This window comes from Emydura macquarii, unplaced genomic scaffold, assembly GCF_026122565.2.
Source record: "Emydura macquarii macquarii isolate MOO-44397 ecotype Brisbane River unplaced genomic scaffold, CSIRO-AGI_Emac_v2 contig_2897, whole genome shotgun sequence".
NCBI lineage: Eukaryota > Metazoa > Chordata > Testudines > Chelidae > Emydura > Emydura macquarii.
The window spans coordinates 34,813,039-34,885,127 of NW_027133034.1; the positions used below are offsets into that span (position 1 = coordinate 34,813,039).

Sequence of the window (72,089 nt, forward strand, 5' to 3'; positions counted from 1 at the left end):
CACACATTATCCACTCATTTAAACCGGCCGGTTTTGTAACTAACCGACCATACATTTCACTACACTGTTAATTTGTAACAGGCAACAATATTTATTTGCCTCTTTTAAATTAACTGTGTAAATGAGCATGAAGGTGAGGTACAGCACAGTCTTGCACAGCAAATGACTAGCAGAAAAATAAATACAGGAGTTTGGTTTAAGGGTTACCAGCTCCTGTAACTGCATGTGCACTAGTTTCTCCCTCACACCACCAGGGGTCACTAACACCACATTACAAACATTCCACAGCATGGTATGTAACTTTATTCTTCTATCTTAATAATTTAAAGTATTTACACACTGCACAGTCACTCTTTTACACAAACATATACTTACTGGTATATCCATGAACCACATCTAGAAGGTTTTGCGAAGACTGACACATTGTGGGGGTTCCAAGCATAAAAATAAAATCTGAAGCCTTCTAAAAGAGCCATTTGGAGTGTCTGTGAAAACCAGTGTTCCCTCTAAGCATAAGCTCTCCCTGGAGACCATTCACTAAGTTTCAAAATATCCAGATGTTTGGCATTAAATAAAGCTCTTTTGGCTAGGGTGGACTTCAAGAACCAACATGTGCAAATAACATTTTCTCAAGAAATCCCACAGCAGGAACAAGAAAATAAAAACCCTTTAAAGGAAGCACTACATTTCTGAAATATTACTTGTTTATGGAGCTCATCACAATTAGCTACTACTGTATATACACATAGTTGTGGGATTGGGGGACACAGGAAAACTAACTCAGACTGCCATCATTTACTATGTATTTGTACTGGGGCAGCAACTCTAGGCTTATCCACCAAAATTCTTTCACGATACCTTCAAACTCAATGCACTAATGAGGAAATTCAGCTACCCAAAATACAGGGGCTTTCTTCACAATGTTAAGACCAGCAAAACAGGAAAGCTCCCCTCCTCTACCCAATTCTACATTAGACCTGAAACCACATTACCTAGAGCAGTTTGAAAACAATTTCCAGCTAACATTTTAAAAGGTGTGGCCAGACAGAAGGGATGGGGCAAACCATTTTAACAGATTAGAGAGAGTACTCATCTAGAACATAGTTCTACCTTCCACACTGGCTAGCCAAATCAAGATAACTTAATTGGTTTTCAAAGCAGCATTCCCAGTCCAGTGTAAGAGGCACTTAAATCTTCCTTCCATACCAGTGTCAAGTTGATTAACTTCTCTCTGCCAACAGAATCCAGGCAATTGCTAAAAGGTGACCGTCCCTAATCGGTCTAGCCCATCACCATTCCATGCAAAAACAGGAAAGATTTCACTTCAAAGTACCACCTCTCATACTACACAAACAAGCAGCGAGTCTAAAGTTTATTTATTGAACTTGAGTAATGAAAGCAAAACTATTCCAATCTGTTATTCATGTATATACAGCCCCTCTTCCCCCTCCCCCCCAAACAAAAAAAATCCCCACAGCCACCACCCTGCAGCAATAAGTTTCAGAGCCTGGAGCTACAGCCTCACACTATGGTGCTAAAAGAGCAGCATAAGCCATCAGGCTGTCTGGAGCTCAGGTGCTGAAGCCTGGAGGGGAATGCATTTCAGAGCCTGAGCTGCAACACCTACACTGTGAATTTTAGTGTACAGATTGAGCCCCCTACGCCCGAGTCTAGAGACCTGGGCTCAGAGACTCACTGCCCTGGGTTTTAAAGTGCAGGGTAGACATACCCTTAGAATGCTAGAGGCTCACAAATTTACACTCAACTGTTTTTCCAAAGGAAAAGCAGAATGCAACAGAAACGCTTACTTGGACCCATTAGCAATCATAAGGGATGGGGGGAGGTTGGGGGATGGCACATGTGGGTATTTTTACTGTTGAAAATCTTTATGAGGTAAGGCATGTTACCTCTTCCTTGAAATAATTTAAGGCACTAGATTGATTCAGTGACCCAATGGTTGAGTTTTATCCCTACCACACATGGGGACTCTGTCCAAGTCCCTCTCTCCCTATATTCTAATGCATTTGTCAGAAGCCGTGTTTCAGGAAGAGAATTTCTTCAGTCACTTAGAAACCCGCCAGCTGATTAGAACTCTCACTGCAGGAGATCAGTCATTCCCCAGAGAAGGTGGACAGCTGTGACAGGGAGCCTTAAGGGAAGGGGTGGGTAAGGAAAATTTCCCAGCATCCTCCTTGATATCCTACAGTGATACAACCAACTTCACTTAACCTAGGCAATTTTTAAAAGGGCAGGGGCTCTCCTTGAGCCTAGGCAACCAAATGATCCCTCATTTTAACCCATTCACGGAATACAATTATAATGGTCACGAGGGAAGAGCAATTCTTACAATATTGTCCTATGCAATCAGAACATGTCAAATGAGCTAGAGAAACACCCAAGACTGTTCTACCTACAGCACAATTGCTGTGTAAACTATAGGCAGAGTTACAGTGACATTTTTAGTGTCAGTAGAGGAGATTCATTTTCATTGGGGGAAGGAAACAAGGATGATCTGTTGCTGGGAGAGTAAAGATTCAGTTCTGAATGATTCAATTAGAGAGAAGAACAACTTACTGCTGCATTCATAGGAGAGTGACTGGTGGTCTTGGGAGGAAATTAATGATTGAAAGTACAGGAACACAAAAAAGCATTTAAAGTTCGGTTGAACTGCATAATACTTAGAGGGAGCACTGGGTGTGGTGTATGTACACGTGTATGTGTATTATACATATCCAGATACACACATAAATATTTAATATATAAAAAATAAAGTGCTTTCTATGAGGTCCCAATGCAGGGACATTATAAAACATTTCACCAACTGCAAAACAAAATTGATACAATCAAAGAATACTACATCCAGCATACATGAAAAATGGTAACACGATATGTACAATCTGGCGGGCGTCCCAAGACAAACATCCCTTCATATACATGGTATATACATATATACTCTTAGCTTTACTCAATATATTATGACAATATATATTTTAAAACTTTGTTATAGACAAAATAACCTACAAAAATGCAACAAGGATCAAGCACACAAGTCCAAGACTAACAGACAATTTGCTATGCTTGCCTAAGCCACCATTTCCACTGTTGGGGAAGATGTGCCAGCGCTCTTTCCTGGGATGCAGTGCCTCTACGTCCTGCAAGGCACTATGAGCTGCTGCCGTGAAGTTAGCGTCACCCGTGGTGAGCAGATCAAACACACAAGAGTAAAAATAGATGTCCTTCACCAGCATCTTCTCGTGGCATTTGGTAGTGGCACTCTCCAGTGTGTACAAAGACCGGGGCTGAGCAGAGGCAGCACGCGGGAGATGCTGCCCCATAACGGGCAAAGGTAAGTGGCCACTATCATCAATGCGTTCACTTGAAGGGCAGCCGTTCACACAAAGCTGCAGGTCCTGGCTTTCTTCATAAGCCATGGCCAGCTCTTGTGGCATACGAATGGCCAGTGTTAGGTAACGTCCAACTTGGCGCACAAATACAGTGGTCCCGATGTACCTGGCATGCATCTCCACGTATCTGCCGCTGACCCTCTCCACTATGCGCAAGCTCTTGGTGTCACTGTCCCCTCCACTTGTTGTGCCATCTACAAAAGCTGCCGGTAGGTCATCAGTCACTGCCTGGTACACCTTCTGTTCTGTGCAATCTTGGTATGATTTAAAGATAATAGTGATCTGAAAGAAAACAAAAGGGAAATAAGAGAGGAAATTCATCTCAAAACCATTATCACAGCTGTAGACTGAGAATGATCAAGGGCTGAAGAGCTGCCCACCACGCCCATGCTGGCCACTGTTCATTCCTAGAGCAGAGTATATCTAGCGTGCACCCATTCTCAAAGTCTTAATACACTTGCTAGCAGACGACAACTTAAAATGGAGTTCTCAAATTTGCAGGAAACTCACAATACTGAAGGACAGCAACTGGAAAAGAGGCCAAAAGTGGAACAGGCTGTATATATGACTCAGTGCCACAGCTCCCTCTCAATGTTTTCTAAACACTTTGGAACACATCTGCAGTCAAGTAGCCATATGTGCCAAATAATTCCCATGCCACTATCTTCTGTGGCACAACCAGTTTCGATCCATTGGGAAATGGGGAGGAGGAGTACTGTGTTCTAATGCAATTAACACAGAGAGGGTAGGGAGTGCCACTGACTATGTGAACACAGACAGAATATTCACCGTGTCCTCTCTAACATATAGCTAATCCTTGCAACAACCTTGAATTGTTGTAGAAACAGCACAGTATTATCATTTCAACCATCAAGTCAATAGGCAAGCAATGACTAATTGCGCTTTTCTGTAAGCATTTAACAGTATTTGGATTTAGCCTTTATAATCTAGGATATTTGACACCTCTAGTCCACTAGCAGCTACAGAATACATGTATTACAGGCAGAAGGGGAATAAAACAGGTGGGATATATGAAAACGCACCACTCTGAACAAGACAATAAAAAGTACAAACTTTGCTTTATTTAAGAGGGGCTTGCAAAGAATACCTGGAAGTTTGTACCTTTTTATTGCCTCTTAAATTTTAAATATTTGTTATTTAAAATAAACACACAATAGAATTAACAGATACTCCAGTTCCATCCCCCCCACCCCAGGTGTTCGCAAGAGGGTTATGTTGTTACATTATTTGTTAGGGTACCTAAAGCTCTGTAGAAGTATCTTATTTTTATTTAAGTGGCACATGTGTCTGCAGCTTCCTTCCCAACAGTGAAGAAGAAACACTGACTTGAACAGTCTACAAGTTTTTTTAATACTAAAAAGAACTAGTATTTTAATAGCTATATGTTCAGACTTGACAAACTATATACACATCATAAAGTAGGAGAAAAAACTGCTTTGCAGTTTGTCATTTAAGTACTCCAAAATGTGTTAGTGAACATTTTCCAGCACTATGAAATTCTTTAGTTTCTAGCTGTCCTTGCATGTTTTAGTTTCAGTTAGCCACCACACCACACAGCAGCTTTTCTTTCTTACCTCTCAGCTTTGAAATACAGGAATTAAAGGCAAATAAGCAGCTGGATTACATTAGAGGAGGAAGATTAAACATTAACTTTGCTCCTTTTTGCTATTAGTAAATAAAAGTGAAGATTTTCTTCACCACCATCTCCCCTCCCCACTCCAAAGCCTGCTCCAAAACACACACAACACTAGTTTTAATGTTTTATCTGCCCCAATTAGTTAGCATTACTTTCTCTCACAGACAGACAGAGCATTCACTACGCTAGTTCCGAATGTTCCCACTGGTACTGTCTGCTTGGAATTTTCCAACAGTTCCTCTTTCTTTAATCAGTTACACAGTTAGCTTGGGACCAGCTGCAGTCAAACAATCTGTTAAAATCATATGGGCCACAGCTGAGATTGAAGGATTCTGTTCAAAATACAGACAACATACAAAGTACTTCCCCTTAGAAAGTCACTGTTTTTTGTCTAGTACACTGAGCCACCATTCCACTTTACTTCCAATCTTTTACGTTTAGTTCAATCCAGCAGTCCAGAGGGGAAAATATCCTGGACGTCGTCTCATGAGTAATTTGTTGTGCATCTGATCCTGATGCCTCAGTAAATGAAGTTTCAACAAAGTTGCTTTTACGCAGGACTGCAAAACAGATTTATCTACTGGCCCTGGACACAAAGAGCAGGGCAATGGTATCATTCTTTAGGCACATCTGTGACACTCTGCAAGAGAAGAATGATTTATATCTGAGCTGAAGGAAAATTCTGTGCAAGTCTGCTCAGCACCTGAGTGCATCTGAGGTTAACAGCGTGGATGGCTTTTAAATGACACACACACACACAACTTGCTTTTCTACATAACCACCCACTCTCATTCCCTAACAATCATAACATCAATATGCTCCATGATTGACTTAAGGCTTTTCTAAGAGTTGAGTAATTTGTCACTAGTTTCTCAAACCTAAGTTTCAGTCAGTTGGTACTTCTTGTGCAGAGGGACACTGTTTCTCTACTTGGTGAAGACCATGAGAAGTCTGGATGTTACAGAAGGAAAAACATTTTTTACTTTGCTTCTGGCAACTGCAGAAGGAAGAGTCACCAAACTGCTGCTATCTTACTAGGAGACTGCTTTTTTCATCAAGGGTAAAAGTCATGCATAAGGAGAGAACAAACACTTCCAATACCACTCTAGCCCAGTGATGGCGTTGCACAAGGAGCACAAGCTGAATAGCAATGAAAGGGCAGGGTATACTGTGTGAGGTCTCCACAATTCGGCGAACAAAGAGAAGGCCACTGGGATGGGCTAGGTTCCACACCTAGAGATACAGTGGGCTAGAATATCCAGGGAAAGACTGCAGCATCCATTCCGGTCCACAGAACAGTGAAAAAGGAGGTCTGTAGGATTGTGGTAGATTTAATACTCCTTACCCAACTTCCTCCCTCTTCATTCTCTCTGCAACCCACACCTGTAGAGTACTCCACTCCTGAACATTTTGAGAACAGGAGAAGGTGAATTTCACCCTAAATTCCTCCCTTCCCAATCTCAGCTGCATCAAACTGTATTTAAAAAACAGAAACAAAACAAAAAACAAAAAAAACCACCGACAGTTGATGGATATTTAATTCTTTCACCATTTCAAAAGCTTTGCATCTAAGCTTGCCACGTGTTACTGTATGCACACATAACACTTTATACAACCCAAGTGAACTCTCACACACAGCTGTTCTTATCTATTACAGTGTTCAAAGACCAAGAAAAAAGGAATTTCAACTGCCAGAAGCACCTTAACACATCTGCATCTATATGAAGGAAACACTTTTGTAAAGCAAAACCAATCTCACAACCAAGTGCTTTGGGCACATGTGGCACTCTCAAAAGTTACAGCAATTATTAGGATGAACCACCCCAAAAACAAACACACTTCCAATTCCCACTCTCCAAGATTTCCCAAAGTTCTAAACCAGCCTCAGTTACATGAAGGTTATGCACAAAAATAATAAATTCCTACTCCTAAAAGGCTTAATGTTTTGGGCTGAAGCTTTCTACTGCTTGGTCTCATGTGACAGACAAATGTGTTTCTGGAATGAGCAAAATCCTCTCCACTTTCAGTTTGCTGAAAGTGAAAAAAAAAATTACTTTAAAAAATAAAATGATTCTTTTGCAGACCTCATGAAGACCTGAATTTTTGAAGGTGGATCTTTCCCAAGCTACTAGTAATATAGGAAGATTCAATGAGTTATCTTAACTACAGAGAAGCTACTGCCTCCTCATGGGCTTATACTAAGATAAAAAGGTATATACTTTTACAAGTTAGCTAAAACATTTCAGCCAATGTGTTTTAAAATACCTTTCATCCTAATCCAGATGTGCCCCATAGTGCAACTAAGGTACTGTACTCAGAGTTTAGTTGGAGTGGTTTGGTGCTGCTATTTCACTGAAGAGTTTCACAGCTGTGTACACTTGAATTTTCCATAACTACAAGGAGCTAACATTTTAATTTTCCTCCTTCAAGAGGGAGAGATTTTAATAGGATTACGAGTAATGCAGTTCCTTATTAGGTTTTTCTTTAATTCTCTTGAATTCAGCCTTTAAATGTTCTTAAGTACTAATAATTGTGCACCACTACAGGGAAGTAGAGAGACTAATGTTTCACTCATATGACAAAAAACCAGGGAAATTCAATGCAGAAACTTATTAGTTTTTCAACTCTATCACTGCATTTTCAGCCCAAAAGATAACTGAAGAGCTCCTCTTCCTTAAGAGCCCAGACTCAGACACGTTACGCATACTAAATCATTTTCTCAGATTCATAAATTAAAGTCACATTAATTCCAAAAGATTTATGCACATAAGAAAGAGGAGAATTTGGCCAATTTTTTTGAGGGGGGGAGGGGAGGTCATATTAAAGTAAAACAAACAGTACGTGCAACACGACTGAGTTAGCATTTCTGGAACACCTTGGCTTTTTTGTTTTTTAAACATCTTAACTTTAGTGCAATGAGTTCCTGAGCTTGCATTACCAAATGCACAAATATGTTATTTTACACCTGACATTTTGCATCACCTTCTCCATCATGCATATAAAAGATACATATATAATAAGCCATTAGCCCTAACAAGTGTTAAGAAAGCCTTTTTTCCTACTCTGTAGTATTCACATGCTTAAATTAATTCCTATTTTTCCTCTTAAAAAAGGAATACTACCAAAACTGTAAGTACCAACATTTAAATACCCCTCTCCTTCCTTTACTATGGCTATTTGCCATCTCCACGGAATTCCTAGTCATTTCCTCTATCTCCCTAATATCTAGTTTTCTATTCTACATAGATTCTTATACCTTGCTCATTACTGAAGTTTCAGAACACCTTCCAGGAGTGCATTAAGCAATGTGACTAACTTGTTACATGTTTAGTATCTCATCCCTGACAATGTCAGATTTCACCCTTCATCTCTTAAGGCGTCATAGAAACAGCACATTTCGTATACACAAAAAAGCCCCCCACTCCCTCCCAAAGACACATACACACTTCTACCTGTTGTCCTTGGAAACTTTTTAGTCTCTGAAAGAGTGAACCTCTACACAACATCTGTATTACTTACTTGTTTCTATGAACTAATCAATATACTGCAATAACTCAGTTTGGCACATTTGCACTATACCACACCATTTATTATTGATGGATGGTATTGCTGTGCATTTAAAACATCAATGCCTATGTTAAACATTTCTTCCCTCCCTCCCCCACCGACTCTGGCTCTTGCTCATTCATTTTTAATATTTCATTCCCTGTGATCTTCCTCACCCACAAGAACAAGGAAGAGATATTAGGTACAAATTCAGCTCCCATATCAGAATGCAACATTAAGGGCCCAATCTTCTATGCCTACTGCAGGCAAAACCCCTACAGAAATAAAAATTTTGCCTGCACAGGCTCTATGGACTTAGGCCAAAAAACAAAACATCACAAAAAAACCCTATTTTGAATGTAGATACTGCTGTAGAATAAATACTCCAAACTAAGTATTATTTTACAGCATTAAAAACTCTGAAAGGCAGCATGGTCTCATGGACAGGTCACTCCGGTGGGAGCCATGAGAGCCAAGTTCAATATTGCCAGTTTTACCACTGACCTGCCATGACTTGGATAAGTCACTTTAACCTCTCTCTGTTTCCCTTCCCACCCTTTGCCTATTTAAACTGTAAGCTCTTTGGGGCAGGGATTGTATCTCACTTTGTCTTTGCATGTAGCCTACCATAACTGGCTCCAAACTCAGCTGAGGCCTCCAGATGCTACTGTAATACAGGTAATAATAAATGCCTACCATCACAAATAAAGCCACAAGATCCTTTGCCTTGAAGAGCTTACAAGTGGATTTTAAGACATGTAACAAGACAGTTGCAGATGTGGAAGAACAAAGGCTACAGCAATAAGAAAGTTATACCATTATTCTAAGGCTCAGGCATTTTAAATTTATGTTTAAAAAAAAAACCCATGAAAGTAGCATCACCCTTGTGCCATAAGAAATATTGTAAACTTTATCTGAGAGTTCCCTTAAGTAAGTGGTGGCATGAAAATTAATGTGATCCAGAAACAGGTCTGTCTAGCTGAGTATCTATATATCTTAGCAAGGCTCTGTAGTTATTCAAACTGCATATTCAGCAGTCTGAATCCGCAGAAAATACTTCATTTGTGCTTCTTGGAATTAAGATTTATCATTAGTGTTTAAATCTGTAGTTTGAAGTGCATGACCTATTGGCATCATTGGAAGGAAATGCAGTATCTTGATTTACTATGGTGCTATATTAATCCATGGAAGGGGGGATGAGGGGAACAACGCATGAAAAGAAATGTAGTCCCACTAATGCACTGGGGTGATTCACCACATGCTGGTTTAAGAAGTTACAGAACTAGAATTTCAGCAGGACATCATGAAGCTAGATAACTTCTGAATCTGTTAACCCACGTTTTTACAGCTTCCATGTCCAGTGGGTTCTGACGATCAGAAGACAGGAGGGCAAGACCACTCCAGCTGTCTTGTTCTGTACACTTCCCCTGAAGCTGTGGTACTGGCCACTGTCAAGATAGGATACTGAGCTAGATGGACTTCTGTTCTGACCCAGTTATGTTCTTAAACAATATTAATCAAATCAAGCAACATGGTCAAGGATGGCAGGCTGCATGTTTGACCGATCTACCGTCCATGTCTTTTTGAAAAACTACCGTTCTTTGTGCACTTCCCACACATCATTAAACACAAATGTTTCAGTTTTATGCCCTCAGAATAGAAATGATGCAAGGAGCACAACACTCATGAACAATAATACAGAAGAGCTTGCGGGGTAGGGGAAGACATTTAGTGAGGGAACACCTCAAAGACAGATAATGCTGACTGAAATATTCAGTAAGTTTGGTGGTGAGATTTCTGGACCTCACTGCTAACTCTAAGCATGAGCTGTTCTTTCCAGGTGAAATTCCTTTGAATATCAGCAAGAGACAAAGGATGAATCTGGCCCAGAAGATTTTCCAGTGTGGGAAGCTCCACATATTTCAAATTACATCAGAAGAATAATCCCTGCTGTGCTAACAGTACATCTCCAAGAGTGCCAGCGGGAGGCATGTGTCTGAGCACAGGAAGGATGTTCTGCTGCTATCTGGGCACATCCCAAACAGGAGAGGGAGGGAGGAACAAAAACTCAGAGGAGACTCACTGCCTCTGTGGCAGCAACTCAGTTCTTCACCAAGAAGTCTCTTGTTCTCAACCAAGGAGGGAATGGGAGTGTTGCAACAAGAGTCAGATACACGGCTCCCCCATCCACTCACTTGCAGCACCCAGCCGCATTAGTACTTGAGAAGATCAACTCTCCAGTGAGATGTCCGAGGGTCATGACATTCAGAAGAGAGGACTAAAGGAAATATCATGGGTCTTCCAGGATTCTCACACACAAAAAGGGGGTATATGAGTGTAGAGAAAGGTAAAGCTTAGTTTAAAAAGTGCTGGTTTTTGGGTATCCACTTAGAAAAGGGTCCTAAAGATTTTAAAAGAAAAAATAACTTCTCTAGTGAGGTCAGCAAACAGAAAGGAGGTCATTTTTTACTAAATGGTATAGATTTTGAGTGTGATTTGTAGAGAACGTGACTAGTTTAAACCCTATTTAATTCTACAAGAGTTTGCCACAAGGGTGACTAACAAGAAGTGGTAGTTACTGGAGTTAATTGGAATGGCAGCTGAAATACCCCACCCTGTCTTTGAAATGCCTAATGAATATGTAAAATTAACTCAAGACAAGTGGACACTCAGGCAACAGTTAGAAACTAACATTTAATCCTCACCTCTACACTTGAGGAAAAAACCTTCCACTCAGGCCTATCATCATATACAACCCAAAACATAATTTAACTACATGAAGATAAAGGTTTTCTGTATTCAAAGTTTTATTGTTTTCTATCATGTTCTATAAAATAATTGGTAATGCAACATGGAGAATTTTGCAACTGCTCTCAGCACAACGAAAGATTCTTTTGCTTCAAGCCCCTGCCCATGAAGCCAACCTCAATACCACATTTGCGGGCTTCTCCCATAACGATCTTCCTACTTTTGTCACCCCCCCGCCCCGCTTCAGTGCAGAATACCCTTCCCAAACTGGATCTTTATTACATACTTCAAGATGTTAGGCATTTATTTTGATTGGCTTTCTTGCTCAACTTCATGCTGTGAGCTAACAGTCGCTTAGTTACCATGGCCAAAAGGAAAAAATAAGGGGTCCCTCAAACCGGACTCCAGGACAATACTCTTCCACTCGTAAGGAATCAACTGTGTGGGAGCAGGGAACTCACCAGTACATTTTCTCCTTAGATATTCCCTCCCCCTTCCTCCATGCACAAAGATAAATAACCAAAAAACAAAACAAAACAAAAAAGAGGGAATGAGCAGAGATTACTCTACACTAGAGGTGGCTATTCTAGGTTAAGGTTGAAACACTTTGGGAGGGTACTAGGAAGAACCTTTCACTGCCAATGCCTATGCTTTACCAGTTTGAGGATAAACAGATTAGTTGAGTCTGCAGAGCTGCCAGTCTGAGTTCCCTTCACAAGCAACGATTCAGCTACATTTTAAAGAGCCAGCATGCATGTTTTAGCTTAGATACATGGGAACGCCTTTTCACTCAGGATGGAGCTCTTGATCTTAATGAAATTAACAGACCCCTTTCCAAAAAGTAGAGGCCCTGCAAGTCTGCGTGAAAGTTGTTCTGATGACTGCATGTGACAGTTAGGTGCCTAACAAGCCATTTGCCCAAGTTACTACCCAGTTTGCCTGCCCAACTGCTCCAATTACTCGCATAGGCAAGATGCCTCAGACCCTTCACTTTTAACCCTTAGTTTATAAACAGGGATCTGCTTTGTTGGCAATTACACAAGTTCAAGTTGGAGTTATCATAGCAAACAAGTTTTTTGGACTTTATTTTTTCTAGATATTTCACTCTACTGAGGCAAGTTTTGCCCTTTCTGAAAATTAGAACCGAGTTCATCTTGACCTCATACACTAGAACAGTGGTTCCCAACCTTTTAGGCTCAAGGGCCACAGATAGTGTTTTTACAAGCCTGAAGGGCCACCAGTCTCCACCAGCAGGCCCCCCCTTTGCAGCCAGAAGGAAGGAGTTCAACCGGGAGCCTGCTTCCTCACTGATCTCCCATCTCCCTGGCTACAGCAGGGAAACCACACGCATCCTGTAGTCCTGTGCGCTCCACCTGAGTCCCTAGGCAATGCCTCCCTTCTGCAGCCAGGGGGACAGAAGATCAGTGCTCCCCTCCCTCTGGCTTCAGCAGGGAACCCAGCACCTAGGGACCCCGGATGAGTGCTTTACAGTGCTCCCTGGGAGGGGAGGGCAGGGGAGGGGAGGGGAGGGAAGGGGAGCACTGATCTCCCATCCCCTTAGCTGCAGCAAGGAGCCTGCACCAATCTTGTGCCCTGTGGCAACACGCTCCGCTTGAGTCTTCAGGCACTGGCTCCCTTCTGCAGCCAGTGGGAGGGGAGCAGCGGGCCACTTTGAAAGCCCCTGAAGGCCACTTTTGGCCCCCGGGCCACATGTTGAGAATCACTGCACTAGAACCACTGCAATAAGTATACAAAGATCAGTATTATTGTACATGGCTGATAATCTCATGGTCCTACTTAGAAAGACAGTATAAGAAGAAGATGTCTTATTCCAGTTAATTATTCAAGGGGGAGTAATAGAGCAAGTTCAGTACAATGAGAGTTCTTCCTGCAAAAAGAGAAGACAGACTGCAAAATATATTAAAGGATTTTAGCTAGAAGACAGACCACTTAACCTATCAATGTTTTACTACACTTCTAATGCAGCTGATTGAGATCCTTGGTATTCCAATTACCTAAGGCTTTTAACTGTGCCCGCTATAGTAAAAACTCTGTTCTCACACTGTCCCCATCTCCCAACTCCCATCTCTTCTCTACCACTACCACCACTAGCCTCTCCCAGCCCACCCACCCAAACGATAAGCTAGACAACAATCCATGTCAGTGCTATATCAGAAGAAAGTTCTCCGTGTAGGAGCACAGATAGGATTGTGCTTCTACGGAATTCTCTTCTGCTTCTCAGAGGGGCTTGGGAGACAAAGCATTGGTGAGAAGAGGAGATAAATGCATTACTGGCATCTAGACCACTTGCTGAAAGGATGTGGTAAGTAAACATTTCCTCCCCCATAAAAAAAAAAACCCACTATAAAAGAGTAGAGTCTTCCTCTAAGGTACTTATCAGGCTCCCACAATCTTTAATACATTTACACTCCTTACCCTTTGTGAGGGAGGGAAGTATTATTTACATGCATTTTACAGATGGGGAACAGAAAAACAGAGAAGCTAAATGTCTTGCCCAAGGTAACAAAAGAAGTCCATAGCGGAGCAGGGTCTTGAGCCCAAGTCTTCCAAGTCCTGGGCTAGTGCCCTAGCCTACTGGACCATCCTTCCTCCTCCATCTGAAAGGCACTGGGTTCCCACAAAGTATAAAGACTAGATACGAAAGAAAGCAAAGTTACAAATCTCAACTATTCCCATCTTGCCTACAGATTATGCAATGCCTCTTAACGTAGTTAGTTCTGATGAAAAAAGTTTCCTTGCTATCTACATCATGAAAAGCAGTAATATGTAAAACATCTAAAAAATTGAAACTGCCAACAGCACCAAGTGTATAAGGACATGACTTCCAGCCTTGGGAAATACCCTTCAAATAAGAATAGTGAGCCCCATGCTCTCTTTTATTCCATGCCACAGAGGAGAGCTGCGGGTCAAGAAAAGCAGGGGGAGGCCCCCCCAAAATTAAAAAGGGCAAAAAGGACCCCTTGCCAGCACATTCTTCCTCCCTCTGTTGCAGTCAGACTTCTGTGGGTCTTGGGGTGGGGAAAGAGGAAGCAAAGAGTTTTACATGCCATGATCCCCTAAACTGCAGGTAGATTTCCCAGAATAAATCTGTAAGGTATTTATGGTTTATCAAGCCACACATCCCTTTAGCTACCTGCTATGGTGCAGGGAGGTGGAGTAAATTGACACAACCAATGGCTGTATGGCTCTTGAGGGAGCTACGCTACCAAAGGGGAATCCAGGTAGCATATATTAAATAGGCCAGTCATCGTCCTGGATTTGTCCCAATGCCTTGACCCCTGCACCCTATATAATGCTCAAATCCCTCTCCTCTTGAGAAGAGCATGCAGAGGGAACTGTGAACCTCCAGTTCCTCCTTTCATTGATTTCCCCTGAAAGGGGTCAAGTGGCTCATTAGTAGGTGGCATTTGCCCAAAATTCAGAACTTTGTTGAAAACAAGCTTCTCCAAAACAAAGCCAATAAGATCCTCTTTTTCCTTTCTTTATGAAAAACCCACAACATTCCTCTGAAGTGTTTGTAATCCAAAACACTACATAACTACTAGTAAATGCAGTCCTGAAAGTAATGTTGATGAGAAACCGATTAGCTTATTTTCATGCTCTGAGCGGAGAGAAATGCAGCCAGTAAACAATCTTAAGTAGTGAAAGGTTAGATTCAAAATGAATTTTTGAAATCTAAGTCATCAGTAACACCAGTACTTAGTTTTAAAATTAAACGAAGTAACACCCACTATGATGAGAGTAAATTCTGCCTCAAAGTGGTAGAAGCTCCATCATTGGAAACTAGATGGAACAAGACAATTGAAAATATACTGTAAGGATCAGTGTTGCACTGACAAGATAATTTAATAAGCCCCCTCTCTCTCGTATAGGAGTCTGTGCTTTGTAAAGTAATCTAGGGGTCAGAAAGATGCATTAGTTTACAACAGATATTTTGCAACATTTCCAGTGCAGTAGAAACACAGCCTTCAGCTCCCACAAAGAGATGTTCTGATAAAAATTTGATTGCCTGGCAAAAACAGAGAAACCTCAGGTATTGCACAGCATCTAGCATGGTCACTGGTGCCAATAAACCACTTTCAATATTCTAAAATGAGCGCCTTCCTGAAGTCCCTTTAATAACTGCTTTTGCATATTTAACAACCCTGTGGGTGGTGAGGCACATCCTTAGGTCAGATTTTAACGTTAACATACTTCTAAAGAGAAAGCGCCGAACACAGCACTCCTCCAGAGGGTTTGGAGGCAAGAGGAGAATACTGCTTACATGGGTTTAAAAACTGGAAGCAACACAAGTACCCTATCCTTGGAAATGAACAAGTTTCTCCACCCCAGCATGGGAGAGGGTAAATCTCAGTAACATTCCTTCCACGTTTGTTATCTTCACAGAGAATTTCACCTGAGCTATATACACACCCAGGAGTTCTCCCATTCTTCTTCTATCCCTACCAAGAGAACCTCCCTGCTGCAAGATGTTTTCTACAGCTGCCTAGCAAAACTTAGAATACAAAATACTTTTTCATACTATTAAGTATTTTCCCTTCTTGTGTTCCTACATTTAAGTGTCTTGCAAGATCAACTTCAATAAGCTTTTTCTTTCTTTTTAAAGTTGCAAGTCTATTTTCAGAAGCAGATTATGGAAAGTATGCATCTTTCAAGGTTTATTTGGGCATGCAGATTGTGCTTCGATACAAGTATTCATTAAAAGCATCCCAAGTTTTTGAATTCTTAATAGTCAGTCCAATGCTGATTCTCTTACATAACTCCATTACTGTCCAACCCAGAGATTTCATCTCACTCGTATTAGTGTCAACACTGGATGCCATCCCAGAACTGAACAGCAAGCCAAGAATCTACAGCAAGGTTGCTCTTCTAGCACTATCATTATCGCACAGTTGCCTTGATGTTAAATTTGCAGATCCTGATCTAGTTCTACAACTAGCGATGGCAATGAGAACACTCCAAGACAGGCATCTGGGCAGGGTAAGCAGAGCTTAAACGTTAAGGTACTTTCCCCCAGTTTGTGCCTTTAAATGGTTATTGTACCACCGTTGTATGTCATTTCCATGAGGAACCACTGTGCTATTAAAGGCTCGCAGTCAACTTGAATTTTTTTTAATTAATTTCTAAATACAGCTTTTTTCTGATACTGCCTCCTTTAAATAGTTTATTCTGTGGTTAAAAATATGCACAAGGATATTTTTTATCCTAATCTGCCTTTAATGATCTAAGATCATCAAAACATGCCCAAACCTGCTTGCTGCCTTTTCACTTTGTTTCTTTCAGCTTTTCTGTTTTTGTTCCTGGTAAGCACCCTTTTTGGGGTGGGGGACAGGGCATGCACCATCAACAAAAACAGTGAAACTCATAATACCCACACCTCACGGAATTGCAGTTTACATCCAGTTCCACCCCAGGTTAATTTAAGGGTTTATCTTTGATCTCAAACATTTTTGATGAGGCGAGGGGGGTCCTCCATTAAAAACAAACAAACAAAAAAAAATCCTGGCCCTTTTGCTTGGACAAGCTTTCTGAGGCGAAGCCTGGCCACCCATGCATCAATAACCCCATGCACAGAATAAATGGTTTAGTCTGTCTTGTGCTTTTGTTCTGTGCATCCAAGCTTCACATTCCACTCACACCGCTGAAAGGGTGAGGGAGCAAGAGAGAGAGGAGAGAGAACAAATCCTACCTTATTTGTAGCAGTGGCACTGGATCCTGGGACCAGAGGCACATTCGTCACCTGCACAGATAAGTAGTTATTGTCTATGAGAGGCCAGGCACCTTCCACTTTGCATGTCTGAAAGTGATCCTTAAAAGTCCTCGGGTGAGGATCACCAAACAAACCACAGAAGAGGTAAGTGGGAGGGGTTTGCTCCCCTCCCCGAAGTTCTCTGGCTCCTATGCGGCCACTGTAATGACAAGGGTCATGGGTAACCTCAGGGTTAGTAGAAGATGTTGGCCCATCCTTGGAGCAGTTTCTCTGGCTCATGAGGTCGCTGATCCCTAGCACAGCAGAATGGTAAACTAGGTTTCCACGACAGACTTTGGAATTGCGATAGGTGCAGGCAGAATATGCCCGCAGGGCTTTGCAAAACTCCAAATCAAAGCCATCAAGAGCAGAGTTTAGATGTGACGTTAATGACACGAAGTCTGTGGTGCACTTCTGGATTCGACACGGTGTTTGCAGCTGGCAGTCACCTAAGCGGGGGCGGGGAGGGGGAAGAGAGAGAGAGAGAGATCAAACATTTTAGAGTGCGATCTATATTTTTTCTGAACACTACAGACCGCAGACTTAAGGCTACCCAGGAGAGTCTCTCTCTCATTAGGAACTTTCTGCCATATTGCTTAACAGAAAAAAGTTTAGAACACTAAGCAGCAATATAGATTGCTTCTCTCAGAAGACTGAGATGACCCATTGGTGACTTTGTTTCCACAAAGCCAATGGCAGGTAGTTGATTTAATAAAAACATTATCTCCTGCCAAATATGAACCCAGTGTTTCTTCTCCATATTGTATAGAGATGATATTGTAAACCCATGCTTAAATTAAATCACTTATTCAATAACTGTATCTCCATTAGTCTCTGATGTTTTTCATGACAAATTGGTTGGGTTTTAGTTTTTTGGTAAATTGTATTCCTGGAAAGGACAAAGAGAAGGTGATTTTGCCATAGGTTAAACATACAGATTTAGTCTTCTACTGTAGGAAACGACCCGAGTGGTGCAAAGATCATAGTTACACCCTCTTCCAAAAGGAAAAAAAATGCAGGCCATAAAACTCAGTTTACTTTCATTCTTGGGCACTGCACAGCTAGTGCTTCATCAGTCATTTTCTTTATACAAACGAAAAAACCCTTCACACTATACTTTAAAACTGCAGTTAAGGTTTTGTCAACTGTGGAAACCAAGCATTCCAATAGCACCTTATAAGGTTGGGATGGGGAGGGAGCATGTGGAGGGAAACAGAAGCAGATCATGAAATGCAGGTGGTAGTCTTACATTTTAGCTCATATAAATTAGACAGACTAGTTTCACAGGGTGCCATGGTCACCTGGCTTCTGGAGAGGAAGTGTAATTACAATCTTGGCAAGTAACTGCTTCCCTCAACCCTCCCTTTCCCTGCCCATTCAGCCTTTAATGTCATGCTTTCATATCCTCTAACATTACTCTGAGCACAACACTTACCACAGAACATCTCACAGGGGAGGGGAAAACAAGACAAAGAACTGCATGTTGTACTGAAGGAGGTATGAATGCAGACAGATTTCATTGCAATTAGAAGCAGAACATAAAGACCTGTTTCTGTGTAGAATATACAACATACTGTATTGCAGAAAACATCCAAGCACATTTATTTGAAGCAATAAACTGGAAAATTCTACAATACCTATTTTTAAAATTGCACTGGATAGGTAGGTATTAGCTTTCCAATGCCAGGTGAAGATGATGTGGGCAAGAAAAGCAAATAGGCATCTACCTGAATGCTTTGTGTCCACTAACTGGAAACCAGCTTTCAAGAGAGATATCTTTGGCTCACCATCTATGCAGCTACATCTATTTTTTTTAAAAACGTTACTTTAGGTGAGAGTATAATCTACATACTATTTTGTTTTTATATTCTGGTGCCATCCATAGTATACTAGGTGCTGTGAATAAAAATTCACAATCTAGGAAAAACCAAGGATGGTTTACCCCATATGCAATACACTATGATTTTGAAAAACCATGAGTAAGCAATGTCTGTTTATTCACCTAACAGGGAGAAGGGGAGGGAAGGGTGTAAGGAAGGGTAAGGGTTAAATAAATACTTATTGATATTCTATAGGTTACCCAGTTTTGGTAATCTTTTATCAAATACTGTGTTATGCATCTCTTTCAAAAACCAAGAGTTATAGGCTTAAATCCAGCATTTAGATACTTCCACCTACCACCAAATTTTAGCCAGTAAGGTACAAGTGCTTTCAAGATGAAAATACTTTTAATGAACACTCAAGCTTTTCATAAACTAACATTCCTGTCTAGCAAAACTTAAGAGGAAACATCTGAAATATTATTCTGCCTTCCTTACACCAAAAAATAAATCTCCTTCCGACTCTCGAGTGTGGAGCTAGATACATTTCCTATTAGAAAACTGACAATGTTAGTTTAAATACCCTACACTCCAGTTATATTAAACTTACCCTACAGAATTAAAAGTTTAAAAAAGATCAAATAAATAAAAAAGGTATGTTTTCTTCTCTTTCACACTAGAAAATCCCTGAATAGTCCTGCTACTACCTGTACACTATTTTAAACCCTATTCTAAAGAACAAAAATTTTAAAAATAAAATTTACACTGGAGGGTAAGCAAAGAACTAACCATTACAGCTAAGAGAACTTAGTAACATATAGTTTAGGACTTCACACAATAGCTGTCCAAGCACCAACAGCTTCCCATTAAAAATATGTTAGGGCTATTTGTTCTTTATACGAGCTATAAAATTCAGCTGTGTGTACATTTGTTTGAAATTACAACATCATAAAATATTAGGATGAAGAGGCGTGTGGAAATATTTATGAAAATAATGTGTGCATACACATGCACTGGGGGTATGGGAAAAGATGAAAACACAATACCATTTTAAATAGTCTTTCCCCACCCATCAAACTTTCTCTCTCTTCTCACGTTTTGCTTGTTTCCCTTGGCTTCAGAGCACAGCAGGTTTGGTTATCTTAAAAATTCTGGTTAAAGTGTTCTTAAACAAGGCACAAGGTGTGTGTGGAAGGGGGTGGGGGGGAAACAAGCCCTTAAGTAATTTTAACTCTCTTTGTTATCTGGTATTCAAAAGGGAGATGGGAGAGAAAACAGGATGATCAGCTTCATCTCCTCACCTAAACTGACAACTCACTCATACTCCCAGAAATATCCAGTCTTCATGAATTTATAATGACAATGCATGCTTCGCCTGTTATTGGTGGCAAAAGGAAAACCTTGTCATGATGCCAAGAGAATGCATAGTGTAAAAAAAAGTATCAATATACATTTTATAAATTCTTATTGTTAAAAAACATGAATCACAGAAGTGTTATTGATGTAAATTAAGCTATAATGGTGATGAGGCAGGTGGCATGGGAGCAGTAATAAAAGTATATGTCTGCCCATCTGCAAAAAGCTACTTGGCTAAGCACCGTGCAATATGCAGAAACAATTATTTTCATTTCAAAAGCACTGCTCTGAGAGGACCATCACTGTCAGGAAGTACAGTCAGCAAGTGACTTAATTAAATCCAAAAGGATGCTGGTCCTGCAAACACTTATGCGTGTGAACAATTCAACTGAAATTACAGGTATTTTGGAGGAATTACTAGCTAAAAGAGAACATTCTTTCACAGAAACAGATCACCACCATAGCAATTTTCTGGTTGAAAACGATATGGACTTTACTGAGGATGCTTTTTGAAATGTTACACTTTGTTAAAAGAACTACTTGCTGCACTTTTCAGCCAAATTCCACCAGTTAACCACAATTGGACTAGTAAAGAGATGAAATTTATGAAGCCACATTTTACTGTCTTTTACACAGCCTCCAGTCATGTGACTGCTAACTTATTAGAATATGACAGTCTTATCACTCTGCATTATCTAAGGGACAGTTCAAATGAACAGGACATATCATTTTTGCCCAGCACTCTAGCATAGAAATATTTAGGTGTCTAAAAATAGGTAGTATATTTTTATCACAAGCAATGAGAGAGACAAGAGGTCAAATATCAGCTAAGACATTTCTAGGAGACATTCCTGAAGAAATCTGATATCATTTTGCCTTGTTTTCTAAAATGATTAGATTTAAAAAAAAAAAAAAAAAATACTGGAACAATTTAAAAGCTATCATACATGGCTTTTCTTCCTAGTGCTCCCCATCCCCCTGAATGTTATCATTAGAGCAGCTTCTCCACATACACAGGAAAAATAGATCAAGTTCTCTTCCACATGTGAATTCTAAACTTTATAATCTAAAGAAAATTTCAAATACAGATCTGTTTCTTAAGGATTGTCACTCTAGTAGAGCTTGCTTTATAGGACTGATCTTTAATTTCTCTATGTTTTGCTAATCCTAATACAGTAATAAAATACATCTATGATTTCAACTCATTAACACGTGTGTATACTAGGGAAGGAAGACAGATTCAGTGACTATTGTTACTGTTCTGAATCTTTTACACAATGTGGATTTTCCCATATGACATCTTGAAAAAGGGCTGCTGTTGTCTTTTACCTATAGTCAATGAAAAGCTTTAATCTATGTTTTTCCCATTAACAACTGAAAGTCCTGTTTCTAGGTCTTAAATCATCAACTTCACATTTACCAGAAAATCCTCTTAAAAGTTCACATTAAACTTTGCTCCTTCTCAATCCTGCAGAACTTTATTTTTCCTCCTCGCTTACTCCACACATCAGGAAGTTTTTCAGCAGAGGGATGTAACTCCCCATAGAAATATTTTAGAGGAAACATAAACCTTGAAGGAAACTGTACATCACAAATGTGATGGATGGCACACAGCCGATAGACATTAACCCTACAGACCCAAACAAACTGACCAGCCTGATCAAGTTTTACTAGAGAAGGGCAAAACACCAAGAAATCATCATTCAGGGCGATTTTAGAAGCTTTAAAATTAACCTAGACTGGTAGAGAAAATTACAGCCATTTCATTAAAAGCTCGTTTCCCCTCCCACCATCCCCCAACTCCAGCTGCAGGGAACAGAAGAAAAGCACAAGGTTCCCTCTCTTTCCCCACGGTGGAGGCGGTGGTGGAAAGAGAAACCTGATCTCAGCCTGACTTTCAGTAAACATCACCGTAGTGAGTAATAAAGCCCCGGAGGGTCTAAAGCTCACACAGCCTCCCTCCCTTCCCCAAACGAGATCAGTCCTCTCCCTCCAGCGATCGCTAGGAAGGCTGGGGGTCGCGGTGGGGGATTCTTCCGAAGGCTTATATCCTGGTGGGGGGAAAGCAGTCAGATCCCCCCACCCCGCCCCCGGATATCACAAGCCGATCAAAGAGGGGCTTAGCTCCCCTTCTACGGCTATTCCCCCTCCCAAAACAAAGTGATTCCCCGCCCCAGTCCCGTAACGCGAGAGAAAGGAGCAGGCTGGAGGGCACAGGTAACGTGCCAGCCCAACACCGGGCCCCGCCACCCACGGCTCGATCACCTACTGCGCTAGCGCTCCCCCTCCGCCCCATCCCAGCTCCGCCCCGGCCAGGGGCTCTGGCGGGGCACGGGGCGTGCCGGGTGCCCGCCCGGCCGAGGGCAAGCAGAGGCGGCGGCGGTACCTGTGCGCAGCAGCAGCCCGAGGCTGAAGAGGAGGAACAGGGCAGCCGGAGGCGGCGGGTGCTGCCGGCGGCGGCGCTGCTCAGCCCCGGCGGCGGCGCAGTGAGGTGCGGCTTTCCCCATGCCAGTCCATGCAGGGCTGCGGGACTCCGGCGGCGACACGGGGCTGCTGCATGGGCAGGCGAGCGGGCCTCCTCGCTTCCTCTTCTTCCTCCTTCAGCCCCACGGCGGGGAGAGGCCGCCAGGCCAGGCGGGAGCGGGCGCAGCCGGGCGGCGCAGCATTGCGGGGAGAAAGACAAACACAAAGAGTGAGGCTCGCTCGCCCGCCCCCCGCGCAGCCTGCAGCGTCCCCCCCTCGCCGGACGCGCCGCGGACCCCTCGGGCTCGGCCTGGCTGCTCCAGTCCGCCGTCTCCTCCCCCGGCCACTAGCCAATCAATCTCAGCTCCGCACTCGCCTCCTCCCCTGCATCCCGCCCGCCAGGCCACCATTGGCTCGCCGCGCCCGTCCAACAAGCCCGACGCGGCCCCCTCATAGGAGCTCCGCGCTTCCCCGCCGCCCCGCCTCCGCCGAGCCTCCTCCTCGCCGAAGGGAGGCGAGCGGACTGCGGCGGAGGCGATTTGCTGGCACGTCCCCGCCTCCTGGGCTTATTGTTTTCACGCAGTTGGATTCAAGCGCACGGCGGCGCAGCAGCGGGAGGAGTGAGAAGAGCTGAGCGAGCTTTTCTCCTGCCGCCGGGTTCTCGCTCGTGTGCTGGGGTCTCTGCTTTGCCTGCCTGGGTCACTTTCTTGTGCTGAGGCACCTCCCTTCCCGTCTTCCCGACGAGAAACCTGTTCCATTAGCCACGCTAGTGCTCGGCCACCTGAAACCCTGCGGCTCCGTCTCCCAAAACGCTGCTTTCCAACGGACACACATTCAGCACAGCCTCTAAAGCAAATCTCACCGGCTCGGCTTTGTCTCATCTCAGTGCCCCTCAAACTCATGTGATTATAGTCCTCTTCGCACCGCCAGCCAATCACAGCCCCGCGACCGCTGCGCCGAGCATTCCGATTTGGAACGCTGGGTTTGCCAGCGTTCCTAATCGGAATGCAGGCGCAGGGGTGCCGGGGCTGTGATTGGCTGCGAGGGGTATCAATGGAGCCACAGAGAATTCCCGAGGGAAAGATTCCACCGCCTGCTGATAGGCTGTAGCTAGTTTCCGGTGACTTTGTATCCTTAAGTTAATATCAAAACACTTTATGTCAGCCAGTGGTGACAGACACCTTTGCATCCGCACGCGCTCGTTAAACAAGCAAGTCCAACTCGTGGACTTTGTTGTTTACACTGGGCGAATTTTAACATCTTGCTTATTTTAGGAGAACTTTATTCTTAGCGATGTCTCTAAAATCTAAGTATAAATCTGAATCTCACAGTTGTAACGCTGCTACTTTGCTTGCAGTGGCTGTAGGTGAACTGCTGACTGGCTCCCAGGCGCTCAAGTAGGCCCCGCATTATTTAGAGGAAACTCAGACAAGAAGACGGAAGAAGGGGAATACACACCAACTACAGGAGGGAACTGTTGTGACTGATAACGTCCAATTTTGTTATCAGTAGGTGTGAAGTGAAATCTAATCTTCATGAATTGCTCTACCACTTGAATCCACTTTCTTTTCCTCGTTCATTAGTATACACGTCTCTTTGGTGTAGTCAGGCGGGCATGTATTAACCCCTTTCCTTCCAACCCACGGCACCGCTCTGTGTTGAGGAGGTAGCGCAGTTACAGCTACAGTTTTGTAATTACTGCTCGTGCCGTTAATGCTACTTAATAATAATGATAAAAAAATCTAATAGTCCTGTCCAATAGGCCTCATATAATGAAGGCTGTTTGGCTGAAGTTTGCATTGACTAGTTCCACAGCAGTTCCCCACATCACATCCTTTTCTTTAAGTTGTATTGAAATCTGTTTGACCAAGGTGATTTACTTTGCCTCCCCTCGTCCCTTGCATGGAAAAAACAATTTAGTAGCACGAAAAAAACAAACAAAGTTTAGAAACAGTCATTTCTTGGACTAGTCCATTTGTCTGTTTATATATATATATATATATAAATATTATATATATATAAAGCAGCTATGTTTGTACAAACCACCATGTAAGTATAGTAACTTTTCAGTGTCTATTTGCTATGCATTACGGGGACTTCCATGGTTAACTTTTATCAAGCAAAGCTAATTATATGAACTAAATAGGATTACAATATCCTTTGTCACCTCTGTTTCGTTTACTTGTGCCCATGACAAAGACCTGATTCCCCTGCCTCCTAAGGCACAATTTAAACCTTGTATTTTACATCCCCAATTGTCATCAATGTGGGACCAGTATTGCACATAAGAATGATTTGTTCTATACAAGCCTGGCATTAACCATTGCCTTTGGAGCAACTGTGATGTTAGATGTTATACACAATTATGCTTTGCTATTTTCTTTGTTGTTAAAAAAAAACAACAAAACATGAGACTTAAGTGGATAAAAATCAAGAATTTCAAAGATAGATCCAGAGGGGTAGCCGTGTTTGTCTGTATACAGCAAAAACAACCAGAGTCCTGTAGCACCTTAAAGACTAACACATTTCTGCAGGCATACATTTTCGTGGGCTGCAACTCTGATGGAATGGGTTGCAGCCCATGAAAATGTATGCCTGAAGAAATTTGTTGGTCTTTCAGGTGCTAAAGATAGATCTTTCACTCTATTCTTAACTTCTCCCATTTGGTGACCCATTAAAGAAACATCAGAGGCTAGTTCTGCACCAAGAAAACAAAGGGATTTGCGTTTTTTTGCTTGTGTGGACTTTTTAGGGTTACCGTTTTAATCTCTGTAGGGTTTTTCTTAAATTATTTATCTGGCTAAAATCAGATCCTGAAATCCCTACTGAGGCAACAGTCTCACGGTGGCTGACGAGGACTTCTGGTTTTGTTCCAATTCGTTCGCTAAACTTGTCTGTTCTGTTCTTTGAACGGCTCTTTGACAATAGAGGGCGCGCTTGAGTTACTCCAAGTTTTGGGGTTATGAAATGTAACTGTTCATTCAAAGGAGAAACTGCATTTTTTCTGAGGTGCTTTATTGTTCAGTTGTAAATTGTTAATCTCAAAACTGAGATTCAGATGCCTAGCATTTGCATTTTTTATTATTATAAAAATGTATAGTCAGCCTGCAGAAGACGATGCTATTTTTTACAATTACAGTGCCAGATAGTTCCCAGTCTGAAGTGTCAGGATATTAAATTAGCTGAGATATTGGCATGGAAAGGTCATCGTTAGTGTGTTGCTGTGCTTCAGAATGAAAGTTAATTACTAAGTAATTGAAATCCACACAAACATTTGTATTATTATAAACAGTAGCAGATTTGTCTGAATGGATTTTTGAGGTTTAGGTTTAATTTTGTAACCCATGAAAGTAAAGATCAGCAAAACGAAAGTCCCAGTTGGGAGTTGAAAATGTAAAACAAGACAATAAATCGATTTTTAAAAGGCTCGAATGTTTCTTTCTCGCTTTCTTTTCCCCAATTGCAATCGAGGAAAAAGGAAACAAATAGCAAAACAAGCAGTGACCAGCAAAAAAGAGAAATTAAATGAACCTGTAACTGGGTAAAAGTCAAACACATTCAAGAAGCATTACTGCATTTTGAACAAGCGGTGGTTTATTTTCCAAAAGGTATGTCTTAACTGTCCCCCTGCTGATATAATCTCCTTTTCCAGAAATACAACACGAATATCCTCTTGGTCTGCTTATTACATTGGCGTGTGTGGAGCGAGGAATCAAACCTGGGGTTTCAATTTGCAAAACACGTCATTATATTCCCCACTATTTTTTTTCTTTGCCAGTATAAGGAAGGCAGAAATATCAGCAATAAGCAATATTTTGGTACTTACATCATATTTAACCCTTAGGGTGCTGCGCGGATCGCGGAGGTCAACGCTGCATCGTATTCTCCTAGAGGATGGGATACTTTGCAAATTACGACCTGTACATTAGATAATATAAAACGTTATGTCCATCTTCGAAAGTCATAGGACGCATTCATTGGTTGGACCTCTACATGAGACTGACGTGATCCTGGATTTACAGATACTGTCTAAAGCCTGAAAGTAGCAGGTGCAGAAAGCATTTGGAAACCGCCTGCCAGAACCGAGGAGGTAATGCTCTTCCTGCCCATTTATCTCAGGAAACCAGCACAATCTTCCCTCCGAAACAAAATTAACCTCTCGTTAGCCAGAAACTCCCAAGAAAGCTTTAAAGGTTTTGAAATCTCTACCTGAAGTGTTCAGGATTTCTCCCCCAGGCAATGCAATTACTGCCATCAGTTTGGTTTTCCTAACGCAGCCTGAGTTTGAATTTAGCTGCCATGAAACTGACAAGCAGATAAACTCAATGCAAAAAGGAAGCACACCAGCCAACTCTTTAGGGCTCCTATAGGGCTTCCTGAAATAAACCCCAGCATTATCTGGAACACAGAAACACACACACACACACACACCCCACACGCGTACCAAGCTTTTAGATCCTACAGAGCAAGTTCCCATCAATGCCCACCCTGGAGCTTGTGCCCTTTCTTCTTCTAAACGTTAATAACTGAGCCCCACGACGATCCTTGGTTGTTCTCGTTGTCAGTTAACCAGTGAAAACTCCGTGGAGCAGCGTTGCAGACCTATATAGTATTCTTGAAAGGCGCCAGGGTTACATCAGTTGAAAACAATGTATAGTCAGAGGTGTTTATCTGATCAGAAGTAATTTGCAATTTGCAAACATGTAAGTGATTTCAGATGTACGGCTGGACAGTTTAGCCTGTTTTCCTTCCTTTCCACACATGGCTCCTTCGCAAACTAAAGGCAGGTGGATTGGCGACACACACACAACCCCGAACCCCCGACTCCAACAACACAAACAACTCACCACAAACATCCCCTTGTCTTCATCCCTGACGCTTGCCAGCTGGACAAATAGCAGCGCGAGCACACAGAGTCATTCAGCTCTTTCAGAGGGCAGGGACAACGAAGCAGCCCCCTTCCTCTTGGAAGGTGGGACTCATAGCAACACCTCCGCGAGCAACCAGCTTCATCTGGAGAGCTAGTGAAGTCCCCCACCTCGGAGTGACTGCTTATCTGGTTCTATCTTCCTGGCACCGGCACAAAGGGAGGGGATGTGTCTTTAATGACAGCGTGATCTTTCCGCCACCTATAGAAAACAAATGGGGGGGGGGGGGAGATGAGAGCGAGCGAGAGAACACAATAATTCCCCCGCCTGGGAAGCTGCTCTCTCTCCAGGGAGATTGGAGCAGCGCGGTTTCTCCACCCCCTCAAGTCCGCAGAACCTCTGCCAGTGGCTCCTGCAACCGCTGGAATGTACCTGCACATCTGGATGATCAGCTGGGCATGGCTGCGCCAGCCCTTCCCATTCGAGGCTTGCACAAAGGAGCCTTTTAATGGCCCACGTAACACTGCTTCAGTGTACGATGCCTGCCTTTTACAGCCCCCTCGCACTTGTTCACAACATGGTATCAGACTTCCTCGGGCTTAGCTGAAGCAAACGCAGGCAATTTGTTACAATATCAAAAGCCTCCGAGCCTCCAACAAACCCCTTATTTATTTGAGCATTAGCAGCCCTTTTATAACATGAGCACGCAATGCAATTGCAACCGGTTTTTCTCCCCCCTTCCCAGGCCTCTGCCAGGTTTCTCCAGATGTTTTGCTGCCAGCGGACAATCTGTTTTCCTTCCCTCGCCTGATGGCGTTTTATTATTTGTACTGTTGGCCGGTTCTTGGGCTAACACTGAATTTAAACAGCAACAACAAAGAATCGGTGCAGAACTTCTGGCTGAAAATTTGTCCTCGTAAATAAGTGGCTACATTTAGCGCGGGGAGGGGGGGAATTTGTACTAATTTTGTTTTGAATTCTCTAAATGATTGGGGCAGGGGTGGATTATAAACGCTACTGTGTAGTCTCAGGATCCAATCCTGAAAGCTTCCTTCGGACCCATCTCCTTTTCAACCAGAATATAGCCTTTTAAATGCCACAGAATGGGTCGGAGAAGCTGAATGTGGCTCTCTTGTTTTCTGGACTGTGCATTGCAAACACTGAGCAGATGCACTGCAAGGTACACCGATAATGCCAGCAGCTTTTTTCCCCTTTTCCTGTGAGAATTCTTGGTCCCTCATTTGCTCAGCCTAGCGACCGAGGGACTGATTAAAAGCCCATTGAAGTCCTCCTGGACTTCGGTGGGTTTTGGATCAGGTCCTTAAAAAAACTTGATAAGAGAGAGCAACCAAACCTAGCCCAGCCCTTCCCTCTCTTTAGTTAATTTCACTTTCTGTGTCTCCGGTTGCGAGGTGTTCCTGGACATAGGATCTTTTTGGAGCTTCTCGGCTAGGGCAAGAGAAACAATAGGGACATGCTCTTCTCGTTAAAGAACATTTCAAACAGCTCTGTTCCTAGCCCACAGGAACATGGGATTTTAATTTACCCACTTGCTTTGGCGTTTGAAAATCCATTGCAGCAATCAGGAGAGCGGTAGCTTTGATTAAAAATCCTAAAGGCAAGTCTCGTGTGTTTTTCTTTCCCCCCTTCCACAAACACAAAGAAGATTCGGCGCATGAAATAATGATGAGTGAGAGTTCAAAGCAATTCCAGATAGCTGGCCGGAGAGGATGTTTTCTAATGCAATCCCAGCCCTTTACCATTCTTTCTCTTTATTGAGCTTTTGCCAACACAACAGAGATAATCGAGCAAGGCATGGTTCTTTTCTTCTCACTAGAAACGTTAGTCAATGTGTCTTAGGAGTTATTTTAGAAGTCAGGACTAAAATAAATACGACAATTACATAAATATCTTTTAATTTGGTCTAGAATAGATCCCTTTAGCTCATTGCCAACCCAACCTGGTTAGGGCAGCTGTCCCTGCTATGATTTTTGTCCGATTTCCAGCACTTCTGACACTTAGGGGAATTATTCGCATGGGGGTTTTCTGAGGCTCTGGAGAACCAGGAAGGGCATAAGCCCTGCAATTACATTGGCACTGATAGTAAACAGGCATCTGAAATGTTCTGTACATCCACAGTGGTCTTTATTATTGGCAAATTGAAGTTTGCTCTTAACACTGTGATCCAACATTAATGCAGTTAATATTTTACATTTATATCAAAACTTTCATTTAAAAGTCTGAATCTGCTTTCCAAACACTAATTAAGCCTCACAATATCCCCAGGAGTCAGACAAGTATATTTTCCCCTACACATTAAATTGTCATAAAAGCTCTGCAGCACCAACACTATCGCAAAACACAAGAGTGAAGAGAGGTAATTAGATGCTGGAAAGCCTAAGACCCACATTCAGCAGGCATTCCCACTCCCAGCTGACCAAGTCAACATTACCCATTTTACAGGTAGGTGCACGGAAGAAAGAATGACAGGCCCTGGTCAAAAAAGGATACTTTTTTTTGTTTGTTTTTTAAATGTTCTCAAAATTTTCATGAAAATTTTCTAAATTTTTGACAAACAAAAACAAAACAGAAAACAGATTTTTTTTTCAGTTTCTCAGATCTTGTTCTTTCCTGCTTATCCTCCTCTTTCCTGCTTTTACAAGGGGAAAAAGGAGAAAAAACCTATGGAGGGAAAAGGAGAAAAGAGAGCCAGAAGGAGGAGAAAAAACACAGAAAAATAGAACATGCAATTTCTTGGTTTTCATTGTTTTGATTAAGAAGTCTGAAAATGTTGGAAAAAATTGTTTTCTAAGAGCAGTCATCTTTCACTTTAAAAGAAGTTTCAAATGAAAAATTCCAACCAGCTCTAGTCTTGTCTTCCCACCCTCCGTCCTAACTGATATTATCTTCCCCTACATACTAAAGGAAACCCAGACATGCTCAAGCCTATATGTTGGCTACTCATATGGAAAGAATGCATTTTGCAAGAGTCCCAGGCTGGACCAACATTTAGGGAATTTGCACAGCCCCCCCTCATGTTGATGTGCTGCACTGGTACAAAGCAAAGTTTAATCAGTGCAGTTTCCTTTGGTATGTTACCAGATTAAACTGTACAACTGTCACCCTCACTTTGTGCCAGTGCCTCACATCTACTTTAGGGGCTATGTGATGGGGCAGGCTGGCGCTTGGGGCAGCAGTGCCTAGTGGTCAGCTATGTGGCATGGCCTCCTAAGGTTTTGAAAGGTCCTATATATCTACATAAATATAGATAGATGTAACCATGAGGACCTAAGGGTGATATACATAGAGAGGAAGCAGTCCTGCGAAAGAGTAGGGTTTTTGGGGGTTTTTTTTGTGTGTGAAAAACTGATCTTTATTTTCCAGAAATATACACATTTATTCTCTCAACCCTCCATCTTCTTCTTCATCTTCTTCTTCAACACCTCTGATGTACAGGACATTATTACATCTTATCAAAACTTCACCAAGGTGTCCAGACAATGCACCACCTATGTATTCTTTTGTGTTTGCAAGCTGCATGTTCATGTAGACATCGACAGACACCAGGTAGCCCTTGTATTCCATCCCTCATTTCAGCTTCACCATCACTGGCTTCCCCGTCAGCCCATTCAGGAAGGGCTTGGGGTTTAGGAGCAAGCTCATGGTAATGCAACCTAGCACAAGGCAGCAGTAAAACCAAAAATTACTCGCCGGGCCACCACACGTGAGCCCGCCCCAGTCTGAGAAAGGCAGGAAAGAGTAGTGCTTGGAAGGAAATCCTGTTGCTGTATCTTTAAGGGTCCAGGACCAGCAGCATTGCAGAGGGCAACCAACTGGGAATGAACAGGGAGAAGGGGACCACATAAAGGTTACTTCCTTCCTCATAACAGGGCAGACATCAGGAGATAGCCTCAGGGAAAGGCTGGCTTGCTGAAGACTGATGGCTAATTAAGGAAAAGGCTGGCTGAGGGAGAAGCTGGCATGGCAAAGACCCTGCAGCTGACTAACCCACAACTCAGCTCCAGAAAGGAGAACTGAGTACTTCTGCTTAGAAAGGTCCAGAGGATCTTAATAACAAAACCCACTCTGGAGGGGAGGACTCCTGGTTAAGAAGAGAATGAAGGACTAAGTAATACAGTCCCATTCCAAACAGGAGAGCTGGGGACTCCTGGTTAAGGAAGGACTGAAAAGGAGTACTCCTGAGAAGGAACTGGAAAGTGCCCCATAAGGAAAGGAGAGTAGAGGAAACTAGAGACTGCTAGTTGGATGGAGCTGGAGATGATAAAAACCCATGAGAAGGGTCCTACCTATGCTTCTGATTGTTGTTAATAAATGAGACCTTTGGAAGGGGGTGCCCTTTGATGAAAAGGTCTGTCTAGATTTGTTTATAACCTGTGTGAAGGGAAACTGAAGCAGGGTTAGGATGACGTCCACACCACCAGAGACTACATCAGTTACACCCATGTAAATTTCCTTATTGTAGACATGGCCTGACATACTGCCATGAAAAGTACAGTATAACTACCCAGCCTGATAGAAAAGGCTGGATAGAAACACCGTTTCCATATTTGATTATGAAAATTATTGTTCTCAACACAGCTGGACTGTGACTCATCTAAAACCAGATAAACAATATTTCAAGCAAGATACCCCGTTCATAAAATGTTTTCACTTTTTTCCTGCCAGACTTCCAAGGATTTAATGCAGAAAAAATTGCTTACTGACATTTTTGTTGAACCCCATAGAGTACTCTATATTGTAACACAGTAAGCTCCCTCTTGTTATGTGGAAGAGAGAGTGTGACTTGAAGAGAAGGGCCTTCACTATTAACATACATGTTATACATTTCTTATAGTGTTTGTTGTTACTCCATTCAGTTCATCCTCACAAGCATGTATCATTACCACAGTAAGGGGAACATCTTAGCTTCTAACTACATACATGCTCCCAATAAAATAAGCAAACAATTCAAAAGGAGGTGACGGAGGACAGCAAGTGGGAGCTGCTGCAAGTTCAGTGATTATGAATCATACCATTTGTTTAGATGCCTACATATGGATCTAGGATTGTTTTGCTTGTAGTTATCTTTCTGTACGTGGGTAAAAAAAAGGCAAGCAGATCCCAGGAGACAGCAAGAGAAGCACTTGTAGTCTGGCCTGGAGAGAAAACCAGAGTTTTGGGCAGAGTTCTGGCTGGAAAGGCAAGCTTGGAATTGTGATCCTTCTTTTGTTTGATCCTACCATGTTCAGAGACACAAGACGTCATGCATATGCTTTGGAAATAAACAGAATTGCATCAGAAAACTCTCTGACTATCATTAATTTGTCCTCCTCATGGAAACAGCCCACAAGGCCCTGGATATTGACTAATGGCTCAGGCCAAAAGGGATAACACTATTTTGTATCACAGCCTTGGTACATGACAGTGCAGAAAACTCTAAGGCTGTCCAGAAAGGTACAGGAGTTGCACATCTGAATGGTAAACAATTCTGAGTTCTTCTTCCATTTTGCCAAATGACGTATTTCCAGTAAGGATGGAAATAACATCTCTTGCTGGGAGCTGTAAGTCTTCTGTCTCAAGCTGCTTAGTGACAGCTGACCTGGCAAGATGAATCACATATTGTGCAACTTCCATTTAGCACTTCCCATGTTTACTTTCTTTTTCTTTTCTACATTATATTGCAGATGTTCTTTATACTTCAGACACCTGGACAGATTGATTGTATACTTGAAAAGAGAGTTTGTGAATGTCAGATAAGCAATGAATATTAATACTTTCTGTGCAACAATGCTAGCATGTCATTAATTTTTGCTCAAATAGTTCACAGAATCCTTTTGGTATGGAACAGACATCTAGTGGGTCATCTAGTCCAGCCCTCTGTGGCAGGATTAATTTAATTGTTCTTAAGCCTTTCTTAATTAATGGGTGTCAAGACTAACCTTGAATATGTGCACTGACAGCAGTTCCACAGCCTCCTTTGGCAGCTGGCTCCATCACATAAATGTTCCTATTTTCATTGTTTCTTTTTCAATATTTATCTTAATTCCCGTTACTTCTGTCCTCATTGACTGAAGGAAAAATTGATCCCTTGTTTCTTAATAGCATCTTTTGGTGGATAGGTTGATGATTAATGTCTATTACCTCCATCTTTCCTTTGGATTGGTTATGCCCAGTGCCCAGAATAACTTTTCCTCACAATTTTTATTTTCTAAAGTTTTGATCAGTTTTGTTGCTTTCTGAATTCTCTCTAATTTGTCTGTCTTTTTAAAATTGGGGTACCCAAAACTAAATGTTCTGCTTCAAGAGAGCTCTAGGTACTAATTAGTAAAGCAAAATAATTACTCCTGTTACCTATGATTCTTCTGTTAAATGTCATATTGGATTCTATTGCTCCTTTTTATGGCCAAATCACATTGTTGACTCTTGTTTATCTTATCATCCATACAAAACTCACATCTTTCTTTGGTACTTCCTAGCCAATGTGGCCACTATTTGAACTACTTCCACTAAGTCCCCTTACGCACCCATGGCGAAATCCTGGTTCCACAGAAGCCAAGAGCAAAACTCCTATTGATTGCATGTAGGGCCAGGATTTCACCCTTTGTTTCAGGAAAGGAAAATTTGTCTGGTACATTATCAAAAGCTGAGTGCAAATGAAATCTTTCTTCAACGTACAGAAGGAACAAAGGATGTACTGTACATAAATAGAAAATAAAGTCATTAATACAAAATAGACAAGGTGAGTACGTGATTCTGATCTCACTTGCACACAAATCATCAATGGAGTTAAACCTGTGTAAAAGAGATCTGAAACCCTGGATCAGATCATTCTCTCTGTTACACCAGTTTTATCCTAGAATAATTTAATTGGCTTCAGTGGAGTTCCTGGCATGGAACATCAGTTTGGATGTGTTCATTTTTCAATTCAGTGAGGTTATTGAAATGAATGCTTTATTATTTATTTATTTATTTGTATTGCTGTGACACCTATAGGCCCAGTCATGGATCAGGGCCTCTTTTTGTGCTTAAGGTTAAATAAATGAGTAGCAAGAAGAAAGGGAGGGGAGGCTTGAAAGAAGGGGTGGGAGTAGAAAAAAAAGAGTGGAAAGGTAGAGCATGGCTGTCTATGGAGAAATGATACAGATGATCTTCAGCAGGTGAGATTTATGGGCTAAAAGTCTGAAATCTTGTAGAAGTTCCGGGGGGAGGGAGGGGAAGGGGTGGGAATTATCCAGGTTCTTGCTTCTTGACAGAATAATCTCCTCCATAATAAGGTTGAGAAAATCTGCTGTTTATCTTTATTTTATCAACTTAAGTCTTGTCTCCAGTTTCTCAAGAGTATATTGTATTAATTGAATTGTAGCCCCTCCTGGCTTCATAACAGCCCTAAATTTGATTAGCGCATTCTCCCCTCCAAGTCTAGAATAATTCCCTCTCCAATCTGACAACGGACCATTTGTATTGCAGTAGTGTCCAAAGCCCCCCAGATCAGCGCTCCATTGTTATAGACACTGTACAAACACATAGTAAGAAATAGTCCCTGCTCCAGAACTTACAATCTAAACAGACAAGACAGACAAAGGGGAGACAGGGACAAAGACAGATGAAGTGACCCGCTCAAGGCAGGGTAATGGTAAAGCCAGGAATAGAACACTGATCTCCTAACGCCCATTAAATTCCCTCACCTGCAGCCCACACTGCCATTTATAACTACTCTCAGCATTTGGTTTGTTGTAGCTAATTTTATTCCCCTTTCATAGTAGATTCTTTTTGTTGTTGTAGTTTTCCTGCGAGACTGCGAAGTAGAACCATATCAAGTGTCTTGCTATCATTAAGACATACTAAATCTGCTACACTGATTTTCATTCACTAAGGCCCTGATCCTGCAAGCTACTCCTGTGTGAAGCCTCACTGACTTTAATAGGGCTCTGTGTGACCATAAGGGTCTGCCTGTATGGATCAGTTTGCAGGATGGGTACCTAAGGGGCAACTTTAGTGCCAAAGCCTGAGTATTCCGCGTATAGAGATATATCGGGTTGAAGGGATTAAATCCTCCTCATTGAAATTACAGTGCAGCATTGGAGCCTCTCCAAAGCTACTACTGCATCAACTGTCCATCAAACATCAAAAAAGAAATGAATACATTTGTGTTTGGGGACAAAAAAATCAGCCTCTGCACAAAGGACTAAACTCACTGAATTATTGCTTGAGAGCAAATTAGCCCACCAGCTGTAATTTTTAGTCTGTACCACTACTCAGATGTACAGTAAAACATTGTACTTCCACTGACAAATAACTGAGCTGTAACTTTACATACATTTTAAAACATTTTATTATTGCATCGTGTTGACAAACAGCAACATTACATGTCCTATTTGATAATCTGAACAGTAAATGAGTGTCTGTTTACAAATGTTAATATTGTCAATTTTACTTTTCCATTATACAGTTTATGCAAAAGGGCAGCATAAGGAATTGAAGGGTTTGTTTTTCTCCATTGTTTCATGCTGCAGTGAATAGTAATTACAACAATGTTAATTATTTAACGGGTAAAAGGTTTAAAATTGATTTAATATTGTATTTGTTTGTGAGCAATTTACTCTATAAACAAATTTCATACTGAGTAAATGAAAGCTAAAAATTGGACCAGGACACACACTGTGGGTGTATTGTGTCATGATACTTGTATAGGTCTGTTGCCAGATCCAGCTTCTCCAGCCCCCACATGTGAGTGACTTCAGCCCAGAATGAACATCATTAAGTAGAGAAACAGGCTGTGGATGACCAGTAATTTTACCAAGTAATTTTACCAAGTGTCCCATATTCAGCCTAGGGAAATATGGTCACCCTTTCTTTGGCACAGTCAGTGTAAATGACAGCATCACATATCACATTCTCCAAGAAAACCTATGCCCCACCGTGTCAAGACAAGCGATGAATAGCTGACTTGGTAACACCTTGGATGTTACCCTGAAGCACTTTACGATGGCACTTAGTGCCTCCTTTCCTCAACCCTTTACTGCTCTTACCGCACCCAGACATGGTAAAATCACACACAGGTGAGCAGAGGTGGTGCTGACTGTTCAGTAGAGTGGCTGAGTGGCAGGAAACTGACTACGAAGGAACATGTGTCAGCCCCAGGGCCATCATCAGCAGTCTGAGCAGAACAATCCCTTTCCTTTTCCCCTCCCCCCGCCCCCACCCTACTCACAAACTGATTTAGGGTCCTTCCAGAAATCGAGGGACCTGAGTGGGCAGGATTTTCACAAGTCCCAATGGCCAGTCATAAGTGACTGTATGGAACAAATCAGCACCAAGTTTGTAAATGTAGCCATCAGTGATGTTTTCTGGGCTATTTTCATGAGGAAAAGATGACAATGACACTTAAAAATAACAAAACTGCAATTCTTCTTTACATTTTTAAGTCCAGATATTTATAAAAATCTTGTTTTGTCTAAACTATCTGTATATCTAAGTTTTTATACAACACCCATCACTGTTATCTGAATGCACTATTCTACGACCAGTTAAACTCAGATGTTAAGGAATTAAGAAAATGGTGTTTAAGATTGCCTTTTATATAATTTTTTTGAAAACCCTATACAATTGTTTTTAGAAAGTGTGAAGGCAAAACCAAGTTTTTTGTTTCATTTTCCCCAGGAAATGTTTTTAAATAGGGAAATTATAAGCCTAAAGCAATCTTACACTTAGAATACAGGGGGAAACACTGTTCCTATTGCAGTCATGTTCCTTTTATTATTGGCCTTTGTTCCAAGAACAGCAGGCAGCTGATAAAGTGCTTGGAGTTTCCAATCATCTTCCTGTTATTAGCTTGATGAGTGTTCCATTTTCATCTCTATATTGTAATTTAGTGTCACAGAATTTCCGGTCTATTTTTTAGCTGAATTATGCCATAATTGTTATGAGATTCATAAAAAGGCTTTTGATTATACCATAACATTATGAATTATTGTGTCATATAGCAACATACTGTGCTTCGTGCTAGTGTGCATACCTGAGCATTAGCAGACACTTTATCTTTGATTGCTGTGCACTGCTGTGCTGCCAAGAAACACTCATTTAAACATTAAAAAAAAGGAAAATATCGTTCCTAGCCTATTATTCTAAAATAAACTGTTATTAATAAATCTACTTTATTAACTTCCTTTAGAGGTTATGCTGGAAGAAAATTGTGTAACATTACAGCAGCTATGTAGAGCAAGTGAAACACCATATGAAGGGCTAACGTTAATCAGCATTGTTGTAGAAACATTATTCAGAAGTAGGGATGGGTGAACCTTTCTATCTAAGAGTTCCAGGTTGCATGGATGAACCTCAAGATTTTCTAGCTGTTTTGAGGGCATTTTGAGTTTTGTTCACCTGTCATATAAACCCATGTTTTATTATTTCTGAAGGATGAATATATTTAAAAAAAATGTTTTTATAGCTAAAGTCAAGTCTTTGTCTTTGAGGGACAGAGAAATTTTCTAAGGCACACATGGCAGATGAGTGCTGTGGCCGATGGCCGGCTCCCCGTTAGTGGATCGCATGCTTCGCTCCTGTTGGGGGGCCAGGAAAGTGCCCATCACCCCATCTTCCCTGGGGTAGGGACCCGGGCCCACCCACTCCTCCGGGTCCCAGCCCAGGGGCCCTATGACCAGCAGCTCTAGACTGCTTGCTCTGTATTTTGGAGCTGCAGCCTCTTCCCCTGGGCTACTTTCCCCCCTCAGTCCTTCTGGCCTCTCAGACCCTCTGTCTTTGCTGCCCCTTGCTGGGTTCAGTACCTCCTTTTTGGGGTTCCTCCACTCTCCCACACTTCACTACTTCAATCTGCTACTGCTCCAATCCACACAGCACAACACCTCTGCTTCCTCCAGCTTGTGCCCTGTGTGTTGGGGGGGGGGGGGGGAAAGGGGGGGTGGAGCCCTTTTATGGAGCACCAGCTGATTCCTAATTGGCCTCAGCTGTCTCCTAATTGCCCCCTCATGACTTCAGTTAGGCTGCAGGGAATAAAGCCCTGATCATCCTAGGGCTGATATATCTCCCTTCGCATACTCTCCTGCCACCCTCGATATATCACAGTGCCTAATTTCCATCAACTTTCAATGGGAGTTAGGCACCTTTAGGAATGCCAGTCAAAAGTAGAATGTTCTCTGACTTTCTCTGCACTGTGAGAGAAGTCTATACTCTCCAACCCTCCCTCTCCCTCAGCCTCCTCACATCAGCTCCATTCAACAGCTGCCCCTTTTACCCTTCCCTGCCCCACCTACCTTCCTGTTTAGCTGATCTCCTCCTAAATAAACCCGTCCTAAATAAATAAATAAAAATCATGGAATTAACATGCCGTTTCCTGCTATTACATTGTTCACTTTGCTGGTGTGTTATACCCTTACCCTACCTTGTTTCTGTCTTGTCTATTTAGACAATGTTGTCTCAATTTTTCCTTGTACTCCCCAGTCTGTCAGTATCCCAATCTGTTGTCTCTTAGACTATAAACCGTTTGGGGGCAGGAATTATCTTTTTGTTCTGGGTTTGTACAACCCCAGCACAATGGGATCCTGGTCCACGATTAGGGCTCCTAGGTGCTATAGTAATGCAAATAATAACTAATAACTGCCATCAATGTCTTTGAAAATCTCCCCCAAAACCTCTCACTCGGAAAGCTAGGCTGCCGAGAACGGGGTGCCCTCTCCAAACTTTGATGCTTTCTTTACTATCACTTTGGATCACATCATCCATTATGTGACTATGCCATGAAGTTCCCCTTTGGGTGTTTTCATATATTTTAAGGCCACAAAGGACCATAGACCAAACAATCTGACCTCCTGCATAACACAGCCCATTAAATTTCACTCAGTTACTCCGTACCAAGTCTAGTAACTTGTTTGACTAAAAAGTATCTTCTTTCAGGAAGGCATCCAGTCTTGATTTGTTTCCTTTGTGTTTTCCCTTTGAGTGAGGGTTTGCTTCTCCTGTGGAAAAAAGCAGGAGTTTCAGCTCCTACAGTTAATGGATCACTAGAGATCTGCATAGATCCCATGGGATCTACAGAGAAACTTGACTTCTATGGTTATTTTAAACTAAGTATTCTAGTTAGATTGCTTGTCATCAATACGTTTAGTACGCACAGTGATTCAAACAGTATAACCAGATAAGTGTCTGGGGATGATCAACACCATTTTGAATTTTGATATAGAATCAATGGAGACTGACTGGTCTAAACCCTCAGCCCATGTCCACAAGCAGCGGTAGCTATGTTGGTGGGATAAGCTCTTCTGCTGACGTAGCGCTGTACGTATGCTGGCGCAACTTATGTCACTCAGAGGTATGTTTTTTTCACATCCTTGAGCGACATAAGTTTTCCCAACGTAAGTGGTAGTGTAGATCTAACTCTAAATCCTTTCCCTTCCTGTAGCTTAACTTTCATTCTCTTGATTCTTGTGATGTCAGCATTTTATTAGTTTTCCACTCATCATACAGTCTTCCAGGCTAGACAAACCCTGAGTTCCTAATGTAAAAAATAAATACACACACAAAAAACCCATCAAAGTTTTAATCTATATCATATTAAAATGCTCAAAGTGGCACAGACCCTTTTTTTCCCCATTTAAAGGCCACTTTTAGGCCCCAAGTTGGCCTCACTTTTCAAGCAAGTTAAGATGCTTTTTCTAAAACTGTTATACTTAGGCAGGCATACTGACCATGAATATTGCATAAACATATATTGCCAAACTTGTGACTTTTTGCACAGATGGTCTTTAACACCATTCTGAGTCCCACTTTTGACAAACACTTCTCAAGAAAAAAACTCCATTAGTAATTTATGAGGAAAAATGGTATGCTCTCTGATCCTGTTCAGTGTATACAGAGATGTACCAAATGCACCCTGCCATGCTGTCTGGAGTGGTTCATGACCAGGAGTGTCAAACTCAGGGCGGACTGTCAAGAAGCAGGGCAGAGAACCCAACCTGATTGTATGTTCTATAATTAGATTGCATCAAGCCAGTAATAAATGTGAACTCCTAAAGCACTATAACAATCTTACCATGGAGTCACAGATAGTCCCCTTGGGCACTCCAGTCTATCTTGCCACTCAGGCAAGCTGGGTTTAGTGATAGTTTGTTGCTATACACCACAGATCACAAAAAGATTCAGGTTGCTTCCAGTCTCAAGGGACCAGTCATTTATCCCAAGTCAATTTGTACCTTAGATCTCTCACCAGAGACAATGCTTGTAGCCAATCCTGTAATAAACTAACTACATTTAAGATTTATTAACTAGGAAAAAAAATAAGAGTGTTATTACAAGGTTAAAGCAAGCAAACATCTACACACAAATTATTTAGTCTATGGTTTTAAAAGGTGACAGAGTTGTAGTAATCTATCGGCTCTGAATGCCTTTTAGGGCTAACCCAGACTGACCCTGGAGATCTGTGCTTCTGTTTTGTAGCTCCTGCTTTGTGTGAGTCCAAATAGCAAAAGTTGGTGAAGAAAAATTTTCTTGTCAGCTGTTTTTATTCCCTTCTTCCAGAATTCAAGCTGATGGTATAAGCCCTTTTGCACATAGCCTCTTCATGGATGTGAATGGGAAATTAACAAGTATTGTGATGTCCCACAATGGCCCTTTTAGTTTTGATGGACCTTCTTGATGGTTAGAAGACCATCCCTCCTGACTGGGTTCACAATTTCAGAGCAAACATTTTTTACAGTCATGAAGCAAAACCTTAAATATTATGTGATAAAGATATTATAAGTGAGATTAATGCATGCAGCAATTTACAAGCATTTCATAAAGACTGAACACATTGTTATAAGTTCAATACCCATTTTAACCATACTACTAACACACAGGTGAAACAGACTGGTTTCCAAAAATGAATTTGTCAGTGCTTGGCTGATGTCTAAAGCGTTGGCAAGAACTGGCACCTGGTCTGCCAGCATCACACACCCCTAGCCCCAAACTTTCACACATACACCGGTCTATGTCCTACAGAGCAAAACACCAGCTGCTATGCTAATTTGGTGTGCAGCTTGGATTTTTACTTAATTTTTTTTTTTAAGTTGGGAATAAAAGGTACAGTAATTATTTCTGCTCTCATATGGTTCATGAAATCTAGCTGTCTTCAGAGAGAGAGAGAGAGAGAGAGAGAGAGAAATAAAACTGGAATCTTTACCTGCTGATGTTTCTTTAATTATAACATGAAAACAAAAAAAGTTTAGCAAACTACAGTGGCCTCATTTCTTTTCTGCAAAGCTTAATTTACTGTTCATAGGTACACAGTGAAGGGAAGAATGCAAAATTTAACAAGATTTTTCCCCCCTAAAAATAACCTTATCATGCCAAACAGGGTGGGACTTTGGTGGTGCTGACGGCAGTGGACGTACCGTTTGGGATGGGGGTGGTGGAAAGTCATCTTGATGGGGAACAGCTGATGCAGTGTTCAATATTTCTGCTTTCCTTTCCTTTCCTTTCCTTTCCTTTCCTTTCCTTTCCATGTGTGGTGGCTTGTCTTCTCTCTACCCTTCCTCCACCCCAGTCATCCCTATGCTGCAGGGCATGTGTGTTTGGGATATTATACATTGTATCTGTGATCAGGCTTTGGGGCCTGTCCTGCTCACCACAGCTGCCATTGGGCTGTGGGGTGTGTGTGTGAAGCTTCCCAGGGTTGTGCCAGGGCCTGCTGGTTGGCGCTCATTTGGTGGTGGTGGTGTACAAGGTGGGTTGCTACAGTTTGCTGCTGGGGTGGGGTAACCATTGTGAGTGTCTTGTTTCAGTCTCACCCTCCCCCTGCTTGCTTGATCTCAGGTGATACCAACAGCCAGGCTGATTACCAGATTTGGGATCTGGAAGATACTTTTTCGATATGGCAAAACTGGCAATGCAGTGTGGACTTTTTCACCTCCCTCTTGGCATCCGGGAAGTCTGATTTTAGAGGATTAAGTTACAACAGTCACAACTGTGGTGGGTACCACTGTGGTTGGGGAATTAAAAAGTGTCTGTCTAAGGTCCCTGTACCCCAATGGACTGCCTGGAAACTAGCCCTGGGCATGACCCTGCATGGTGAGGTGAGGTTGGGGCAGGGAATCTCTGCATCTCATGTAACTTGTAGCACTTCTCATCTTAGCTCCCCCATGTCTGGAATGGAGGAGGGGAGTTGGGTAGGACTCTGGCTTCCAGTCAGGGATCCTTGGCCAGACGTGAGGGTGTAGAGAGGGCCTGGCTTTCACACCCCTCCTCAGGTTTATAGTCCACTGAGACCATTGGTGAACACTGAGAACTGCACTGGAACAACCCTGCTTTATAATTCGGGGTGGTTACCCCAGCTAATAGTTTTAAATCAAGTTGTGGCCTCTGCATATAACCATGTTATGATGCCTGTGCCTCATTGTTTCCACATCAACATCAGGTATTTTCTTCTTTTTTTTTTTTTTTTTTGATGAATAGGAAGAGTTCCAGGTAAATAACCAGATGTGGTTTTAGATGTGGCTAAGAACACAGACTCCTAAGACTTGATGCATTATTATGTAAACATTATGTAAACAGTAAAGCTTGTTGAAGGAAAAAAAAGGCAACAAAATTCTGTGGGAATTTTTCATTTTTTAAAACCTTTTTTGAAATTTCAAAAAGTGTTGAAGTGGCACTATTTTGTCTACTAGTTCAATGCATTTCTTTTAATTTCATCTTCAAATTTCCTGTTTTCTCTTCAAATCCTTATTTCTCCAGATGTTTTCCCTCTTTTTGGTTATGGTCTCCATTCAGTTTTTGCTTTTGTATTTCCGTCCCAGTCTGTTTCTCTCTCTTTGTGTCTATTTTGCCCCATTTTTTGTCATTCTTTTCTTTTCTCTGTTCCTTCCTCCTTTTGTCTTTCTTTCTCAAGTGTCCTTTGATTTCTCTATTTCCTACTCTCTTCCTTTCAGCAGTTCTCTCTCTCTCTTTTCCTCTGAACTACTCCTCTCTCCCTTTCCCAGTTGTGTCATCCCATACATAAGCCAGATGTGCTCGATCACAGCACAATAGCTGAACTGGCTGGAAATTGACAAGACTGCACTGTGATCTCAGAGCAGCAGTGGGTGCTTGGAAGCTTCTCAGTTTCAAATTGCTTCAGCTGTGATGCTGCTTTGACTGGGAACTGGGATGCCAGGTGCATCTGATATGGCATGTTCAGCTGTCGTGCAATGTACTGCATACCAGTTGCCTTTCTTCATTTTGCCATTGGCCCAGAGCAGTTTCATATTGCTTTTGTGCACTGGGAAATAGATTTTTTTCTTAGTCCGCTTTCTAGTGTGTTATAAGTCATTACGCCCCCATCAGACAGTCAGGGTTCAGGATCTCTAATGTTCTGAAGCATTCTTATTTTTGTAAGAGAGGACTATATGCTCCCTTCCTTTGGCCAGGCACCTAGTCACTTGCAGCTCATCTTGGCAAAAGGGCCATACATGAATATTGCAAGGATGAAATGGTCGTTGTTATTAGTTTCTATTGCAGGCGTGACTAGAGGCCGCAACCAAGTTTGGAGCTCCTTTGTGCTAAGCACCGTACAAACCCATACTAAGAGACAGACCCTGCCCTGAAGATCTTCAATCTAAATAAACAAGACAGAAATAAATAAATAGACATACCAGAAAAAAGGATGAGAGGAGAGCCAGGGGTATGGAGAGGTGAAGACACATGTGGAATTTGTAAGTGTGTCTTTAATCATCCTTGCTGTCTCTTGCATTTAAACCTTGAATAATGAATCTTTGCAAATCTTGCATCACCCGTGTAGGAGTCTTTTATTGAAGCCTCTCAGAAAACTATCCACATGCTCATCGACCACAGAAAATGGAGATATGGCTAGGTTGGAGGAGGAGGTCAGTAAGAGCCACTTTCCTTGGAATGATTCCTTTCTTTTGTAGGGTGACCATATAGCAAGTGTGAAAAATCGGGACAAAAGGTGAAGGGTTTTAGGCACCCATAGAAAAAGCCCTGAATATCGGAACTGTCCCTATAAAATCGGGACATCTGGTCACCCTATTCCTATGTGGCCTGACAACTGCAGACCTAAAAGGGATTTGTTAATGGTGCTTGCAGCAGAATTAGCTAATCTCTACAGGTGGGATTTTCAAGACCATTCATTCAGTGTCAGCCTAACTCTGTTCCCTTTGGTGTCAACCTCTGAGGAATTACGGTGTGCTAGGTGTGTGCCATTGTGGAGTGGAAGAAGAAGCAGGGTCAAAGGCAGTGACTGTCCTTGCCCTTTGGTCTGCAGATCCACGGTGCTAGGGTCACATTTGTTCTCATCCCCTCCTCCCCAAATCTTTGGCCTACACTAGTGAAGGAGGCCCTGACCTCACCCTGAGTATATATACATTCTGTCACTGCCAAACCCATACAGGAATGGGAATGCTGTGTTGGAAATGCAGCTCCCCACGTTCCCTGGAGAATCTGAGGTAAGTGTTTTCCTCCCATGCCTGGAAGTGAAAACAGAGTCATCGTGCACGGATCTCAGCAGGATGGGAAATTGTGACTGGCTGGCTAGTGGGGAGTTAAGCTGTTGGCCTTCTGGTATAATATAAATTAAGTCATAAAAGAATTGGTTGGTTTGTAATAAGTTAATACGCACTATTGGGAGTTACTTTTTAGAGTGCCACATACTCAGAGGTATAATCATTGACATGAGCTGAGGGTCTGACCTAAAATTGCCTTCCCTTTATAGGTATGGCTGCTGGAAGAGCTCTGCTTGGTCTGGTGTTCCTCACATATGCACCATGGATGTCACAACACTACAATTTATTAAAAATCGCCCCACTGGTATTAATTTATATTAAAATAAGAAAAAGCAGTCCAGGCAGGGCCTCGGTGGTATAAATCGACATAGATCCCTTGATTTCAGTAGAACTATGTTATTTGTGTAGGTGGCCCAATGAGCTTATCTTTCAGTGCTTTATTGTAAAATTGAGATAATATAAACAAAGAAAAAACAAATATGACATTTATTGTACATCCTACACCTAAATAAAGTTGGATAGCCAAGACAGCATATGGTATTCATGCAGAGTTGAGCATTAGTTCCAAACATGAACAGATAGTCATAGCACTTCCTTTAAAAAAAAAAATCAGAATCTGTATTTGCTCATTTCTTTACATTTTTCCTGTGACCTTAAGTTTTAGTCTCCTCACTGGTTTATTAAGTAAACTGCACTGGTGGGTGTTACTATTGTAATGTTTATTCTTCCAGTATATACAGTGTGAACAGTGGACACCAAATGCTATTTATTATCATTATTATAGACAAAGGGATAAGTTTTAAGTGAAGAAAATAAACTCCATCTGAGCCCTAATCACTTCCAGCCTTTTTAAATACTGTGGCTCTGTAACTGTAACCACATTTTTAGGAATGAGAAGCTCCTTGCATTTTAAATCATCCAGTCTCTCACATAATTTTAGATCATTCTGCCATGGGCAAGTCCAGAGGACCCTCATCACTTCTTAACTAAAGAACCAAATCTAAAAAACTAAAAAGTTGAAGCAGTAGCTCAGTGCATTAAAATCAACCTCTGCTACATCCCCAGAATTCCTATTCTTTTCAGATTCAAGCATTTACAAGCATTTGAAGAACTCCAGTAATCACGAAGCATAGCAGAGAGATATTTCAAGTTACTGGAGTGTCCTATTTTTTTAAATCTAAACGTCAGTTTGGAACAAAATCAAACAGCAATCTAGCTCAGTAATTTGGAAGACACTGAAAAGGCTCCTAAAAAGTAACATTCAGCACTAAAAAAATATTTTAAAATTGCCTTTGTTTAAAAAAAAAAAAAATCAACCCCTCACCCAGTGTTAAAAAGATCAAGTCTGGCTGACCATTAAAAGACCACAGGGGAACAAACAGAGAACAAGCATCAGTTTGTGAAGGAATCTGGGGGCAAATTCAGTTTTGGTATAATGGATTCCATGTCCTGGATTCCAACACAGGCTTATGTTTAACTAGTCAGTCTAGCCTTCCTTTTGATGTAAGAAGGCCAAAATTCCATTTTTACTTACACCTGTCTATCTTAGGGTTCCCTTCACTGTTATATCTGAGCACCTCACAATAGGTTTAATATATTTTGCCTCATGACACTCCTGTGAGGTAAAGAAGTACTATCATCCCTATTTGGGGAACTTAAGCACAGAAAGACTAAAATGACTTGCCCTAAGTCATGTTAAGAAAGTCTGTGGTAGAACAAGGCATTAAACCTAGGTCTCCCAAGTCCCAGGCTAGGGCCTCAACCATTTAACAATCCTTCCTTCTACCTATGCAGCTTGAATGCACTTATGCCTGAAGTCTGTATGATATTCATCCAGCTGATGCCGAGGAAAGGGATTTTCAATTCCCCTCCCTCTTCCTCTCCCACTGTTGGGAAGCCTCACACAAATATTTTGGAAAGCAGTGCACAGACTGAACAGTCAAGGTTCCTCTCTGGAGCAGGGGAGGGAAGGGGGAATAAAACAACTCTTTCCCTTAACAGTGAAGCATTTCTGGAGCCACTCCACAGCTGTCCTGCAGTCCTGAGGTTGCAGTCATTTTTAAGGCTACTACTCTGCTCTTTGGAGGCAACGGCCAGTGGATACATGTAATCATGCCTCTGGTCCTCTGCCAACCCTTGACCTTCAGACAATGCCCCATACGTGACAGCATGAAGGGATCTCTCCTAGAACGATGATCCATGCTGCACAAGGGTCTTGCATAATTTTTCCAGATCCCATCTCTTTCATTGTAATGGTCATCCAACTGTCAATAAAAAGTGTATTGATTTACCTTATATCACTTTCTCTTCAACCTAATTTGCTTCAGCTTAGAATGGTAATGGCCCAAGTCTGCAGTCCCTACCATAACAAAATTCCCATTGAAGTCAATGGGAGATTTTCTAGAATAAGGACTGTAGACATGGGCACATGCTTAACATTATGCACTTGTGAAGAGTACCATTAAAATCAATGTGTATCAGAATCAAAGCACATGCAGAAGTCTCTGCAGGATAGGGGTTTTAATATGTAAGGCACTCAGTTCAGCAAGGTACTTAAGCATATGCCCTCCTTTAACCATGTGAGTAGCTCCCTGGAAGCCAGTGGGAATACTCATATGCTTGGGTAATCACATGCTTAAGTACCTTGCTGAATCAGGTCTAAATTTTCTACAGCTTAATTGTCTGGCAAAGACAGTACAGTGGAAAATTTAGCAAGTCTGGTAATACTTATTATCTTAACCTATGGCCATGCAATCAAATGCTAAACCATTGTGGACAATAGCTACCACTTGTGTTACTACAAGTTAGTTGATCACACCTCATTTTTGGTGATCACTATTCATATTATCTCCTACAGATCTAGGAATCTGCATCATTTAAGCATTTTATTCCTCAAGATTCACAGCTGCCAAACAATGAGTGTAGTCCTCCAAAAAGTGACTCTCATCCATATTTCCTCCACTGCATCCTTAGGCCAGAACTACTGAAAAAAAATTGGGCAGACTGCCTTTTTTGTATGTTTGTATAGCACCAAGTACAGTGGAACTTGATTAGCAACTTCCAGGAGCTGCTGTCACACAAGTAAATAACAGAACTGGCTAAAAAAATGTCAAACGATTGAATTTCAATGAAAAACAAAAGTGACGAAAATTCTGTTTTTCACCCAACTCTAATAATGTTGATAATGTCAGGAGATCCCTGGGCTAAAGAGGTAAACCAATGTATATGGTTTCATTGCTGAAAGCCCTCACCTTACTCAACAAATATGAGTAACAACCCGCTTTAAGGTCAATTTTTTTCTTCATTTACATCTGTGTAAGCTCACAGTAACTCCCATAAAGTCAATGGAGTAACTCTTGGCTGAATTCCTGGTCCCACTGAAGTCAATGGGAGTTTTGCCATTGACTTCACTGGAGCCAGAATTTCACTCTTTGAATTTACACTGATGTAACTTCAAGCCAGATTTGGTTTCCAGTTAGTAAATTTCTAGCATTTAATAGGTTGAGCATTTTATAATCATTCTTTTTCTTTTACTGTGATTTATCAAATTTCACTAATGGTAGCACTTATCAGCAGTTCACTAGTTAATCTGCCAGAAATGCACATGTGCAACAGCACAAGATCTGCTTTCATTATGAAAGAGTTCCAGACTGACATTTGGGATTTTAAATGTTTGACAGGAGTTATTACTGCATACTGATGCTTCTTTCATGTGTATTACGTGGATGCACAATATGCAAATAAACAAAAACAATTTTAATTTTAAAACTTAGAGCACTAAAATTGTAAAGTACTGTACATCTGTGTGCAACGTATATTTTCTAGTCTGACTTGAAAGAAACAAGATCCAATTTTTTTCTTCATAAAATAAAGTCTGTAAATAACAGTTTAAAATGGTCTAATCCTATCAATTAACATTGCCGCTCAGTAAAATAATATAGTGAAGGTTACTGAAGAAATTGAAATGCTCCTCTTTGAATAGGTCATTTTCACATTCGAAGCCCCATTGTGCCTTCCTTGAGTGTGCAGGCTGAAAAATTTCTTCTTTTTTATTTTCCCCTGAAATTCCCTTTGGCAAACAACTGGCTCTTTGAGAATTTTCCATTTTGAATAATTTGGTTTAATGGGGATTTGAAAGCACATGGATGTCATGTAATCTGGAAAATTTCTGAACCTTTTTGGAACAGAGGGTATGTTTAACTCATCCCTAGAGGAAGAGAATTAGGAAGACTATCTACAAGGTAAGATCACTTCTGTTATGTCAGGGAATTTGTTGAGTTTTCAAAGGAAAATTTCCCCAAGAATCCATCTGTCATTGAGAAGCTTCCAGAAGGAATACATAGCCCATCTGCCCATCTCATACTTAGGTAAAAATACTGTATTGGGTTAATGCTTGCTTGTGTCTCATGTTGCTTCCCTAATAGACATTTGTGTGAGTGCTTGTTCTCAAGAGAAAAAAAAAGTTCTCTGAAGAAAGTGAAAGTCAGCAGCTGGTATCATGTGAAAAGTGGAAACTTTTGTCCATTTTGTGAAGCTATTAAATTTCACATGCCTCTTTGTATGTAAAATTAGATTGCATGGAAGTTAGCATTGTGCTACAATAAGATTACTTTCTCTCATTGTTCCAAATGAATTGACTTCTTCATTGTTGACTTTGTCCTCAGAGATGTACTTACTCCACAAAAAATTGTTTGGGGGAAGTGGGCAAGTGTTTTAAAATGGGACAATTTTCTATTTGTACTGAAAATGCCTAAAGAATGAATATGGATGGATGCCAGAAAAGTGCCTTCTTATACCTTGACACAATGTTAAAGTAGGACTAAGATTATTTTATTATTGACGTGTAGAATCAGAATTCTGTGTGTGCATTTGTGTGAGTGCATGTGTGTGTGAAAGAGATTTTGACAGAAGGGAAGAGAGAGACTTTGGCAACTACTATTGCAACTCATTGTGAATGGTAAAAATAACTTTTTCTTTGATATAGCCATAGTGTACTTTGATGGGTCCTGCCTGGAGAAAATGCACTAGCAAACATACTTCACGTTGCTGGGATCAGACAAGATTCTGTCAGACAGTTCAGACATGAGTGTTATCTTTGCTGCCTTCCTTTAGATCAGCTTAGCAATTTTCTGACTCTGTCTTTATATATGGATATGCCTGGAAGTCTGCCCGGCTTCTATCCACTCATCAGTTTGAGCTTTCTCTCTCCTCTTCTTCTCCTTCCAATGTTTTGTTTGTATGTAGTGGTTAATTGACCAAAACTTTTGAAAATGAACTCCTATTTAAAAGATTAAAGTTCTACAGATAATGTGATCAAACTAGTGGAAAAGAACAAACATCAGAGATAGTGAGAAAAGAAAATACCTGAAACTTTTGTTCAATTTGGGATTTTTATAAATTTCATTTGAAGCACAAATGGAATAAAGTGATGGATTATATGTTTGCAGTGCTGGGTTATGACATACAGTAGACAGCATCACTTACTGCAAGTAGTGACTGAGAATCTACCTGCTAGTGAAGAGAGCCCTATGCATCATTTAAATCCCATTCATGCTCTTAAATCAGGATTAGGTGCTTGTGCAAGCCTCAATGGGGGTAAATTACACCCTTAAAGCTTATTCTAAATCTATTATTCTAAATCCAAGAGAGACATCTGTTAAAATGTATGGGTCCGTCAGAAAAACTTCATGAACCTCCAAAGTGGTAAGAAACATTAATCCAGCTGCCTTTCCACTACAATCCAGCAGCTTTTCTCCTGCACCAGGAAAGCCACACAGGAAATTATTATATTGAAAACGGGATCATTCAGTTTATCAACCTGCTACTGTGTCTTGTTGCATAGTAGCATTTATTAGCAGTGTTACATACACTGTCAAAACTATCTTCTGTGTCACAAAAATCAAAAGCAATCTTTAATACGATTTAGAATAAATGTAAATTGCTATGACAGCAGAGGAAATCTTTGGGTTTCTTCATGAGACAGTTTCAAGTGATCTGTAGTCCTGACAACATGTCCTGGCCCTTGCCTTTTGTTGCTGTTAAAAAACTGCATTAACACTTCATCAAGCATTTCTCTGTTAGAAGGCAGCTCTTGCCTTCATTTATGTTTGTACAGTTCCTAACATGGTGAGGGTACTACTAGAGACTAATAATAATAAATAAAACTATGGTGCTTCTCACCTTAATTAAACTTTACTTTGTTAGAAAGCTCCACCTCTTGTGGGTGGTGCACAATGAGAAAGGATCAGACTTCAGTTTATATTTTCACCAGTTTACTCCATAAATATCACTGCTGTGATCACACCTTGGTGGAAGTGGCATATCACTTTTCCTTAGGAGTTGATTCTGCCACTCTTTTACTGGGATCTCCCATTGAAAGAAGTGAGGGGACTCAGGGAGCAAGGCACTACACAACTTGAGTAAAGACCAGTTCTATCCCCCCTTACTAATGATGAATAGTGATTCACTCCACAAGTATTGCCATCAGTTTTGAAAGGGCCAGATTGTGTCACCCTTATGCATGCTGATAGTTACAAAATGTGTATGTGTGTGTATGTGGGCGGGGGGAGGTGGGGAGAGGCGATGTACCAAGCAACTGCATCCATTGCATTAGGCGAGATTATATTCACTGTGTTCCCTTAACAGTCCTCGTATGAGACTCTGTGAGAGGAGTTGATACATGAGGAAAATACCTTATGAAGTATTAAAATGTTTTCAAACTACTGTTTAAGGTTATATTTTGAAATATGCATCTTAAGCATCCCCCCCCATGTCTTGTTTGGGGTATATAATTGACCAAAACTTTTGAAAGTTTGAAGTAATAAAGACAATGAGAACTAATTTATGGAAAAGAATATACATTAGAGGTAGCAGACTGTTACTTTCTCCATGCCATAACCACCCATTAGAATGCAGGAACCTGGTCTCCTGTACTAAATTTCTCAGAGATGATGAGATTACACACAGTACTGGGTTATGTTTGTTCCTCTTCTCCAATAAAGCATGGATCACATTTAACACATTGTTCCATCAGTATAATACTTCCAGCCTCTTCTGCTCAGCAAAACCCAGAGCTGTCATAAGTGATTTATCGGTATATTGGCAAACACCTGATGTATTGCAGTTAGGAGACTGACCTGCTGTTCTCAGCTGTTTTTGTCAACTTTCTTGAATGGGGAGAAAAAAAAGAAGAAACTTTGTGTTTCTTGGTACAATTAGCACATAATTAAGTACTAACATCTCCATTAAATAATATCAGTGTTATAATGTAAAGTTAGAATTACACATTAGTGCAAAATGAAAAAAAGAAAGATTTTCATAGTTAAGGATGAACTTCCATTCCTGACTCAACCACAACTTTATCTACTGCTGGGGTTTCCAGAGACAAGAGTGGTTTTCTAATTTGGAGTTAATAGATTTTTCCAGTGCTAGTGAGGGAGTTAGTGTCAGAGCTGGGATTAGAATACAAGTTGCTTCTGACTCTCAGCTTTGCACCCACTGACATTTTTCTTACATAAGCTTTCCTATAATACAAGCAGTCTGTAAGTTTGGTGGAAATTCAACCACAATAAAATATGTTGCCGATCACATTTAGTCAGGAAATTCTGGGCATGCTATGGATGTCCTGGCTGTATCTGCAAGAGGTTGAATATAAATTAATTATATCAAAGACATAATTGCTTATGAACATTCATTAGAAAAACACTGAGGCCCCACACAAGTGACAAGCCTGTAGCTTGCTGCATGGCATCAGCAAGCTACAGACACAGTGAAATCCTGCCTATTTACCATTACCAGCAAGATTGTCACTGGCCAATCCTTCGAGAAGAATCCTGAAGGCCATTCTCTTTGTTGCTTAAAATGCCATGTGGATATGGCTAAAAGGTTAGTGCTTATACGAATTTAAAACTGTACTTTGAAGAAGTAAGTATTCATAGTGGAATGGTCCTTGGATACTAAAGAATTGCTTCAAAAACCTGTTTTTTAGCAACTCATTGTCTGAGAAAGAAGAGATTTTAAAACAATGGGAGATTTCAAAATGCATTGCTCAGATTGAAATCAAATATAAATCAAGATGCTCATCCAGTTCCAGAGTACAGTTACACTAAGGAGGGCCAGCAGAAGAAATATTAGACCATTAGCTAACTATCTCAATTGCTGTGTTGTTACAGTCACCTTTAGCAGGTAAAGCAGACCCAATGCCTATATGGTACCAATGAAAAAGCCTCCTACCTAACTTTTTACTGGCGTACACAGTATAGCTTTTGCCATATGGCTCTTCACATTTCTACTAACTAGAACTAACTATGAATCATTAGTAAATGAAGGAACATTATACATATCATGGTTTTTACTTTTCCTTGTCTCTAAGAAATAGTATATACACAGGTCCCTGTGAAAGGGATGGACTCACTGTTCGAACATCTTTGTGGCAGGTATGGTATAGTGGCTCTCTCCTCATCTGGTGTTCCCTGCCAATTGCCTCTCTGGTCCTCTGGTGGCCTGCCACTTCCTGTTACTTGACCCTCCAGCAAGGTCATGATTTAAGTCCACCCCTTCTAGGGTAACAGATACAAGTCTAATGTCCTTATATCAGGTTTCCAGCCCCAACTCTGGGCCCCGTGGTCCTGGCACACCCTGGCCTCAGGGGTTCCAGCTGGCATAACTCCTTCTTAGGGACTTCACGTCATCGCCTTTTGATGTCTGAAAGGGAAACCCAGGCCCTCCCAACTGCACCAGATTTCAGCCCAGGGAGCCAACAACCAGAAGCCAAGGTTTGCATCTTCTGATTATTTACTGCTGTTTCCTTGGACTTCTTCCTACTATGGCCCTTCTTAGGTCTCCTCCCCAGCAACCTCTCTAGGCTCACCCTTCCCTCAGGGCCAGAATGCTCAGGGCTTTCCACTGGAGTCCCTAACAAAAATCCAACGCTAACAGTATAAACTCAAACCAGTTTCTGCCCCTCTAAGGCTTGACCTCTCTCATCCTTCTCTGCTGCTCTGTTTCTTCAGTGAGCACCTCCTAATGCTCTCTCTCCCTGATGATTCAAATCCTGTCCTTTTATCAGGGTTTACCACCAGAACCAACTCCACTCCCAGTGGCTGCCTCATCTCTCCTGGCCTCTTGCCAGACTTCCTTGCTCAGGAGAGGATCCCAGGTCCAATTCTCCCATTGAGCTTTCTTCTCATAAGCTCTCTAGAGTGAATACAGAGTTCTTCAGTCTCTACTTGAAGCCTTCTTCTTCTTCTTCTTCTTCTTCTTCGGTTTTGTGGCATAGCAGACTCACTTCCTGAGTCTATGACCACTTTATATCTTGTTCATGATTTAGAGTCTCTCACCTTTCCTGGTATTCTTCAAGAATCGCCAAAGAGCTCTTTTTATTGGGACCCATTTTCCTTGTATTCTTGATAGATGATACAAGGAAAATTTTGTTATGTTAAAGCCTCTGAGTTTTTTTTATATAAACGCTTCCTTTCACTGGTACAGTATTTACAATCCCGAAGGATATGATCTATCATTTCCTGGACCTTATATATTACACATAATCCATCTTCGTGCATGTTAATTAGAAATAAATTGCTATTTAATCCACAATGCCCTGCTAGAATTCTAAATAAAGCCACTTCACTCTTCCTCTCAGGGCCTTGGATTATATCAGCATTGTCAACTGTAGGGCATACTTCTTGGAATTTTTTCCCTCTTTGTTTCATTTGCCCACAGTTCTTGCCATTCTTTCCTTAGCTTCTTTCCATAGCTTCTAATCTCTTCAGTTCCCTCTGCAGTTTGCTTCTCTCTCCTGTTCGCTGCGTCTCCAGTGGCGTGGGCCATATGTTTTATCATGGTTGAATTCACACCAAATGCAAATACATGCATACACACAAATGAGAAAGAAATGTGCAAGGTTCAGAGAGAAGCTGGTTATAGAGAAATCAGTCAGCTCAAAAATGTCTCTGGAAACCCAAAAGAAGCCTGGATTGGGCTACAACTGGAATTGGAAGATGCTTCAACACTGTGACAGAAGCAGTTGTGCAAGCTACTTGGTGGTGCCCCACAGGCCACTGTTTGAGAACCTCTGCGTTAAACAAAGACTCATTTGTTATCAGCAGATTTGAAACCACAATGTGAAATTCTCCTAACAGTTGTTAGATTGGGATGAGAAACATGCACACACACACACATCTCTGCCACTGCTTTTTTTACTATTTCCTAGGCTTTCTGGGGTTGGCATATGAACAATTGCCAGTTGTGTGCTTTATCCAGAGGTGTTGCCTCAATCTGATCTGTCCAAGCTGTGAAAGGAAACAGATGTTGTGCTAGTATTCAGGGAGGAGATTGCTATGATACAGGGAGTATTTTCCAATGCTCTTTAAAGATTGGGCAGCCCACCAATGCCATCCGTAGAGGCACTTGGGCAGCCATATGCCATGTGAGACATTAAAGGAAACTAACGGTGCCAAATATACTTCCAGTCTCTTGCCACTGCCAATGTTTGGGGACTCAGAAACTTTTGGGACTAGTCTTGTAGCCAAAGTTCTTGAAATGAAGGAGAAAGCACGATAGAGGAAAGAGCTCAGAGAAGCAATAAAGTATGGGTGACTTTCTGATATATATATATATATATATATATATATATATATATATATATATATATATAATCGCTCAATGACTCTGTTCCCCAGTTGTAAAATAGGGAAAATACCTCACAGTGTTGTTGTGAGGACCAACTAATTAATATCTATGTAATATCCATGCCATAAAAAAGCTTATATATATATATATATATATATATTAGGGAACAGAGTCACTGACAGATTAAGCAATTTAGGCAAGGTGATACAGGAAATCAGGAAGCTCATCCTTCCTCTGTAAAAAGAAAGGAGGCACAATATTAGAGAACGAGTTGATAGAAAGAGATCAGCCAGGGAGATGGGACTGAAGTCAGGGCAAAGAAAACCAGGAGAGATGAAATTAGCAGAATAGAGGGGACAGAGCCAGGCAGAAACTCTGAGAGCCAAGCTTTCAATGTGGAAGGAGAAGCTAAGTTAGACTATGCAAGATAACATTTATGTTAAAAAATCAGGTAGCTGTATATATTGCAGGTAGGTGAAAGTATTCTGGGTATTCACCTTTGAAAAGCTGGCTCTGAAGCTAGCTTTAGTACAGAAAGGACCTGGCAGTGCTCAAAAGAGAATTGGAAAAATAGAAACAGCTTCTTAAGTCTTTGTAGCCCAAATTTTGCAACCTGCAACCCCAAATTTAAGCCTATGCATGTCAACCACCTTTACTGTTAAAAAGAAATCAGCTGATTTTGATAGATGAACATTTATCAGAACTAAAGACAATAGAAGTCTGCAATTTATCTTATTCCAGGGAGATTTGTGGGCAGTTGTTTCTTTTTGCTTTCTTTTCTTCTTTAATACCAGAAATAATTTGAAATACCAAATGACATTCATTTAAAAGTATTTGTTAAGGGTCATGTTGCCCCAGGAGCAGACAGGACTGAGCTGTGACTCAGAAAGTTGTAATTTAATCTCTGGTTCCACCTTGATCCAGGAGAAAAGTAAAATGCTCCAGCCATTTCCCCATTGCAGATCACTTCTTCCTCTGTGGTCGCTCAGCTGTGCTAGCTGGTACTTTTGAGGGTGAAGTCAATGCAGGGATCAGTTCTGGGTCCGGTTCTGTTCAATATCTTCATCAATGATGTAGATAATGGCATAGAGAGTACACTTATAAAGTTTGCAGATGATACCAAACTGGCAGGGGTTGCAAATGCTTTGAAGGACAGGATTAAAATTCAAAATACTCTGGACAAACTGGAGAAATGGTCTGAAGTAAATAGGATGAAATTCAATATGGACAAATGCAGAGTACTCCACTTAGGAAGGAACAATCAGTTGCACACAAACAAAATGGGAAATGACTGTGGAGGAAGGAGTATAGCGGAAAGGGATCTGGAGGTCATTGATCACAAGCTAAATATGAGTCAGCAATGTAACACGGTTGCAAAAAAAGCAAACATCATTTTAGGATGTATTAGCAGGAGTATTGTAAGCAAGACACAAGAAGTAATTCTTCCACTGTATTCAGTGCTGATTAGACCTCAACTGGAGTATTGTGTCCAATTCTGGGCACCGCATTTCAGGAAAGATGTGGATAAATTGTAGAAAGTTCAGAGAAGAGCAACAAAAATGATTAAAGGTCTAGAAAACATGACCTGTGAGGGAAGATTGAAAAAATGGGTTAGTTTAGTCTGGAAAAGAGAAGACTGAGGGAGAACATGATAACAGTTTTCAAGCACATAAAAGGTTGTTATAAAGAGGAGGGAGAAAAATTGTTCTCATTAGCCTCCGAAGATAGTATAAGAAGCAATGGGTTTAAACTGCAGCAAGGGGGGTTTAGGTTGGAAATTAGAAAAAAACCTTTCTAACTGTGAGGGTAGTTAAGCACTAGAATAAGTTGCCTCCTGAAATTGTAGAATCTCCGTCATTGGAGATTTTTAAGAGCAGGTTAGACAAACACCTGTCTGGGATGGCCTAGATAATATCTAGTCCTGTCTTGAGTGCAAGGGACTGGACTAGAAGACCTCTTGAGGTCCATTCCAGTCCTATGATTCTATGATTCTTCCCATCTCCATCCACCTGTATGGAGGTGGGAATAACACATAGCCCACACAGAACGCTTCCTGTCTTCCTGCTTCCCCAGACTGAAGCACAGGGCAAGCGCAGCTCTTGCCCATAATGCGAATCAATTGAAATATATGAGAAAGCATGAAAATCTGCAGACTTTCCTACTCCAAAGCCACAAACAAGCAAGCAAGAAGCCTAGAAAATTCTAGAGAACCTGCAGAACATTCAGCTGTGCTTTTAAAAGGGATCACTTTACAACTCCTTTCGCTGACATATATCTGAGGAATTCAGGTGAGTAGTCTGAAATACCTTCAACTCTAGATCCTCATCCTCTGATGCCTCATGAACCAGGTATCTGATGAAAACCCGACTTCAGGCCAGGGGCTGTCTCCCCTGCTAAGAACAGTATGCCACTTTGAGGTACCGGTGTTCCACTCTAACCCTAGCAAGGCAAAGGAAAAGTGCCCCGTGTGCTTCACAGCAGAGAACACATCAGTGAGGGGGTTAAAGACTGCAAACTGCATTTCCACATTGAAACTAAATATTTCTCTAGTTAATTTGTCTGCTAAAATACTATCACTTGTAAATTTTTTAACAAAGAAATTTGCTCTATATCATAATTTATTAGCATGAATTATTTTATAATTATGTTCCAGTGATTAGTGCTGGTATTTCTGATTTCCTTTAAAAGTGTAAAATATCCTGGTCAAAAACTAGGGTAAGAAGTTAATGCTCTGTTTTAGACAAAAGATGCAGAGATGAGTCATTCATATAAGTGTTGGTGATACATATTTCATTCTGTGTTGCTGCAGAGCAAACAAAACAGCAGTACAGTACACTGATTTACAGTATGAAATCATCTATATCTTCACAACCAGAAGGACAGGAAAATACTTCCTTATTTTCATTTAAATGAAAACTCTGATAATGCTGCTCAGTCTTAGTGACACCAAGGGCTGCTCTTAATTTGCATGTTAATGTATATAATGTTTTTCAGAGATAAATGCCCACAACCATACCATTTGCTTGTACTTATATCTTCCTTAATAGTCAAATAGAAATTGCTTGTTCTTTGCGTTCAAAAGCAATAAACCCCTGAAATGAATCTGCTTTATCCTCCCCCCCCTGCAGTTACTGGGAGACGGTAGCTACTGTCTGCATTTTATATCTTCAGGGGCCACATGCTATTCACCCTCAGCTTAGATTCTATAGAACATAGAACATCTCTGGCAAATATTTCAGCAGTGTTTTTCTCTCCACTTACAGATTTCTGTTGTAGAACTATTTTATGCCACTGAGCAGTACAATAACTGAACTCTTGTTTACTGTATTTGGCTCCCAATGTTGCTAGCATTGGTTCAGTTTGAAAAAAATGGGAACATTTTAAACCCTTTCCCCTCCTCCCCCATATGAATTCCTCTAGTGTGATCGAGGCCAATTAATTATTAATTAATTAAATAATAATTAATTAATTAGTTATTAATATTATTATTATTACTACCATAGCTGCACTTACCAGTCATGGACCAGGCACTTTACAAACACAGAACAAAAAGATGGTGTCTGCCCCAAAGAGCCTACCATCAAAATATAAGACAAGAGACAACAGGTGGATACAGACAGGGGAGTATAAGCAAAAAATGAGACAGTATTGGTCAGCATGATAGGCAGTGGTCTCAGCACTCCAACTGCCTAACTATTGCCAATTCTTATTGTAGACCTCATGGCAAAAGAGAGTATTAAGGAGGGATTTGAAGGCAGTGAGTCAGCTTTGTGGCTGGGGAGGTCAATGCAGCTGCTGACACTAGCCTCCTCAGAGAGATAGGATGACTCTCTATCTCCTAATGCAGTGGTTTTCAACCTTTTTTTCATTTGCAGACCCCTAAAACATTTCAAAAGGCGGTGCAGACCCCGTTGCAAATCTTAGACTTAGACGACAAGTTGAAAATCACTGTTCTATGGTAATGACAGCTTTTTGAGGATCCTTAGACAAAGGCCTGGTCTACACTGCCACCGGTGGTTGACGGGAGATACGCAAGCTAGATTATATAGACTTATGTTGCCGTACCATAGTGTCTCCACTGCATTGTGTCAATGAGAGACGCCCTACAGTTGATGCAGCCTTACTCCTTTCGGGAGGGGGGGGATGGATTAATGGTGTTGACTGGAGAACACTTCTGGGATTGATTGAGTGGGTCTCCACAGCCCGCTCAGTTGATCCTGTTGCATCGATCCCTGTAGCCCTGACAGTGTACACATACCAATAGTCTGTGGACCCCAGGTGTCTGAGGACCACAGGATGAAAACCACTGTCCTAATGGGCTGACAGAGGTGGCTGGGCTCAGAGGAGGGGGCTGAGGACACACTGAACCATTTGATCCAATTGGGTGGCAACTCCAGATCATAGTTGAAGAATATGGGTAAGAGAGAGTCAGCGACACTTGCACTACATTTGTTCATATTACACCTGTTTTGTGCATAAGCATAAGCCTTTCTAGGGCTGTCAAAATGGCACCTTTCACGAACACTAAATTTACTTTAAAAATAAATGGCACAATCTTACTCAATGGAATTGCTCTTTGAGTAAAATGGGGTTGTGTGAGTGTAATTGATGGCAGACAATGACATTCTGCAGATATAACTGGGCACACAATTTGTCATGCACAACTTTTAATGACAAGTAATGATGCGTGAGAAGGAAATAGCCTAGCTTGACTTTCGGTTCCCAGGAGTTTGTCCAGCTGGGAGTTGGAAAACTATCATTTTATTTGTAAAGAGAGCAAATTTGATCTGGAAATAATTGAGACACAATAGATATGCAATTCACATTTGTAGTAAACATTGCAAAGAAGAGCCTGAACATCTGTAGAACCATCTGGAAACAAGGCAGAGGAGCCAGTGTGACCTGCCACTTTCCTATGGACCACCCACAAATGGTTCCACATACCTCAGTTTAAAAGCCACCATGTAAGGTAAACCTTCCTTGCCTTATTTTAAAACCTCTCTTCTTCCTTTCTCCCCAAAATGTACTCCTTTGTATCTGAGAATAGGCTAGATATTATATTTATTTTCAGAACCAGACCTGCCTGGTAAAATATTTAAACACTATGATTTAAACAATATTCTCTTTACATATCCAATTCCAGTATCATATCCAGTCACAAGAGTCTTTCTTTCAGCTTAAAAACTTCAACTAAACATATATAAGGCATATTTTATAAGAACCTGGTCAGTCTTGGATGGGGCATACACATCACTAAAAAGCTTTAGACAAATACAGAATATCTGGCATATTTTCAGATCATACTAGCTCATACCCTCCTAATTTATGCATCCAGGAAAGCAATAAGCTATAAATACAAATAGCAAATTTTACTGTGTTGCTTAGAAACAATAAAATACTCTTTCCAAAGTTTGAAAGGCTGCCAAAAACATACTTTGTTCCATATTCTTTTTGAATTGGAAATGGAATATGTATAAAATTGCTTCCCCCAGTATTTTATTTTATTTATTTATTTATTTTTACACTAGAAATGCAATATTCTCCAGTCAGATGCAACAATTATCTAGGGAAGGGAAGTTACTTAAATATTTATTCTGACAGTGTTGCTTTGAAAAATAAACACCTCTCCCCAACCTTTTAAATGTGCAGTGAGCATAATTTATAAATCTCTTCCATTGTGTAAAACTGCCCCTCATTTTGAAAGCACATTTCACTGATGTATTTTGTTATAGAACTCCCCCTAATGATGTTTCTCTGCAGATACCAAGCTACAGGATATTCTTGTGTTCTTTCTGTTTGTTGTTAACAAAATTAGTTCAAGACTGGCTCTGTGTGTGTTTGTGCCTCCCCAAGAAAGATGCCACAATTAATTACTATTTTTTATTAAGATTTTATTATGATTTTTCATTTATTTGATAAGATGGATGGTGCTGTAAAAGATCAAGAATAGAGATGTTCTGCACAAAGGAGATTACAAGGTCTAGTTCACACTGAAGTAATGGGGAATTTATCATTGACTTCAGTCTGAGTAAGATCAGGGCCCAAAAGAGAGAGAAATAAGACAAGACACACTGGTGGTGCAGAGAGAGGACACAGTTTAGAATAATTTTGAAACTCTTACATTGACTGTCAGTGGTCATGGTCTTGTCAGTAGAAAGGCAGTGAAATTTGGGCTAAAGAGAAGCTTGTTAATACCAATTTATTAAAAGCAATGTAGACATCATGTTGTGTCTTTAACACAGGGGGTGAAATCCTGGCCCCACTAAAGTCAATAGCAAATGCCCATTGACAGGGCAGGATTTCATGCTGGGCTTTTGGTGCTCCCTCCTTTTAGGCCCTCAGCCCAGATTTTAAATGGCTCGTTTTCCACATTCATTCAAATCTTTCTTTGTTGTCCCGTTCCTTTACCTGAGCTGCTGTAGGCAGTGCACTTCTTCAGACTGCAGACATGCACCTGCTGCAGGAGCTAGGGTTACGAATGAACAATTATTAGTCTTTATCAAAACTGCCGTCCTCCAGGAGATGAGCAAACAAGGATTGGGTAAAGGCATTTCATACCTTGCTATTCCTGTTGCCTAGGTCTTTACACAAAACTAATTATTGTGTTACACACAAAGCCTTTGCACGAACAGCGCTACAATTGTGGCACCACCACATCAGTATTGCCTGAAAGGCCTGTCTAGGAAAGTAGCTATCTCAAATACAAGAGTAAATTTATTTTTGGCTTCGAAATGAAGCACTACATTTTACTTATCATGTTTTAACAGATTTTAAAACATATTTGTGCCACTGTTAAGGCTGCAGAGGCAACCCAGTCAAATTAGTAATCTACAGATAAACCTTTGCACACTTCCAAGCCTTTGAGTGAGTCTCCTGATAACAAGTGAGTCAGTTAATTCTGACGGTCATGAATTCATGTGAAAGAGCTGGTGGCAAGGACTGAATATTCACTGACTGAACCAGAGAAGAGACTTTCTCCTCATAGTTGAATAGCGCAGTCTGAATTAAAAACAAGCCTAAGTAAGCATCACAAATGTGCTCATCCAAGGTAAAGAACAGTTTATGTCAAATGTGATGTGTTACTGCAAGATGACACTGTCAAGCAATTATTGAACCATTCTGGATTCAGCACTGCATGGTACCCAATTACCAGACTTCCACTCTGCAACATCATGAGAGTTACTACAGGTGTTACAAAAGTAAATGTAAAAAGAAAGAAGGAAACAATAGGCAGCTTTGCCTCTGCAGTACCTGCCACTCCCCCTGCCACATCTCTCCCCAGTACTAAAGCAATAGACGTAAGGCTGGAGTTTACTGTCTGGTCAGTTAAAAAAAGATCCAAACAATCTGCATCTTACAATCAATAGCTGAAATTTCAAAAATGGCCACTGATTTTGGGGGCCTAATATTTTGGGTGCCCAACTGGAGATACCTTGAATGGGACTGGCCTTCAGAAAAGAGGAATCAGCACTTTCAGAAAATCAGGCCCTCTCAAAGTGTCACAAGTTTGGCATGTAAAACACCAAAGCACCGAACATTGCTAATCGCTTTTGAAAGTCTGGACATTGTCTTTATTGTCTCTGATAAAGGCCCACTTTACCATATACCAGGTTGCAAACAATTCTCTCTCTACCCCAATAACACAGTTCTAAGGACCAGACAAATCTTTCCAATTAGAACATAAAAACGGCCATATTAGGTCAGACCAGTGGTCCATCTAGCCACGTATCCTGTCTTCTGACAGTGGCCAATGCCAAGGGCTTCAGAGGGAATGAATAGAACAGGCAATCACTGAGTGAGCCATCCCCTGTCATCCACTCCTAGCTTCTACCAGTCAGAGACACCCACAGCATGGGGTTGCATCCCTCACGCTTCTGGCTAATAGCCATTGGTAGACCTATCCTCCATGAATTTATCTAATTCTTTTTGTAACCTATAGTGAGGGGGTGTGGCCACTGTCTGAGACTAACATAGAGAAACCATCACCTTCCCCTGGTGGACAGAGTCCGGACGGCCATGCCTGCCCTGCTGGAAGCAGAGGGGTGGGAAAGGTGCAGCTCAGTTGGCCTGGAGCCGCTGAGGGAGTCAGATGCCTCCTGCCCATTGCTGGATGAGGAACCTGAAGGAGACCCCGATGGTGTGGAGGGTTCATGGGGATTGCCAGAGCTGCCAATGACCTGACCAGTTTGCTGAGGACCTACTTGGACTGCCACTGGTGGTGTATCCCAGGGAGGTGGAGAATGACCCCACGATACAGGTACGTCCCGAGGGGAGTGTAGGAAGCAGCTCAGGGAAACTAAATGATAATCCAGTTGTGTTGTTGCCTGAAACCAGCTCAGCATATTTTGGTTGGATCCCCACTGACCCAGTGGCAGAACCATCTGCCATTGTTAGGGCCCTGACCCCTGGGCTGGGATCAGGGTCCCTCTACCTCCTGCTGCCAATCCCACCCATGGGGTGGCAGTCGCCCCACATTAGGCCAAGAAGCCTGTGTTTGTTTCTTTGAGCCAGGACATCAGGCAAAAGACTGGTTACAGCCCTGCCCTGCCTGAGGGCCAGAGCCCCGCCTAGATGTTTTATAGCTCTGCCCTGCCTGTGCCCTCCCTAGGTGGTTTGGTGCTCCACCCTGCCTGAGGGCCTGAGCTCCAGAGACTGTCGATTCCCCACTGCAGATTGCCTTTATAGGTGTGTGGCAGTAAGGGGGTGTGGCCTCCCTCTGAGACTGATAGGGAGGGATGGCCATGCACTCCTACAAACCCCTTTATAGTTTTGGCCTTCACAATCCCCTGGCAATGTGTTCCACAGGCTGCGTGTTGTGTGAAGAAATACTTTTTCTTTGTTTTAAACCAAGTACGTATTAATTTCACTGAGTGACCCCTGGTTCTTGTGTTATGTGAAGGAGTAAATAACACTTCCTTATTCACCATTTCCACATCATTCATGATTTTAGAGATCTCTATCATATCCCTCCTTAGTCGTCTGTTTTCCAAGCTGAAAAGTCCCAGTCTTTTTTATCTCTCCTCATGTGGAAGCTGTTCCATACCCTTAATCATTTTCTTTGCATCTTTTCCAATTCTAATATATCTTTTTTGAGATGGGGTGACCAGAACTGCATGCAGTATTTAAGGTATGGGAATACTATGGATTTATACAGTGGCATTATGATATTTACTGTCTTATGATCTATCCCTTTCTTAACATTCAGTTAGCTTTTTTGACTGCCACTGCACATTGAGGAGATGTTTTCAGAGAACTATCCACAATGATGCCATGATCTCTTTCTTGAGTGGTAACAGCTAATTTAGACCTCATCATTTTGTATGTATAGTTGGGATTTGTGACACACTGTACCCCAAAGCAGTATATTGTAAACCCCATATTCATCATTTCTGTATGGTTGTAATAATTCATATTAAGCATGCCATGTAAGATATCCAATAATCTGCTAAAACCCATTGTGCTGTCAAAGGAGGCATATCACTACTATGTATCAAGTTTTAAGATTTTGCTCTTATTACAATATGTCAGAAGCTTGCTAGTAACAGCAAAGAGTAACACCCGGGAGGGGCTCATCAGCCATCAGCCAACAAAGGAATAGTAAACAAAGGATTTACAATACAATGACAGTTGCACAAGACTATACAATAGAGATTGCTCAACTCTGTGATTCACTCCCATGTGAGGGATTGAGCAATTTTGTGGCTGAGCAGGGCCTACCCGGACATGCCTAGGCTAGTGTCTAGTGGCCACATGGTCAGAAGATATAAAGGAAAGAACAGAGGCTCTCCACATGCTTGGTCCTTTCTCCTCCCCCAACCATGCTGAAAGGAACAGGAAAACTGGAAGACTGAGATCTTGTCTACACTAGCACTTATGCTGGCAAAACCTTTGTCACTCACACACAGGGGTGTGAAAAAACCCCCCCCCCTCCCCCCCCAAGTGACATAAATGTTGCTGTCATAAGCACTTGTGTGGACAGTGCTAAGTCGGCAGGAGATGGTCTCCCACTGACATAGCTACCGCAGCTTGTTTAGGTGGTTTTATTATGTCGGCGGGAAAGCTCTCTCCGGTGCATAACGTGGCTACACGAGCGCTTATGCCTGCAAAACTTATGTCACTTACACCCCGGAGCAACAAAAGTTTTGCCAGCATGAATGCTAGGGAAGACAAAGCCTAAAATACTGGGCCCAGGCTTGAGAGAAGCCTGTATACTGAGAACTGGAACATTCAAGAGGCGTGAGAAAACTGCTTTATCTAGATGTTGCCTAATGCTGGAGGTTTAAGATTTAGATTGCGTGTTTATCTTCATTTTCTTTGTTACTGATCTCTAATATCTTATACCTGCCACTTATACTCATTTAATGTCCACCTTTATGTAGTTAATAAACCTGTTTTATATTCTTAATTAAAATAGTGTGTTTCAATAAGTGTTTGAAAAAAAATCCACTCAGTTAACAAAAGCTGGTGTGTCTTCACCAAGCTGAAGGAGGGGCAAACCGGGTGATAAACTTACTGGTCAGACTTCTGACCTGGGCAGGACAAGGCAACTTCACGGTGCAGGGCAGGGAACTTGGGCAGACTGGCTAGGGCCTTTCTCTGTGAGATTTGTGAGTGGCTCTGGGAGCGTTCATACACACTAGATGGGCATAGGGCTCCACCTACTGTTGGGATGAGTGATAATAGCACCTGAAGGGGTTTGCTGCTTGTCACTAGCAAAGTAGTGTGGGATATAATGCAGGATGGAGAGCTAAGGGGGCACAGCCATACCCCAGTCCCAGGTTACACCCCAGGGGAACCTGTCACAGGATTATGTTTTCCAATGTGCATTACTTTACATTTAACAACATTGAATTTCATTGCCATTTTGTTGCCCAGTCACCCAATTTTTGAGATCTCTTTGTAACTCTTCGCAGGCTGGTTTGGACTTAGCTATCTTGAGTAATTTTGTATCATCCGCAAATTTTGCCACCTCACTGTTTACATTTCCCCCCCAGATCATTTATGAATATGTTGAACAATCCGGTTCCCAGTACAGATCCCTGGGGGGACATCACTATTTACCTCTCTCAATTCTGAAAGTTGATCATTTATTCCTACCCTTTGTTCCCTGACTTTTAATCAGTTACTGATCCAGGAAAAGACCTTCCCTCTTATCCCATGACTGCTTGTTTTGCTTTAGAGCCTTTGGTGAGGAACCTTGTCAAAGTCTTTTTGAAAGTCCAAGTACACTATATCCACTGGATCACCCTTGTCCACATGTTTGTTGACCTCCTCAAATAATTATAATAGATTGGTGAGGCATGATTTCCCTTTACAAAAGCTGTGTTGACTCTTCCACAATAAATTGTGTTCATCTATGTTTCTAATAATTCTGCTTTTTAAATAATTCTATTAGAATTATTTGCCTGGTACTGAAGTTAGACTTACTGGCCTGTAATTGTCACGATTGCCTCTGGAGCCTTTTTTAAAAATTGGTTTCACATTAGCTATCCTCCAGTCATCTGGTACAGAAGCTGATTTAAATGATAGAATTACTGCATGATTTGAGGACTTTGGTAACTAATCCAGAGGTTATAGGTCTATTACAGGAGGCGAGATTCTGTGGTCTGCAGTGTGCAAGAGGTCAGACTAGATGATCATGAGGGTTCCTTCTGACCTTACAGTCTATTAGTCTATGAGTTACATACCAAAGTTACCAATTGTTTCCAGTGGTCTGAAGCAAACATATGCAGCCAGGTCAGAGTATATGTACTCCACCAACTTGTCTCACTCTGTGAGTATTGCATAGGCTGGCACCAGACCAACTTCTGTAGATTTATTTGCAAGTTTGGACTCCAGAGAGTTTGTATCGCCAAGGGGAAATGATTTCTTCCCAAAGACTATGAGCCCCTCCTCAGTTATGCTAAGGCACATTATGACACTAAAAGGACCCTCCATGCAGAGGCCTTTGTGGCTTGTGCAGAGCTGGCACAAGGGCTCTGCAATGCCTCTGATCACAGCCATCATCATAGCAGGTGGATTGGGCATGTGACCAGAGTGCACTTCACTATATACTTCCCACGGCCATGGGAAGTAGAACATAAGTTAGTGTAGCCTCACTGGGGCAGGGCAGGTGCTTGTCTGGTGCCAGTATATGGGGGACACCAAGTTAGTTTAAAGCCACTTTTGCCTTCTCCTCCTCCATTGCTGTCCCAAGTCCAGGAAAGAAGTAGCTGAGAATCAGAAGTCCTTTTCCATTAGCAGGCTCTATCTAGATACTTATATGATCTCTATCACTATCGTTTCCCCTACTTATCTTTATATCATGTGGTGGGCCCTTTTGGATTAGGTAGCAGTGGGCTTCACCTGGTTGCCCAGAGATCCTGCATCAGAGAAAATGGTTACTTCACTATTACCTGAAGCCCCTTCTCCTCCCTCCTGAGACTGGGTTTACTTGTTCTGGATCTTTTGATATGTATGATATATATATATATGTGTGTCTATCTAGTTTTTACACCTTGACTTTCACTGTAGCATGAGTGCCAGATAGCTATTCTCCCTGGAGAAGGATCTTTGGGGATGGGTTTGTCATTAGGCAAAGACCACTGACTCCCAATCCAAAATGTTCAGGGGGAGAGGAAGTAGGTGCTTCCTGCTTCTCCCGTGGGCACTGGAAGGGGAGAAACCCATGCCTGTTGCAGCCATCCCCTCCACTAGCTTGATTGCAGATAGGACCTCATAATCCCTAGGGTGATAAGTCAGTAGCTGGGGTACTCAGCAAGGTGCTCATTGGTCACTCAGAGCCAATGGGTCTCACAGAGCTCTGAGTCAGTCAGTGTCTGAACTATAACTGATCAGCATTGCCTAATACGAGGCTCTGCATAACATAATAATCAGTTCCAACTGGCTCTTGCTAGAGCATTTTAAAGGTACAATTCACCACGCTCAAAGCTGTCTCGGTCACTCCCTGGAGGAGGCAGAGAAAGACACCACTTTCTGAGATAATTGGGGGATGGCTAAGGGCCAGTTTGGCCTCAAGTCTGCTCTAACTGATGCCAGGCTGGATATGGCTCCAAGGGGCAATTTTTCCCCAGGAGCTGGCAGAGTGCAGTGTACTCTGGCCACACCCCAACGCTTCGTAGGGGGGATTTCCAACTGGGACAATCCAGTTGCTTTCTGACCTCTTTGTGCTATACTGGTAATACAAAAGGACTACTAGGGTTGAGCCAGAATAAGTTTATCATGAAACTGTAATAACATCAATGATACTACGTCATTGGATACTGACGTGCATATCATATCATAGGTACTTCTGTAAGAATTCTACTGTAACTAAGAATTGCAGTACCATTATTTTAAAGTGACTGTGATGTCACGTCAGGTTAAATACGGCAGCTTTTAAATGTTGTGCCTCTAGACCCATGGCTTATGAAAACATATTTGAGACAGGCCAAAGCCACACAATTCAGATCTGGATTTAGCTTTTGAAACATCCTTCCCTACAGTCTTGGCATGTTCCTATCCAGGCTTTACCTTCAGGCCCATCTCTATAGAATATGATATGCTGACCACAGATTATATCAGTTTCAGTCAGCTAAACTATAGGAGTAAATTATCAATAGTGCAACAGTATCTTCAGACATTTGCACAGAGGGTGGATGCATGTGCACTGGTACCTCAATAATTTAAAAAAATAAAGAAATCTCAGGGTCCGCCTGCCAGGCTAGACTAAGAATGTACAACTGGGGACATGCTCCCCAGTATCTATTGATCTATACCCATCACCATGGTATATGAATCTGTAGTATTGTGCCATTTCATCGCTGGTGATATTGTTTACAACACAGGAGAACTATACATAGACAGATTGTAATGTGAGACTGACAATACCCAGGACAGATTGGGAACTGGGCATTGTCATATAGATCTTTCTTGATTTGCTGTTGATACAGCCTGTCTCGTATTATTACAATTATTTGAAGGACCAGTGGCATGCACAAGGGGCGGGGGAAGGAAGCAGTGACTCACTCCCCCCCAATAATTGTTAGGGGCACAGAAGTCCTTTGGCCCCAGGGCCATGGGGGGACAGTGAACTCTTCCCAGCTGGGGGGCACGGAGGACGAAGCGAGCTCCTGCCGGAGCCAGGGTAGGGAGTGGGGAGGGAGGGAAGAGCACACTTCTGCTGGGGCAGGAGGATGTCCTGCTGGGACACGGGGAGAGGCTGGGGGGAGGGAAAAGCAAGCTCCTGCTGGGACTAGGGTGAGATGCGTGAGCTTTTCCCCAGGCCAGAGTGGGGGCCAGGAGGTGGGAGGTAAGAGTGAGGTCCTCCTGGGGCCAGGGGGAGGGGCACAAAGCATATCCCTCCAAAAGGGGTCAAAGTTAAATTTCTGTGCACACCCCTGTTAAAGACCAACATTAGAAACTATGGTGATAAATCAAAGTAGTAAAATATTTCAAAATATTTAAAAATGGCTGATTTCAGTGTTGATACAGTGGTGGAGTGGATTCCAGTGCAGGTCCAATAGTTCTCCTCAGCACCATCATGGCTCCTCTGTGCATGAGACTCTCTAGATCAGTGGTTTCCAACTAGTGGCCCACTGCTCCCCTCCCGCTGGCTTCAGAAGGGAGCTGCTGCCTAAGGACACAGGTGGAGTGCATTGCCGTGGGGCTAAAAGATCAGTGCAGGCTCCTTGCTGCAGTCAAGGGGATGGGAGATCAATGCTGTAGCAGGGAGCACAGAGAGGGCTCCACCTGGGTCGCTAGGTGGTGGGGTCCCTAATGGAGCCAGAGGGAGGGGAGCACTGATCTTCTGTCCCCTTAGCTGCAGAAGAGAGCCACTGCCTAGGGAACCAGGTGGACACATGGGGCTATAGGATGCGTGCGGTTTCTCTGCTGCAGCCAGGGGGATGGGGGATCAACGAGGAACTTCCGTCTGACTGCAGTAGGAGGGGCAGAGACTGGTGGCCCTTCAGCATTGTAAAAATAATATCTGTGGCCCTCGAGCCAAAAAGGTTGGGAACCACTGATCTGGATCTTCTTGTAACTCTTCACAGGGGGTAAGAATAGTTTGTGTCTCTCACTAATACCTTTCCTAGATTTGTTCCTGTGATAACTGTGTCCTCTGAATGCTATTCTGGGCATCTGGGCATTCTCTGTTCCATCCATGGTACTGTGAATCTTGCTCTCCTCCCTGGCTCTGACATTGGCTCTGATGTAAGGTGGGGTATGTTGCTGCACCAGTCCAAAGGAGGCTCAAGATGTTGCAAAGTAACTAAAGTTGGGCGGTGAACATTTTTCCCATCCCATGCATATTTATTGAAAAATATTCCTGTCTCAACTAAGGATGAAAAGTCAAAATCCTGACAATTTTCATGAATTGAAAATCTGAAAAAACCTTTTGGTTTAGCCCAATCCGAACATCTCATTTTTATAATTTCCTTTTAATTTTGGTCATTTTTTTATTTAAAAATATTTTTGCTGTAATTTAGTTTCAATTTCAAAATAAAAACTCGTTTCAAACCGGAAAACAGGATTTTTTTTTGTTTTGAAAATATCCAAACATTTTGACAATTTTTTCAAAATGTCTTTGAGTTGAAAACGTCATCAAAAATACATTTCACTGAAAATTTCCCAACCAGCTCTACAAATGACTGATTGTGTCTCACTGATGTTTGTAAGATGGCTGATTTAATGAGTCCATACAGGGCTGCTCTTGTGAATGGGTCACCTGGGAGAATAATTACTAGATGCAAAATTCTGACATGCGTTTTGTGACTACAGTTCACACTAGTACTCCATTCAGCTGGTTTGAAAATTTTATGCTGGGTCCATTTTCCAGATTATTTTCCACCTGCCCGGCTGGGCAAATACAACTCTCCAGAACCATGGTTACTCTGCCTTGAAAATTCTCATTTGGTATAGAGTTTAAAGGCCAGATGGGACCATTAGATAATCTAGTCTGATCTCCTGTGTATCACAGGCCCTTACATTACACCATGTGACACCCCTAAATTAAACCCAATAATTTGTGCTTAACTAAAGCATAATGTCCAGAAAAGCATCCATTCTTGATGTGAAAACATCAAAAGCTTCCTGCCATTGGTTCTTGTTATGCCTTTCTCCACTGGAATAAAGAGCCCTTTAAGATTCCAGGAAGGACTTATGCAATTTAATCAGATCACCCCTCAGTCTTCTTTTTGAAACACTAAACAGATTGAGCTCTTTAAGGTGTCTCAATGTAAGGCATTTCCTCTAACCATCGAGTCATTTTTGTGATTCTTTTCTCCACCCTCTCCAATTTTTCAACATATTTCTCAAAATGTGGACACCACAACTGGATGCAATATTCCACTATCAGACTCAA

At 41.7% G+C, this 72,089-nt stretch overlaps 1 protein-coding gene and 1 pseudogene across 4 annotated transcripts; both read right to left on the minus strand.

Annotated features, from left to right (window-relative positions):
- Positions 1 to 280: 280 nt before the first annotated feature.
- RGMB (repulsive guidance molecule BMP co-receptor b) lies at positions 281 to 28,268 on the minus strand. Of its 4 annotated transcripts, XM_067568546.1 has the most exons (6): positions 28,065 to 28,268; positions 27,612 to 27,893; positions 26,591 to 26,682; positions 22,688 to 22,899; positions 17,066 to 17,574; positions 281 to 3,686 (listed from the first exon to the last, which is right to left on the minus strand). In XM_067568546.1, the coding sequence occupies exons 3-6, from the start codon at positions 26,593 to 26,595 to the stop codon at positions 3,018 to 3,020; spliced, it is 1,395 nt and encodes a 464-aa protein (XP_067424647.1). In that variant the 5' UTR covers positions 26,596 to 26,682; positions 27,612 to 27,893; positions 28,065 to 28,268; the 3' UTR covers positions 281 to 3,017. The 4 variants fall into 4 exon arrangements, with proteins under 4 accessions (XP_067424647.1, XP_067424648.1, XP_067424649.1 ...); XM_067568547.1 differs by having other exon boundaries at positions 27,612 to 28,070; XM_067568548.1 differs by lacking the exons at positions 27,612 to 27,893; positions 28,065 to 28,268 and adding an exon at positions 27,252 to 27,439.
- A 2,760-nt stretch (positions 28,269 to 31,028) lies between these two features.
- Positions 31,029 to 31,295, minus strand: LOC137166925 (small nuclear ribonucleoprotein F pseudogene; annotated as a pseudogene).
- Positions 31,296 to 72,089: the final 40,794 nt, after the last annotated feature.

Coding starts and splice junctions, on each gene's coding strand:
- RGMB (XM_067568546.1), bottom strand. Junction 17,575..22,687: donor CGGGCTGCTGCTGCGCACAG/GTACCGCCGCCG, acceptor GCCCCCGCTTAG/GTGACTGCCAGCTGCAAACA. Junction 3,687..17,065: donor GTGCCACTGCTACAAATAAG/GTAGGATTTGTT, acceptor GTTTTCTTTCAG/ATCACTATTATCTTTAAATC.